The 72,089-nt window shown below is 36.2% G+C and overlaps 2 protein-coding genes and 2 pseudogenes across 2 annotated transcripts; all 4 read left to right on the forward strand.

The window, feature by feature from the left end:
• Nucleotides 1-9,603: 9,603 nt before the first annotated feature.
• LOC143566740 (uncharacterized) lies at nt 9,604-12,522 on the forward strand. Its single transcript, XM_077053357.1, has 5 exons — nt 9,604-9,857; nt 11,046-11,160; nt 11,724-11,813; nt 11,901-11,999; nt 12,418-12,522. The coding sequence occupies exons 1-5, from the start codon at nt 9,790-9,792 to the stop codon at nt 12,520-12,522; spliced, it is 477 nt and encodes a 158-aa protein (XP_076909472.1). The 5' UTR covers nt 9,604-9,789.
• A 2,402-nt stretch (nt 12,523-14,924) lies between these two features.
• Nucleotides 14,925-19,154, forward strand: LOC143566735 (putative disease resistance RPP13-like protein 1; annotated as a pseudogene).
• A 9,712-nt stretch (nt 19,155-28,866) lies between these two features.
• LOC143566741 (putative disease resistance RPP13-like protein 1) lies at nt 28,867-34,576 on the forward strand (annotated as a pseudogene).
• Nucleotides 34,577-37,782: 3,206 nt separating this feature from the next.
• Nucleotides 37,783-41,776, forward strand: LOC143566742 (putative disease resistance RPP13-like protein 1). The gene is made up of 2 exons (XM_077053358.1): nt 37,783-39,933; nt 41,672-41,776. The coding sequence occupies exons 1-2, from the start codon at nt 37,783-37,785 to the stop codon at nt 41,774-41,776; spliced, it is 2,256 nt and encodes a 751-aa protein (XP_076909473.1).
• Nucleotides 41,777-72,089: the final 30,313 nt, after the last annotated feature.

Consider the following 72,089-nt stretch of genomic DNA (forward strand, 5'->3'; position numbering starts at 1 on the left):
AAACTCACCTGAACACGGTTACGTTCTCCGTTGATCGTAATCCCTTTCTTCAGTTGTGCACGGCTGACTGTATAACAAGTATACATATCAATTTAACTATCACTACTTATAACATCTTTCTAGTCTTAATTACTACCCACAACGAACGGGGGTCCGGGGGCAGCGCCCCTGGCAGCGGGGTCTAGGGGCGGCAGCCCCTAACAGGGTCCAAGGGGTAGAGCCCCTGGCTGGGGTCGAGCTGCCAGGTTAGCTTGGAAAAATTTTATTTCCATTAACTGTCTTAACACATTTTTCATTAGATTTTAAATTTATTTTCTAAACGAACTTGGCTTTAGGCGAAGTTAAACCTCAGGCGAACTTAGCTTTAGGCGAAGTTAAAATCAGGCGAACTTAGCTTTAGGCGAAGTTAAACCTCAGGCGAACTTAGCTTTAGGCGAAGTTAAACCTCAGGCGAACTTAGCTTTAGGCGAAGTTAAACCTCAGGCGAACTTATCATCAGGCGAACTTAGCTTGCAGGCGAAGTTCATCAGGCGAACTTAGCTTGCAGGCGAAGTTCATCGCTTGAAGGCGAAGTTGCCCAGATGAAGGCGAAGTTGCCCAGATGTCCGCTGTTTCGGTTTCTGATCAACATTTCGGGCGATTTTAACACCCTTGTTAAGGTTCAATACTACCCACTACACTTCCCGACCATTTTCGGTCGTTTATACACTAAAAGCTCGGATCTTTAAACTTCCAAGATCAAGAATCATACCTTTTGAGCTTGTTTGGATCTCGTTTATCTTGGTATCACCACTAATCTTTCTCTCTTACCCGGACCTCGCTCGATCCTTCCTTCTTTCTCGGCCGGGCCGGCGGCGGTTTTGGGTGTGCTTGGTGTGTGTGTATGTGTGTGTTTAGGAGAGTGGGGGAAAATGAAGATATTTTGGGATTTTGGGGGTATTTATATCCCTGAAATCCCATTCTCATTTAACCCATCTCAATTAATCCAAGTCCAAGACCCGCTCCTTCCCCGACATTAATCAATTACGCGAAATCAATAAACATAACTTCCTTTATTCATCATTAAAATTTAGGATGTTACACATGGAAGATGCCAAGAAGCTCCAAGAGATCTTGGACCAGAGGGGGGTGCTTGACCACACTGAGCGTAAGCTAAAGGGCGTCGAAGAGGCTGCAGCCAAAGATGTGTTGCTTGCCAACCTTACAAAGAACGAAGCCGAACGCGCCCGTAATGAAGCTCAAGCTGCCCTCCAGGAGGCTCTGGTTACCAAGGAATGGCTTCTCCGAGAAGCGTTGTCTCAGGTATGCGCAGTTTCACAATTTCTTTACGCTTTTCCTTAAAGAGTTTTTGATATACTTCTGTTTTTTAGGTTGTGCATCGGGTGTTCATGAACACATCATATGACGATGCGATGAGCGCAGCCCTCAACGCTTCTCATGGGGAAAAGGCTGGCTTCCTGCTTGGTCTAGGGTTTGTTGAACAAGGCATTCCGCCTTCCAACTTCCCTCTTTACAATGTGGATACTGAAGCTGCGTATGACCAAGCAGTGAATCAGTATGCCGCCTTCCCGCATCCGGTGTTGGAGAAGGTAAACGAGATTGCTGCTGCTGATGATGGGCTAGCTATCCTCAAAGCTTTCCTTGAACCGCCACACTCTACTGATGGTGCGGGTCCAAGTGGGAGTGGTCCTGAAGCTTGATACTTTAGATCCCTTTCCACCATTAGAGTAGATTTTTATGTTTGTAGACTTCTAATCTTGTATGAGGGTATGTACCCAGCAATTCTTGTAATGTTTGAATGTTGATGGAATAAAGATTATTTGTTAATGCCTTGCCTTGTTTATTTCGCGCATATTTTGTTTTAACTTAGCAATTTCTTGAGTACTTAGATAAGTTAACTTTTCAACGTGGCAGATAATAAGTTAAAGTTTTGCTTCCTCTTTCGTGATTGTGCGGATAAGACCGTCACTTTCACTTAGTAGGATGGCTAAACTTTACCTATATCTGTCCTGCGTGGAAGTTTTCCTCATCTTTTCCTTTGAAATTTCTAAGTGTTTTGAATAAGTTAACCTTTCGACGCGCGGTTGCCAATAGATTAATGTTCAGTTTCCTCTATCATGATTGTGCGGGTAGGACCGTCACTTTCATTTATTGGGATGACCAAACTTCACCTATAGCTGACCTGCGTGAAGGTTTTCCTTATCTTTTCCTTAGAAATTTTTACCGTTTTATGTGTTTATGCGGGTTTTGCCGCCTTCCACACGCAATGACTTCCTTCTTCCTATATTTATACGGTGAATACCGGAATATCAGTGTGGGAAGTTCATAAGTATAAAGGTAAGGCTATCAACACAATGTGATAGAGAATCATTTCCATTAGAAGTGGCTCTAGGCCTTTTCTTTACAAGTTTGGAATTGATCTACATGTAACATTTGCGTAATTGAGCTCCGTTCCATGTTCTTGGGATAGGAGTGCCATCGAGCCTTTCGAGCCGGTATGCGCCTTTTCCCAAAACTTCTTTGATAATGTACGGTCCTTCCCAGACCGGTGCCAGTTTTCCTGGGCGCTCTTGGTTTGAAGCCTCGTTGTTACGCAATATGTAGTCTCCTACATTAAAGTTGCAGAGTTTTACCCGCTTTTTGTAGTACTTTTGCATTTGTCGCTTGTAGTTTTCTTCACGCGCTGCGGCTAAGTCTCTGCGTTCCTCGGTTAGCATAAGGTCTAACCGTCTTTCCGCATCATTGTCTTCTGGCTGAATCAAGACCCTTGGTGAGGGTAAACCAATTTCGACTGGGACCATGGCTTCAGTGCCATAAGTGAGGCTGAACGGGGTTTCTCTCGTACTGGCCTTTTTCAGCGTTCTGTTTGCCCAAAGAACGTGTGGAACTTCGTCTACCCAGCCGGATCTGTGTTCCAGGAGTCTTTTCTTTATGCCTTCGACGATGCTTTTATTTGCTCTTTCCACCTCACCGTTACCTTGCGGGTGTGCCACTGAGGTAAAGGTGTGGGTGATTTGAAGTTCTTCCAGCCACTTTTGTAGCTTCTTGTCAGCAAAGTTGGTGCCGTTATCACTCACCAAAGTCTGTGGAAGTCCAAAACGACAAATAATAAATTCCCAAATAAATTTTTTAATATGTTTTGCGGTTGTTTGGGCTAAGGGTTTTGCTTCTATCCACTTGGTGAAGTAGTCGATGGCTACCACTAGAAATTGAGCGTTTCCTGCTGCTGTGGGAAATGGGCCTGTCACATCGATAGCCCACTTCTGAAATGGCCATGAAGAGGTGACTGGAAAAAGTTCATTCTTCGGGCGATGCGTGTTGGGTGCGTAGAGCTGGCAAGCCCTACACTTTCGAATGTATGCCAGCGCATCCATATGCATCCCCGGCCAAAAGTATCCCGCGTTGTTTAGCTTAGCTACAACAGCGCGTGGACCTGCGTGTACTCCACAGATGCCTTCGTGTACTTCCCTTAGGAGGTAGTCAGCATCTTGGTTGTCCACGCATCTTAAGAGTGGGCCAAGAAAGTTACGTCTGTAAAGGATGTCATCGATGAGTTGATAGTTTAATGCTTTACAACGTATTTTTCTTGCCTGTGTTTTTGACTCTGGTAGTATACCCGCTGCAAGGTAATTTATTACCGGTGTCATCCACGTTTCTGTGCCGGTTTGGATGACACAAATTTCCTTGTGCGGGACTGATGGTGCTTCAAGGAGTTCAATGCGGATGTCCTTTCCCAAATGGGTGAAGGCTAATGATGCAAGCTTGCTTAGCGCATCCGCAGATTTGTTTTCGCTACGCTTTACGTGTATGACTTTACAATCATTAAAATCACGCATAAGGGTTTTTGCTTGTGCGAGGTACAGGGCCATTGTGTCATTCACGGCCGTGTACGTCCCGTTTATTTGGTTGGCTACTAACATGGAATCCACGTGGGCTTCCAAGTTTTTCACTCCCATCTTACGCGCAATTCTCAGCCCGGCCAAGAATGCTTCATACTCGGCTTCGTTATTCGTACTTGGAAAATCCAGTCGAATAGCGTAAGTGTATTCTTGGCCTGCTGGGTTGGTTAGTTTCAACCCTGCGCCTGAACCCTCGTTGCTGGCTGCTCCATCATTGTAGAGTCGCCAGACATCATTGATGTCCTGTGCTGGGGGGGGGGGTTGAGCCTTCTCCTGGCACTCTTTCTCCCGCGAAGCGGGGACTTCTGCAATAAAGTCGGCCAGGATCTGGCCTTTTATAGCTGGTCTTGGCTTGTACTTTATCGCATATTCCCCCAACTCAATTGCCCATTTGGCTAGACGTCCCGATAACTCGGGTTTGCCTAGAACGTTTGCGAGTTTGAAGTTGGTGAGAATGGTGATTGGGTGACCCTGGAAATATCGTCTTAGTCTGCGTGAAGCTTGTACAAGTGCTAAGACTAATTTTTCCAGGGTGGAGTACCGGGTTTCTACGTCTGTTAGGACACGGCTAACATAGTAAATAGGCATCTGGATACCTTTTCGCTCTACTAGCAGGACTGCCCCGGTTGCTCTATCTGTGACAGAAAGGTATATGATTAATTCCTCCCCCGCTTCTGGTGCTGTGAGCGTTGGGAGTTCGATCAAGCGTGACCGAATTTCCTGAAAAGCTGCTTCCGCTTCTGATGTCCAGCGGAAGTGCGTTTTCTTTAAACAGTTTCTCAATGTTGACACGAATGGGAACGACCTATCCGCATGGTTTGACAAAAAGCGGTTAAGTGCGACTAGGCGTCCATTCAGTGTTTGAGCTTGCTTGATGGTAGTAGGTGATTCCATTTTGATAATGGCTTCGACCTTTTCAGGGTTCGCTCTGAAGCCATCTTTAGTAAAAATGACTCCCAAGAACTTCCCTTCTTCCATCCCAAAGGAACACTTGCTCGGGTTGAGCTATGTTTATCTTTCTGAGCGTGTTGAAAGTTTCTTCGATGTCTTTCAACATCGCTTCTGGCTCACGGCTTTTGATGACCAAATCATCCATGTAGACTTCCAAGTTTCTCCCAATTTGGGCATGAAACTCTTTGTCCATCAGGCGTTGGTATGTGGACCCTGCATTCTTAAGTCCGAATGGCATCATTTGATAACAAAATGTGCCATCGGCGTCCGAAATGCGGTTTTGTACTGATCATCTACAGCCATGTGGATTTGATGGTACCCCTTATATGCGTCAAGGAAGCATTTAAGGCGAAACGGTGCTAATGAATCCACTTTGAGGTCAATTTCGGGTAACGGGTAACAATCTTTGGGGCATGGTTTGTTTAAATCTTTGAAATCTATGCACATGCGCCATTGTTTGTTAGCCTTCGGTACCATAACGGGATTTGCAACCCATGTTTGATATCTACTAACGCGTACGATGCCCGCGTCAAGGAGTTCCTTGACTTGGGTTCTACACGCGTTAGCTTGTTCAGCCCCCATTACTCTGCGCTTTTGTATGACTGGCGTAAAAGCCGGGTCACACTTGAGCTTATGCTCTGCCTTACTTCGAGGTACACCAGTCATGTCAGCTGGTGTCCACGCAAAGATGTCAGCGTTTTTCTGTAGTAAGCGTTTGAGCAAGGTGCGCGTAGGATCAGTGATTGTTGGGCCAATTGTAACAGCCTGGTCAGGGTATTTGCCATTGAGGGCCCATTTTTCTGGTTCGGTGATGGTTGGTTTAGCCATCTTTGGTTTGGGTTTAGATGAGACGGATGCGATGCATACCTGGGGGATACCGGTGATCATCGCTACACCCTCAGCAGTTGGCCATCCCATCATGCCGTGGACTGAAGATACCACGGCGTTGAATCTTGCCATCCCGTCTCTCCCGAAGAGAATGTCGTATGTGTGATGTGGCTTCCTCATTACGACGAAGTCCACGTCTTCTGTGCGGGAGTATTTCCCGTCCGTGAGAATGACGGGGAAAGATAGGATACCCAGGGGGGTGTTTGTGCTGCCGTCGAACCCTTCCATTGAGGCGTAAACCGTTTCCAGGCGTTCTTTGTCTTCGTCGTCTAGCTTGTCGAAGAACTGCCTGTACATAACCGTTGATGAGGCGCCGTTGTCAGCAAGAGTGCGGGAAGTTATGTAATGCCCCAGCTGGCTTTTGATGACGATAGGGCCTTCCTTGCTGGGTCCTCCTGGCACTCGCGGGAAGCGCACCTCAGCTTCCTTCCATTCGCATGGTTCTGTCGTTCGTCTTTTTCTTCCTCTGATGTTGCCATGAACCATGTGGATGCTGATGTCAACGGGCTTTCGTCCGTTGCCTTTATACCGGTTATCATTCCTTCCTCCATTCTTGATTGATGCCACAAGGTGTGCAAGTCTTCTATCCTTGACGAATGTTTCAACAATATCCTTCAAGGATGTACACTCCTCTGTATTGTGACTTTTTGTCCCGTGGAAGTCACAGGATTTGCTCTGATCCGCATTAGGTCGCTACCGGATCATTGGAGCTTTTGGCCATAGGAGTTTTTCGGTGGCAAATATCTCCGTGACGCTTTTGGTGAGTGGCGTCCACCGGTGTTTTCGGCTTGAAGGGTGCGTGTTATCCCTTCCGCCAACAAGAGGGCGAGAGCTGGATGAGGTGTCAAAGTTTACCCTTGACTGCCAAATACCTAGCTTCCTCTTTTTGTTCTGCCGGGTGATCCGAACATTGTTTTCTCTGGTCCTCTGCGTGTAGAGGTGTGTACTCTGGGGAAGATCCCTACCCAGTTGCTTCTCCGTCTCGGCAAAGCGCTTGGCCGCCGTCATGATGGCATCCCATGTGGATGGCATGCCGTCCTTACCCGTCAACGTGCGGATAAGCTCTGGGTATTCGGCGCCCTGGATGAAAGCGGCGCGAACAAGATCTTCACTTATGTTGCCCAGACTCAGCTTTTTGGAGTTGAAGCGAGTGATGAAGTCTAGTAAAGATTCATCTTCCTCTCTCACGCAGTTGAGGATCGTCCACTGCTCTTCAGTATATTTCCTCTGTTGACTGAACTTGTGTTGAAAGTCCGCCCAATCATAGATGTGGTGGACCGGTAAACGATCAAACCATGCCCTGGCCGCTCCAACCAGCGTCATCTGGAACATATAACACCAAGTGGGTTCCGTCCAGTTACTGACGGTTGCCCCCGCTATGAATCTGTTCAAGTGATCATCTGGGTCGGATAGACCATCATAAGTGCCGATGGTGGACATCTGTTTGGCACTTCTCGGAGCAATTGCTTCCGCAATGTCCCTTGCAAACTTGGATGTTCCCGCATTTGCAGCAGTTGGTCTAAAGGTTTTGGAGAAGTCGCGTGGGTTTCCCCCCGCGTTCCTTGGTTTGAAGGTTTCTCCGAAATTCCTTCTTGGTTGGAAGTCCGTTTCTTTACGCTTCCCTTTCGCCCTATGGCGAGGGTTCGCGTCAGTGTCGGATTCCTCCCGATCATCGTCCGAGTACTCGCACTCACTGTTCATGTTGAGCTGTTGTCGAGTGCTTCCGAATTCGTCAGCCTGTTGGAGTGAACGCAAGCGTTCATCCAACTCAGCTTGGAATTCCTTCTGACGTGCTTCGGCCCAGGCCTTAACTTGATCAAATGTTTGGCTAGGGAGCCTCGTCTGTTTCTCCAACTGGGCATCAGTGAACCCCAGTGAAATATTGTTTACTGCACTTGCCCCGGCTTGGGTAACCGGGGTAGTGTTCGTAAAATTTGTGTAACCGCCGGTGTTCCCCCAGTAGCTGGGGTTGTGGTTACCGGGGTTTCTTGGTCACTTACTGGCCTTGGGACCGAAGTAACGTTAACCATTTTTTCAGAAGTTTTGAAAAAACTGAGAATTAGTTCTAGCTTTTATGCACGGATGGCGCCAATGAAGAAACACTAATCGACCCCCGGCAGACTACGGATAATCTGGGGGTTAAATAGATGTTTCCCACGAGGGGTTATGTCCGGCAAAGATGGTTCTTCTGGTGACCTGCAAAACAGACACCGTGAGCTCGTCACTTAGAAGGGGGGGGGGGGGGTACCTCCTTGTGACCACCCTCCGGCGTGAGAATCAGACTAGATTGCTCTGAATATGTGTATATAAAGAGAGATTGCTAGAGAAGATAAGATACAAGATGATCCTACCGTTCCAAGGTGTTGGAGTATTTATAGCCGAAGGTAGGTTTCCAAGCAGGTACAGCCAGCTGTATAATATTCCTGTTCTACCAACTATGGGCTACGCATGTGTCATGCTGGTTGGTGGGTAGGCAGCGGCTGATAGTGACAAGGCCGGCTGTGTACTGTTCCCTTTCCACCAACTGCAGGCTATGGATGTGCCCGACAGGGGTTGGTGATTAGGCAGCGGCTGATAGTGACTTTAAGTACTAGAGCGTGCTGCCCGTCGTACTGTTGTCAGTGAGCTGTCGCAGCTCTGGTCAGATCTTTTGTCCATACCTTGGCAGGTACAGTACAAAAGATCCTCCAGTATCGTACGGACTGGCTCATTTGGGCGGGAGTATTCCCGGCTTTGGGCGGGAGTGTTCCCGGCTTTTAACCACGTGGTCGTGGGTTCGAGTCCCACGGATGGCGCCAATGAAGAAACACTAATCGACCCCGGCAGACTACGGATAATCTGGGGGTTAAATAGATGTTTCCCACGAGGGGTTATGTCCGGCAAAGATGGTTCTTCTGGTGACCTGCAAAACAGACACCGTGAGTTCGTCACTTAGAAGGGGGGGGGGTACCTCTTTGTGACCACCCTCCGGCGTGAGAATCAGACTAGATTGCTCTGAATATGTGTATATAAAGAGAGATTGCTAGAGAAGATAAGATACAAGATGATCCTACCGTTCCAAGGTGTTGGAGTATTTATAGCCGAAGGTAGGTTTCCAAGCAGGTACAGCCAGCTGTATAATATTTCTGTTCTACCAACTATGGGCTACGCACGTGCCATGCTGGTTGGTGGGTAGGCAGCGGCTGATAGTGACAAGGCCGGCTGTGTACTGTTCCCTTTCCACCAACTGCAGGCTATGTGCGTGCCACGACAAGAGTTGGTGAGTAGGCAGCGGCTAATAGTGACAAACAGTACTAGAGCATGCTCCTCCTCGTACTGTTGTCGGTGAGCTGTCACCCTGTGATTGGTTCATGGGCTGTTTTGGTCAGATCTTGTCTATTTTGTCCATACCTTGGCAGGTATAGTACAAAAGATCTTCCAGAAGCATACGGACTGGCTCATTTGGGCGGGAGTATTCCCGCCTTGCTCATTCCTTCAGGTGACACTGAATTATTGAGAGTTAGTGCCTTGTGCGTGTAGCCTTGCTATTAGTGCGGGTAGCCTTCCCTGATGGCTTGTATCCGCAGCTGCGGGGACAGGCGGGGTACTTCACAATTGGGAGGCTTTCCCTGCGGGAACAGCTGGCGTACTGCGCGTAAGGTCTTCATCTCTGAGCATGGTGGGTCCTGCGGAATCAGTTGGTCCTTGCGCAGACGTCCCTCTTCAAAGTGAGTCTTGCGGGTCCAACTGGGCTCTGCTGGGACCTACCTCTTCACTACTCGTTCCAACTTCCAAACACGTCCCATTACCATCATAATCAACAAATCCACACACTTTTAAAAATTTTAAATTCAGATACCCACCATGCTCACATGGGCGCAAACGGTCCACTTAAACAATTACAACCCTCAACTTGACAAAAACACATATCCTCAAGGCACCAAATTGTAAGTCCTCCATTAAAGCGTCAGCTTCCCCAACATTTAAATAGCACACATCTCCCCATCTCATTTCCACTCAGTTTCTCTCTCTGTCTTTACTTTGAACACTTCTAGAGAGAGAAACTGAAACAATGGCGTTCTTATCTTTCGTCGGTCGTCTTCTCTTCGTCTCCGTCTTCGTGTTCTCCGCCTATCAAGAGTAACTAATTAACTAATTCCGTTTCTCATCTTTTATTTAGATCTATCTCGTTTTATATTATTAATTTGGATCTGAGTGTTGAATTGTGTTGTTATGTGGATGTATGTGTAGTAAGTGGTACTGTTGATATGTAATTGTGTTTGATTAAGATAATATGAGCTGGTTTGGAGGTTTAGGGTTTGATTTAGTTAATTGAAGTGGTTGTGAGTGTACATTAGGCTTGCTAGCTTACTGTTTTAGCTGAATTATAAGATCCTGAAAAATTCTGACACAGACTTGTTAAGACGACAGGTTTGGGTTTGAGCTTAATAGGTTTCTTGTATTAGATAGGTTGACCTGTTTTAATTTGTGATAAACAGGTTAAGTGGAGCTTACCTGTTACTACTCTGTTTATATTATTATTAACTTTAAAAAAATATATGTTATTAAGGTATGTTATGTATTAATGAAGATTTTTATGGATTTTTTGACAAATATGTTAAGGATTATGTGTTTATGTATTAATTAAGACCATTTTTTTTGAACTTTTGGCATTTAAATTTATGTATCTTGTCAATGGTCCCCGGCCCAAGTGGTTGAAGTGAGACACCTAAAGATTTTAATTTAAAAATTTAATAATGGGGAGGTCTTGGGGTTCAAGTCCCACTCGTGACAAAAAAAGGGGGGGGGGTTAGGTTGGGTCAATGGGTTTTCTAACCTATGGTGGGTTTTCTCAAGAGGGTGTAATGTAGATGATTGGGGTGGTTCAGTGGCCCGCCAGTGGTTCAAATGGCATTTCAAAATAAATAAATTTATGTATCTTAGTAGCATAGTTCTTAAATTGTTCATTTTTATAGGTTTTAATGAACATAAACTTGAATTAATTGACTAATTGAGTAATTGTTTGTCAAATGTTATTCTTTGCAATATTTAAGATGGAAGTGGTATAAGATTTTTAGATCTTGAGAAAATTTGTTGAAATTACCAAAGGACAAGCTTCTGTATGGACTAATTAATGGTACTGTTTCATAGGATAGTTTGTACATCATAACTAGTTGGATAGTACTAATCTACACTAGTACAGTACCTCACCTTTGTGTGTTCTAAATTGTGAATTTATGGTACCATCTAATACTAAAAGTTTATCAAGTAAATACATGTATTTTATAAGAAGCATTCTTATAAAGTTTTTGCTTTTGTTGCATGTAGGTTTAATGATTTTGGAGTTGATGGTGGATCAGCTGTGACTGCCATTACACCAAAGTTCAATGTGCTTTCAAAGCATTTCACAACACACACAGGCTTCCAAGTACCTGAATTTGAGGTATGATAATAAATCTCATGTATATTGTTTTAACTAATAACTCGAGAGGTGCCCGCGTGATGTGGCGCAGCGGCGTGGAACACAAACACTAGTTATTACGTAACATGTTACTTTTTTTTTGTTTAAAAAAAGTTACAGCAATGCCATAGTAAAATTAAAATGAATAAAATGCTTGTTTATATGGTGTTTTTGTTTTAAAATATTAACGTATGAAAAAATCATGGCCGTTTAAAAATCGTGGGGGAAAGTTGGTCTAAGAATGAAATTAAAAGACATATATGGGTAATGATTATGGGGCAAGAGTGTTAGTATTATTTAATTAAGTAAAGATGAGGAAACAAAAATCTAAGTATTGTTAAATAACCAAAAGATACGTGGATGGTTGTGCATAAAAGACTATTTTGCCCCCCTTAAACTAGTAACTAATTGAATTAACTATTGCGCCCTAAGCATTAAAAGTTAAATCATTTAATTATAAAAATGCCGTTGTTTAGTGCATTATATTTAATATAAATTGACATATGTAACTTCAATTATTTGGATTTTAAATGGTTATGATACAGATCAAGTTCTTGGTTGCTGGAGCTATAGCCCTTAAAGCCCTTGGAAGCTTCCTTTTCATCTTTGGCAGCACCATTGGTGCTACACTCCTGGTTAGCAACTCTTAGTTACACAAAAAGTTTCTTTTTCTTTTTTTAAAATAAAATTGTTAATAACTTTTTCTTTAAATCTGTTTTCAGATTCTGCATCAGTTGATTGCTACTCCACTCTTATACGACTTCTACAACTATGACATTGAGAAGAAAGAATTTCTTCAGCTTTTTATCAAATTCACACAGGTATGAATAGGCTTAAACAAACTGCTTGGCAAGAAGTTCGTTTATGTTAGTTTACGTTTGTTTAAGTTCGTTTAGGTTTGACAATATATATATTTAAGTCTTTAAGGACCATTACAATACAGGCCAGTTATAATATCCTTTTAAGCCAAATGTGTTCACATTTACTTTTATGTTCTTTTGTGAACAATTCATTTTACACTTATAACTGTTCGATCGTTTGTTCCGTTAAAGTTAAAGAACAAACACAAACATGCTCTGTTCATGTTCTTTCGGTTCATTTACTAGCCTAGGTGTCAATTCATATTTTTTTGAAACCATTTTATTTGTTAATGGGTCGATTTGCTTTGTGTTTCATTTCCTTTATATTGGTTGTTTTTGTAATTCTTGAAAGTGTACTTATTAAAACCGTGTTTTGTAGAGCTTGGCGTTGTTGGGTGGACTTTTGTTCTTCGTTGGGATGAAGAATTCCATCCCAAGAAGATCTTCAACAACAAAGAAGGCTGCCAAAACGAAGACCGTTTGATGACATTTTGATGCAATCTCTTGTATGATTTTTGTTAAAGTTTTGTTGTTGTTTTGGAGTTATGCTACATTCTTTAAGTTGGATATCTATCTAGTTCAAGGATTATCATTAATTTAAGTAATGCTGTTATCTCTAGATTTAGTCTAGTTAGTATTATGTGATGGCATATTTGGTTACTTATGGTGCATTCAACCTCTGACACAACCTGTTCGTCCCTAAAAAATGTTGTTTCCGCTTAGCGCAAAGCAGTGGGATCAACCGGACATGTTTACTCAATTTGAAATCTTATTGAACCGCCCACGTTACTCTACAAACAAGATGAAATGGCTAGTTTTCTAACTATCTACATTAGGAAATTGTGAAATGTACAATAAATAAAGAAACAACGCTCAATCGTAAAAGCTTGTTCGATTACACACGGTGAAAGTGCAAGGCACTACGTCATAGTCGGGTGACCCATAGACCTGTCACCTGTCATTTTTTGTTTAACATCTAACTTAACATTTACTTTCAATGCACTTGCAAGTTGCAATGAAAACCCACAACCTCACATTTTTAACTATTATTGTCTCTTACCAATGAAACACAATTCACTTTTTTCATTTTTCACTGTAATTAGTACCACAGCCTACATATAAAATTTGTTTGAAATATGATTCATTTTTCATTTGAAATTCCACAGCCGAAGTCTAAAGTTTTGGTAGTTATTTATGGACCATTAGTTACTAATTTACTATATACGACACGATGAATATCATAGTATAGTTTACCACGCAGATTGCCAACTTTAACAGAACTTTATTACTACTTAAACTCATGAAATCTTCCTCTTATCTTTCATCAACTTGGTCAGTACGTAATCCAGTCAAATGGTGGTATTTATACAACATTACCTCAAGATGTTTATATGACAAAGGTGTGGGAATTAGTTCTTTTGTACCACGCTTAATTACGTGATCGTTAACTTTTGACTTATCAAGTTTTTAAATTATGTATTATTATATAATTAATTATATTTATACTATACTGAAAATGTAAATAGTTTATTAAGATAAATAATTCAGTTGTTAAGTATTAACGTAAACTGTTATTATTTATTTGGAGTATTGATTTTTAATACTTCAAACTTTCACTCGTTGGTAGATATCACTCCCAACTTTCACTTTGTCTATCACCACCCCCAACTTTCACCTTATTTTCTTCTATCACTCTTGAACTAACGGAGCACTAACTCCGTTAGTTTTTTTGATGACGTGGCTTTTTTTGTTGACTTGGCATTTGTTTAAATGATGTGGAATTTCTTATGTGTCAAATATAAACCATGTCATCACCATATTCCATCACAACTCTTCCCCACCATACCTACCAAATCCCAAACCCTACCTTCATCAATCACAACTTTTAGTCTCTCTGCCACCGTAGTCATCTCCATCACTGCCACTCCTACGGCAATAACTTCTTCCATTACAACGACACCGACTCGTCATATGGACTCATTGAAATCGCTGTCAGTCCTCTCTCCAATTTCTCGATTCCAATTCAATTTGTGAGAAGAGGATGATGGAGAACCGGAAGAATGCGTCTGTGTATGGATGATGAACATGATAAGTTCCGTCAGAATCACTATGGCGAACAAGAAACTCATATCCGCTCACGCCTATACCTTCACAGTTGGTTAGTTACTTGCTCCGATCTCGTTTATAATTTGCAATATGGTGCAGATCTGAAACCTATTGGAGAATTGTATCTGAGCATTTATAATTGTGTAAAACTGACTTTAATAGTATCAAACTTGTATGAAACAGGGTCGGTTTCTTTGGAGAGGAAGTAGTTGTTTCCATCGGAGTGGTGGCTGCGGTGGAGATGATGGCGGTGACGGAGGCGACAGAAAGAGAAGAAGGTTGTGAAGCAGTGGTGGGTGGGTGGGCAGTGGTGGAGTATGTGGTGGGAGGGTTGTGGTGGACTGGTGGAGTATAGTGATTCTGTGTTTTTTTTGTTTTTGTTTTTTTAACACAGAAATTCCACATTATTTATACAAATGCCAAGTCAACAAAAAAAGCCACGTCATAAAAAAAACTAACGGAGTTAGTGCTCCGTTAGTTCGGGAGTGATAGAAGAAAATAAGGTGAAAGTTGGGAGTGATGAGAGACAAAAGTTTGAATTATTAAAAACCAATATCCCTTATTTATTAACATGTGGTACTGATAATATGTTATCAATATTTGTGTGGATAAACGAGTGAAGGAAATTATAAGTATATGGATAATAATTGAATGGCTAAATGAATTATAAGTGTATCGAGAATTAGTGAAGGAAATTTGTACGTGTATTGGATAATTCTGTGGATGGTACCCAAACAATAGGCGAAGGAACTATAAACAGCAGCTGAAATCCTTTTTCTTTCCATACACTTACAGTTTCAATTCATTTGCAAATATTCTTGTTCTACAGAGTTCCATCTTCACCATTAACAATGGCTGAAATCATTGCCTCTGAACTCCTGAAATCTGTTATCGAGAAGCTGGCCTCTGAAGCCTTGAAGACATATGTTCGGTCCCAGGGAATTCATTCAGAGCTCAAGAAACTAGAGAGGACAATAACCCAGATCCTGTCTCTGCTTAATGATGCTTCTCAGAAGGAAATACGGAGTGAAGCTGTTAAACAGTGGCTCAACGGTCTCCAACATCTGGCTTACGACATTGATGACGTACTTGATGAATTGGCAACCGAAGCTATGCATCGTGAGTACGTCCAGCAATCTGGATCCATCACCAGCAAGGTAAGAAGGCTTGTACCAACCTCTTTCATAAATTTATCACTAAGTCAGAGGGTGCATCACAAGTTAGACGATATTACCACCAAATTAGAAGATCTGGAAAAGAAAAAGGTGGGTCTAGGTTTGGTTATAAGAGATGAAAAGACGAAAAGAATATATCAAACCTCTCTGGTTGATACATCTAGTATTGTTGGGCGGCAGAAGGAAAAGAAAGTATTGCTTGAGAAGCTACTTGAGGGCGGGTCATGTGATAAGAACTTTAGCATTGTGCCCATAGTTGGTATGGGCGGGTTGGGTAAAACAACTCTGGCTAGACTTTTGTATGATGATGAGGAAGTTAAGAAGCACTTCGAACTCAAGGCATGGGTTTGTGTATCTGACCCGTTTGACATATTTAATATAAGCAAAGTTATCATACAATCTGTGAATGGGGAAAACAAGGAATTTACAGATTTGAATCTCCTTCAAGTGGCTCTTAGAAATCGACTTAAAGAGAAAAGATTTTTAATAGTATTAGATGATGTCTAGAGTGAAAGTTATGAGGAGTGGGAGACCCTAGTGAGCCCATTTCATGAGAGTGCTCCCGGAAGTAAGATTCTAATGACAACTCGGAAGATGCAACTACTCCATTCGATCATCTAAGCAATCTCCAGACTCTCTCACATGATGATGCCGTGTCTTTATTTGCTCAACATGCTTTGGGTGCAAATAACTTTGATTCGCACCCAATCCTCAGATCACGTGGTGAAGGCATCGTGAAAAGATGTGATGGCTTGCCTTTGGCTTTAAGAGTACTTGGAAGGTTACTGAGAACAAAAACTGAAGACGAGTGGAAGGAGCTGTTGAATAGTGAGATTTGGAGGTTAGGTAAAAAAGATGAGATTGTCCCAGCTCTTAGACTAAGTTACCATGATCTTTCTGCATCTTTGAAGCAATTGTTTGCGTACTGTTCCTTGTTCCCTAAGGACTACGTGTTTAAAAAAGACAATTTAATTTTACTTTGGATGGCAGAAGGTTTTCTAAACCAATCATCTTCAAACAAGCCAACGGAACGCGTAGGTCTTGAATATTTTGAGGAGTTGCTGTCGAGGTCATTGTTTCAACATGCGCCTAATGACAAATCATCGTTCATGATGCATGACTTGCTAAATGACTTGGCCATATCCGTTTCTGGAGAATTCTTTATAAGGTTAGACGATGGAATGGTGAAGGATGTTCAGAAGGAAGAATTGGAAAAGAACCGCCATATGTCATTTGTTCGTGAGGAATATGTAGCTTATTCAAAGTTGAAGGCATTCAGAAGTACTAAAAGTTTGAGAACATTCTTAGCCATGTCTATGTCTGATGAACCGGAATATTACTGGCAAGAGTTCTACTTATCTAATAAGATTCTGGTCGACTTCCTTCCTGAGTTACCATTGTTAAGGGTTCTATGTTTGAACAATTTTTTCATAAGCGAGGTACCTGAGACCATTGGCAATTTGAAGCATTTAAGGTATCTTAATTTATCTCGAACCCATATCACCCATTTACCAGAAAATGTTGGAAATATCCACAATTTACAAACATTACTCATTTTTGGATGCAAATTCTTAAGTAAGTTGCCCAACAACTTTTCAACGCTAAAAAACTTGCGACATTTGGACATTAGGAATACCCCCCTTTTGAATAAGATGCCCTTAGGGATTGGCAGGTTGAAAAGCTTACAAACTCTCTCCAAGATTATTATCGGAGGAGATAGTGACCTTGCAATCACCGAGCTTAAAGACTTCACAAATCTTCACGGGAAGACTCACATTAAGGGGCTGGAAAAAGTGGAAAGGGCAATGCATGCACAGGAGGCAAACTTATCCCAAAAGAGGTTTAGCGAGTTAGAGCTAGAATGGAGTGATGTGTTTGATGATTCTAGAAAGGAATCTCTTGAAAAGGAGGTCCTCAGTGTGTTGAAGCCTCATAATGATAGTTTGATAAAGCTTGGAATAGTGTCATATGGGGGTATAGAATTTCCTAATTGGGTTGGGGATCCGTCATTTCTTCAGTTGATTAGCTTGTCAATACGTGGCTGTAAAAACTGCTCATCTTTACCACCACTTGGGCGGTTACCATCTCTAAAGGAGTTGTTTATTGAAGACATGTATGAAGTGAAAGCTATGGGTTCAGAGTTAACTGGGACTGGTCTTGCGTTCCCTTCACTTAAAACTCTTAAAATTCAAAACATGAAGAGGCTGGAAGCATGGTCAAACAATATTGGGGTTGGGTCGTTTCCATGCCTTCAACGGCTTGTTATTAGAAAATAGAAATTGTCCAGAGCTGGTTGAAGTGTTGATTGAAGAACTACCTTCATTGAATAATTTTGAAATACAAGAATGTGATAATGGTGTGTTGAGAAGGCTGGTTGAAGCAGCTCCATCAGTCAAGATGTTGGAAATAGAATCCATTTCTGGGCTTAATGATGAGGTGTGGAATGGTGTTATGGAGTATCTTGGGGAAGTTAAAACATTACTCATTCGCAAGTGTAATGAAATAAGAAACTTGGAAGTAAGGAACTGCCAGAAGTTGGTGAGATTAGGAGAGGAGGATAATTGTGATAGCAACCTCATATCAACTCTTAGGACGTTAGAAATACAAGAATGTGAGAGTATGGAGCATTGTCAGTGTCCAAATAGCATCGAGGACTTGAACATCTCACATTGTACTTCCATTACGTCTGTTTCATTCCCAAAAGGAGGGCAGAAGCTCAAGTATCTTTTCATTTATTTTTGTGAAAAACTGTTAGAAAAGGAGTTAGGAGGAGATGACACTAGGGTGCTTATCAACAACAAAAGCATGCCAATGCTTCAAGATGCAAGGTTAATTTATTGGCGAGATCTGACAACCATCAATGAATTGAGTCACTTCATTCACCTCACCTCCCTGGTGATAACAGATTGTTCAAATTTAGAGTCGTTTCCTGACCACGAATTGCCCAATCTCACCTCGTTAACAGAACTGCAAATACACAGTTACCAACGTATAGATGCTTCCTTTCCTTGTGGATTATGGCCTCACAAAATGCATACCCTTGAAATAGGTCGGTTGAAGAAGCCCATCTTAGAGTGGGGCCCACAGAATTTCCCAACCTCACTTGTCAACCTAATGTTACGGAGTGGACCGTTTGATGAAGATGGTGTGAGGAGGTGTAGTCAGTTGTCATATCTTATTCCTTCATCTCTTACTTCTTTTCAGATATCTGGATTTTATAAATTGAAATCGGTATCAGTGGGACTCCAACACCTCACTTCCCTCCAACATCTCGGTTTATGGAATTGCCCAAAGCTGAAGGATCTACCAGAAACTCTGTTGCCTTCACTTTTGAGTTTAAGAATCAATAATTGCCAAAATCTGGAAGGAAGGTGCAGTAGAAGAGGCTCATATTGGTCCAACATCTCTCATATCCCCAGCATCAAAATAAATAAATGACCCACCCAACAAACCACTGTAAGTATTATTTTAATCAAGTGCAAAAATTAGTACGAGTCGTTAAATTGTCACTCTTTATACTATTTTATATATCTGCGAAATTGTTGTGAGTCGAAATTTTATTGTCTTTTCATGTATACATTTGAAATTTATAGTTTTCTGTCGACTTGAACTAATGCCAACAGGATTTCGCTGTCTTTAACTTGATCTGATTTAATTTTTATTCGAATACTAGTTTGTTAATCCACATTTATATCATCATGGTCTGCAGTTTGATATATTCAAATATCTTAGTCACTAAACTTATTTTGAGATAAATGATGGTTAGAGAACCAAGCCCATTTGTCATAATATACGCCTGCAGAATTTCACAATTTCATACCTTGCGATTATCTTATTCATTGATGGCGGTTATAAGTCATTATCACCCAACCGCAAATTTGGGTTTCTGGACTAGAAATTCATCGAACTCGTTGTGATAGCTAATAACTAAAAGGAATTTCAAAGCAATTCGTATGAAGAATAACACTCAAAACATGACGACAAAGTATCCCGACAAATTCAAAGTCTTTGCAAATGCATTCAGCCATCTTACCATCCAAACCACCTTATGCCATCGAGCCGCTTTGTAATGCTTGACAACAAAACTGGTTTAATTTTCTCTGCAAGCCGAATATTGAATCGCTAGAGCAAGCTGATCTTGAGTTGGTTTAACACTTGGAGGCGTTATAGGAATTTCAAAAGTCACTTTCATATTTGAAAATTCATTATATAAATAAATATAAAAATGATGGGGGTTAAAATAATAATTTTAGAGGGAATTAAAAAATATTTAGTAGTAATTAATAGAGATAAAATTTTAGAGGGAAAAATATAATGTTAAATATATTAGCTATTAAGAGATTAATGTACTTGATATAAATTTATAGTTTCAACAAAGCTATTCCCATAATTAAAGTTTTCTTACATGTGCCCTTAGGTGTATGTTAGAAAATCCCTAAAAATAATACCCCGTCCCATTAAAAGTGTTCATATTTCCTTTTACGTTTGTCTCATTATAAATGTTCACTTTCAAAATTTATTAGCCAATTTTTAGGTTTACCCTTAAACACACACAACTAACATTAATAAACAATAAACAATATTGATGGACCTAAATTTTCAAGAACATTATTGTCATTTGATAATAAAAAAAATAATCATTCTATATACCTTGAACTTAGTGTTTTTCAAACAAGAACACTTTTAACGGGAGGGGAGTATTAAATTTTACAACCGTTTACCCACCGCATTTTATTTGCTACCGGGAGCAGTAGCAAAACTAAGTCTAAAAAATAAAAAATATTGGACGGGGCTGGTTTATAAATTTGGCTACTCTCTGATTTGTGCATAACATTCAATCTAACACCGGTCAGCGTCCTCATTGTCATCAAGGCTTGATTATTTGTTCTCCAAACCTCTAGGGGTTTTGGTTTCATCAATATGGTCTCCTGCACCAATGGCCAAACATGCTTCCCAATTGCCATGAATCTTCGCCTTTCGATAATTTCCAGTCAATGCCGAAAGCCTGTACAAACTTCGACACGATAACTCATCCGTCATCTCTCCTTCTGTACACCCTCGCCAAATCCATTACTCAAGTAATCATATCACACTATGCATGATTCATGTATTTTTAGATCAATTAGCTATCATTCGTATATGTAGATGATGTGAAATTGTAGTTGAAAATGAAATTAGTTCGAGACTTGTTTGGCATCACAATAATGCTGGCTCAACATTCTCTTACCAGGACGTTATAGTTATAACACCTTATGTGCTTTTTTCGAACCTCCGGCCTGCCTTAATCGATCCTTAATTGTTAATTGGGTTGCTCCTTAATTTGACTAGAGAAGAAAATCTTACTGATCAAATCACATATAATCCTCTACAGAGTACACAAGTTTCACTCCAAATTAAGATCAAAACACGTAACTTATAACAATGCAACTGAAAATGTTGAAGTTTGAAACGGATCCTTTTCTTTAATAAAAAGGGGGGTTTGCCATTCAAAAGAGGGTGGCGGCCCAGCTTGTTGCCCGCTTATCCACTTCTCTATTGTAATTGGATCATTTTCTTTAATAAAAAAAATTGAAACCTTCAATACTTCAAACTGATTTTAATATTGAAATTTGAATTCTTATTTCCGATTTCTTCCAGTGATGATTGTTAATTGATACCCTTGTTCTTTAATTATGAGTCGGTTCTTGATTGATCAATTTGGTCGCTCCTTTTAATGTGCATTTTGTTTGTGTCGCTAAATTCGCGGCTAATACACTCATATTAAACATGCCCCTTATTTTTTATTTATAGTATGCCAATGCTCACCATGGCCTTAGGTTTATCCCAATGTATATAGTAAAGACTAAAATCGTTCCCATCTTTACAGGCCCAATACACGTTTTATATCTATCACCATAATATAAAACGACCCAAGTAAGCAGCTGGAGTCCGGTCTATGTTTAAGTTTGTTTTGAAGTATTGTCTTTGACCTATTACTTTAGATTTTGTAAGGGTGGTTAACTAGTGTTGGCAATGAGTCACCAAAAATTATCTCTTGACAACTTATTTACTTTCAGTTTAAAATATACTCCCTCCGTCCTCGTCAAAGTGTCTTAGTTTGAAAAACACAAAGTTTAAGGTAGATTAAATTATTGTTTTCTTTGTTTACCAAATGATAATAATGCCCTTGGAATTTGGGTCCATCAATATTGTCTATCAGTGTTAATTGTGTTTGTTTAAGGGTAAATTTGAAAATTGGTTAATAAATTTTGAAAGTGAACATTTATAATGAGACAAATAAAAAGGAAATGTGGACGCTTTTCATGTGACGGAAGGAGTAAATAATAAACCCTCTTCTTATTTGTCGTCCATTTGATCATTAAAATTTCAGTTAAATGTTAGTATTCATATCACATCACCTCTAAAGATGTTTATATGACAAAATGAGTGGAAATTAGTCGTTTTTCCACTGCATTTGAATTTGTTTATGTGATTTTTATTTTTTAATTTTATCAGATTTAAGTGATGTAATATGTGATATAGAAAACAGTAAATATTAAATTTTAAACAAATAATTTGACCATTAAATATTAACGTAAAATGTTATACCTAGTAAAATAAAACGCACATCTGAAATAAATTTTTATATCAATAATTATGTGGATAAGAAATGTGTGGATGACAACTGTGTGGAATTGCTCCTAAACAATGGCTGAATGAACTATAAACATGAGCAGCTGGAACTATACATTTGAGCATTCCAACAATATATCTATCTGCATCTTTATAATTATATTAAAGAATTCACTCTTGTTCTTTCTATTTTCCTTTTGGGTGCTTAAGGGGGTATTTTGAGTTGGAGTTCTACCCATTTTGCTTTGTTTTGGAGTTATCCTTCCTCCTCTTATGTCTTAGCGGTTGTTGTGGGGTGCTAGATGGGGGTGAGCAACCCGTAGTTGCTCGCCTCATTCGAGTGTGAGGGGTTTGGTCTTTGATTCTTGCTCTAACTCATCTCGAGTCGGGGTCTTTAGGGGTCCGATGTCTTTTGTGATTTGTTTGTTTTCTGTTCTCGTGTGTACATGGCTACCATAAAAAGAATTCGAAACGTAAATACAGGAGGGCTTGGTCCTAGCTCCACTTACGGTTTAAGGCCATGCCCCTTTAAGCATTTCCACGAGTGTAAGGATGGTAGACCTGGGTCCTCGGGGTTTTTCCGCCTACTTGAGCACATGCAAAGTACCCATTTCAAAACGGATACTCGGAAGAACCTTTTAAAAGATGCTATCTCTAAGGATTTGGACCTTTTTATAGATGTTGGGGAAGCCCTTCGGGAGGGGGATAAATGGTTATGTGGGAGGTGCATGACGTTGCATTCCCTTAGCAGGGGGTGCAAGCATGCTGATGGTGTCTATTCTTTTTCTGTGGATTCTGGAGATGCTGGAGAATTCATCGTTGGGATCCAGAAACCTAATCGTGTGTCTGTGGATAGGGACCCAGGTCCATCTGTAGGAGTGGTTGGGGATGTATCCCTTTTGGAACGGGTTTTCTCCCTTCCCATTCAAACGGTTAAGAGCATCCCCCCAAGTTGTCGTTTGGCGTTTGCTCAGACTTTGGCATGCGCTTTACGCAAGGTAGTGGATTCACCAGGCTCGATTGAGAATTGGGTCAAATTACTATTGTTGCCGCGTTGTACTTTAAGGGTGGTGAAACCTTCCACTAGGCAGGAATGCAGGTCAGGGAATCGAAAGTCTTTGCAATGTAGTAGCATTCAGCAAGCACTTGCGGTGTGGAAAGATGGATCTGGTTTTGCTGACTTGGTTCTTTCTCTCTTTGATAACGTGGGGGGGAGCACTTTTTCTAAAAGAGAGGTGGGAGGGGAGGAGGGTTCTGAAAACAGCCTCAATATTAAACAATGTCTCAGGAAAGTCAGGGATGGTCATTTCACAGCTGCAGTCAAGGTATTATGCTCAAGTGGGGTTGCCCCTCTCGGAGATTCAACCATGAAAGCCCTCATTGATAAACACCCAGTGGTGCCGCCTCCGTCCTTGCCTTCTAGCTCTGTCGTCCTGCCTACTCTCTCTGTGGATGGGGACTGTGTGCTTAGATGTATCCGATCATTTCCTAAAGGGACCTCATGCGGGAGAGACGGGATGCGGGCGCAACACTTGTTGGACGCTCTTAGTGGTGAGGGATCAGTGACTTCCATGGGTCTGCTCTCAGCCATCACTGAAGTCGTCAACTTATGGCTAGGGGGTCTGTGCCCCAAGGTGCTCGCTGAGTTTATTGCTTCGGCCCCCCTTACCCCTTTATTAAAGCCGGATAATGGAATTCAGCCCATTGTGTGGGGGCTATCTGGCGTAGGTTGGTTTCTAAAGTGGCAATGAAGATGGTTGGGAAGGAAATAACTCAGTATTTAGGGGACTTTCAGTTTGGGGTGGGGACCCCTAATGGGGCAGAGGTGGTGCTTCACAACGCGAATCGGTTTCTTAACTCCTTTCAGGCGGACGACTCTTTAGCTATGCTTACCGTGGACATCTCCAACGCCTTCAATATGGTCGACCGCACAGCCCTTCTCCGAGAGGTTTATCATCATTGCCCGTCTATCTATCTATGGTCCAGTTCCTTTATGCCCAGCCGGCTAGGTTGTACGTTGGTGATGACTGTATAGGGGCTACTACCGGGGTTCAGCAGGGAGACCCCCTTGGGCCTCTCCTCTTTGCCTTAGCATTACACCCTCTTGTTCTCCGGGTACAAAATGACTGTAACCTCCCATTTCCTGCTTGGTACTTGGATGATGGGACTATTATTGGTGGTGCCAACGAAGTCGCTAAAGCCCTAGACATTATCAACTCGGAAGGGCCATCATTGGGGCTACAACTTAATATTAAGAAAACCGAGGTTTTTTGGCCAGCGTGTAATGGGGTGAAAGTCAAAGATGGGCTCTTCCCTAGTGGGATTGGTAGACCAGAGAGAGGGGTAAAGTTTCTTGGAGGGGCTGTTAGTCGAGATCCCTACTTTATTAAGGAGTTGGCGAGGCGGAGAGCATCTCGTGCGGTTGATCTTATGAAACTCTTACCTTGCCTTAGGGATCCCCAGAGCGAACTCCTCCTGCTTAGGTCTTGCATGGGGGTTGCTAAGTTGCTTTTTGGGTTACGAACATGCCACCCCCATATGATGGATGATGCGGTATCCTGTTTTGATAAGGGGCTACGAGAAGCCATCGAAGACATAGTTGTATGTGGAGGCCCGTTCTTTGGTGATCTTCAGTGGCGACTTGCACCTTTACCGATGCGTTTAGGGGGTTTAGGCCTTCTTTCGGCTCATGATGTTGGGGTTTACGCTTTTGTAGCGTCGAGGGCTCAGTCTTGGAAGCTACGGAATCACATCTTAAGGAATAGCGGAGTTTTCGATCTGGACCCAGACTACGTGTAGGCCCTGGAACGCCTAAATGGCGCTCTCCCAGACTTGACATTGGCGGTTTCTCTAATATGGACACCGCCCCACCAAAGCATCAAAAAACATTGGCGAATGCCCTTTTTGGAAAAATCGCTCAGAGCCTGGGAGAAGTTTTTGGATTGTTCCCCCGACAGAAGGCGGTTATTGAATGCTTACAAGGTCCTAATGCCCAAGATTTTCTGACCGTTATCCCGATTGATGGCTTGGGCCAAAGCATAGGGGCTAGGTTGTACGTTGGTGATGGCTGTATAGGGGCTACTACTGGGGTTCAGCAGGGAGACCCCCTTGGGCCCCTCCTCTTTGCCATAGCATTACACCCTCTTGTTCTCCGGGTACAAAATGACTGTAACCTCCCATTTCCTGCTTGGTACTTGGATGATGGGACTATTATTGGTGGTGCCAACGAATTCGCTAAAGCCCTAGACATTATCAACTCGGAAGGGCCATCATTGGGGCTGCAACTTAATATTAAGAAAACCGAGATTTTTTGGCCAGCGTGTAATGGGGTGAAAGTCAAAGATGGGCTCTTCCCTAGTGGGATTGGTAGACCAGAGAGAGGGGTAAAGCTTCTTGGAGGGGCTGTTAGTCGAGATCCCTACTTTATTAAGGAGTTGGCGAGGCGGAGAGCATCTCGTGCGGTTGATCTTATGAAACTCTTACCTTGCCTTAGGGATCCCCAGAGCGAACTCCTCCTGCTTAGGTCTTGCATGGGGGTTGCTAAGTTGCCTTTTGGGTTACGAACATGCCACCCCCATATGATGGATGATGCGGTATCCTGTTTTGATAAGGGGCTACGAGAAGCCATCGAAGACATAGTTGTATGTGGAGGCCCGTTCTTTGGTGATCTTCAGTGGCGACTTGCACCTTTACCGATGCGCTTAGGGGGTTTAGGCCTTCTTTCGGCTCATGATGTTGGGGTTTACGCTTTTGTAGCGTCGAGGGCTCAGTCTTGGAAGCTACAGAATCACATCTTAAGGAATAGCGGAGTTGTCGACCTGGACCCAGACTACGTGCAGGCTTTGGAACGCCTAAATGGCGCTCTCCCAGACTTTGACATTGGCGGTTTCTCTAATATGGACTCCGCCCCACCAAAGCCATAAAAAACTTTGGCGAATGCCCATTTTGGAAAAATCGCTCAGAGCCTGGGAGAAGTTTTTGGATTGTCCCCCCCGACAGAAGGCGGTTATTGAATGCTTACAAGGTCCTCATGCCCAAGATTTTCTGACCGTTATCCCGATTGATGGCTTGGGCCAAAGCATGTCTGCGGTCGAGTATGAGGCCATTCTTAAGTACTGTTTGATGGTCCCAATGTACCCAGAAGACGAAACATGTTCGATCTGCCGTAAGGCTTGCCTGGATAAATTCGGAGAGCATGCGGTTCATTGCAAGGAGATGCCTGGGTTCAAATACCGACATGATTGGGTGCGGGACGTTCTTTGGGATATCTTAAGGCGAGCTGGGATATCAGCTAAAAAGGAAGTCCCTGTAAACTTCCTTACAGACTCCACAGAAGGGAGATCCACTCTACGATCGACAGATTTGCTCGTCTTTGGTTGGGCCGGGGGAAAACACGCTTGTGTTGACCTCACAGGGGTATCTCCCTTAGCTAGTTTGAGGGATAATGGGTTTGTAGTTGGGCAGGCAATGAAAAGGGCTGAAACGAAGAAGGTGGAGAAACATGCTAAAGTCCGCGAAGAGAACCAACATATTTTTGTCCCTCTGGCTTTTGATACATTTGGCTCCTTGGCACCGGAAGCTATCCGTTTTCTAACCAGGGTCCAACAGGTTGTGCATAGCAATGTGTCGACTCCAAAGGGGCAGGGGTATGTCTTTAGCAGGTTAGGGTTTGCAATTCAGAAAGGGGTGGCGGCGCTGCTTGTTGCCCGCCTACCTGCTATATTGATGTAATATCTATGTTTCTACATATTGGAATGGAAATTATGTTGATCTAAAAAAATTAAAGAAATATCATATTTTATTTAATCTTTTTCAGTTAAATAATATATTCTTTATACTTTTATCAAAGGGTGGCAAATGGGTTGGCCGGAATGAAAAGGGTTATAGTCAAAATGAGTTAGGGTCAGAACATGTCAATTAAGAAAATGGTTGTTTTGGTTTAGGTCAGAATATGCTAGTGTCTAAACGGACTTTGGATTTGTTGTTTTTTTTAACAAGGATAACAATGGAAACATTTTACTTCTTTTAGGTTTTTCGTTTTTGATTTATATATTAATTTACGATTTATTATTATTATTATTATTATTATTTTTTAAGGATTTCTATTAAGATAAATAACCTCTTAAATATTTCAATTTTTTTTTTAAATCATAACTCAAATATAAATTAAAAACAAAAAAAAAAGGTAACAAAACTAAATTGTTTCATACGTTGTCCTTGTTAAAAAAAACTCATGAAATGATCCAAAACCGAATAATTGACGGAAACGAAACCAAAAATGAGCCGAACCCATCCCGTGCAAAAACTTTTGTCGGCTCGAAATTTATTCCGAGCCAAAATCTGAACCGAATTCGTTCAAATCCGAAACACGTTTTGTGCTGAAACCTGTCCGACCCGAACCTGCCACATTTTCTTAGAACAGCAATTCATATCGATCCATTTCTTTAAATTTGTGGACTCATTTTGACCCAAAAATAATAAGGTGGGATTTCAAGTGACCCATTTTGATCATTTTAATTAAAAAATAGTTGACCCAAACCAAGCCATATAATTTTCAAAGCAACCCCTACTTTTGTCATTACATTTTATCTCTCATTTATTCACAACCACTTTAAAATAACATTAAAAAGTTAGAGAGTAAACAATGTTTCTTCAAATTTACTCATAAACAAAAATTTATTTATATCCTCTACTCAAAACCACTTAAACCTATTCTATCTAGGGGTGTTCTTCGGGTTAGTTTTTCGGGTTGGGTTATTCGGGTTTCAAAGTTCAATTTTAGACCCTTAGACCTGAAACCCAACCCAAATCTCACAGTTCTTAAGGTTTGGGTAGTTCAGTTTCAGGTTTTTCCGGGTTGGTTTAATCGGGTTTTCGAGTATCTAAAAAACAAAAACAAAGATTAAAAGACTACAACACTAAAACAAAAGCTAGAATGTTCTTTTTCACTCGTAACATAAATAACAAATAACAAAACAAAAATAATATAATCGTATTTGATATGTCATGATAAAGGTGTTCGATTATAGTTGCTTTTAGTCATAAATTGAAAACATTAATAAACAATAAACAGTATATCCATAATAGGTGGAATGGCAACAGACCCATTATTATTTGGTTTTAAAACTAAAAGTTTATTTTGGGTTTTTTGGGTTGACCCAAAACTTAGAATTCGGACCCAAGAACCAACCCGAATTACTTCGATTCGGGTTCGATTTTGACTTTTATTGGGTTCGGATTTGTCGGGTTCGGTTAGTTCGGGTTCGAGTACGGGTTTTCTCGGATTGGATTTCGGGTAAAAACAGCAATCATAACTCCATATAATATAAAGAACTCACTCACCGGGGCCGGCTCCGAGAAAGCAAAAAAAAAAAAAAAAATTTGGGCCGAAGACGAAAATTTTTTGAGCTTAAGTAAAAGGAGTATTTTGTTGGGTTTAAACAATTTAATTTTTATATATGCGTTTACTTGGTTATAATTAGGTTGTGTAAAAAACTTTTGTATAAATATATTATTAAACACGCCTCAAATGATAGTAGAACCCACAACCTTCGGGCCTGTGACCGTCGACCATCCGGCCACACCTTATGGCCGGCGCTGTCACTCACATTAATATGGAGGTCTACTGGGAATACTCTTATACCGATAAACATATCCCTACGAGATTTATAAATATATTTTTGTGTCTTCTTCTATGTTATATATATGTGTCCATTTTTATTTCCTATTTTTCTTGTAAATTATTAACGGTGGCAAGTCACACCCCTTTGGTCAACGGCTACAGATCATATCTGTTTTGTCAACGGCTACGGATCAGATCTGTTTTGTCAACGGTTGCAAACTAGATCTATAAGTAATATGGTTATAGCATCATTTACACATATCCTTGTTTTACAGAGTTACCTTTATCACTAATTAATCATCATAAACTAACAATGGCAGAAATCATTGCCTCTGGACTCCTGAAAGCTGTTTCTGAGAAGCTGGCCTCTGTAGCGTTAAACACATTTTTTTGGTCCCAAGGAATTGTTTCAGAGCTCAAGAAACTAGAGAGGATACTAAGCCGGATCCAGTCTCTGCTTAATGATGCTTCTCAGAAGGAAATAACTGATGAAGCTGTTCAGCAGTGGCTCAATGGTCTCCAAAATCTGGCTTACGATATTGATGACATACTTGATTATTTAGCAACCGAAGCTATGCGTCGTGAGTTTGCACAGCAATCTGGAGCAATCACCAGCAAGGTAAGAAGGCTCATCCCAACTTGTTTCACAAATTTATCACTAAGTCAGAAGATGCGTCACAAGTTAGTTAATATTACCACTAAATTTGAAGATCTAGAAAAGGAAAAGGTCAATCTAGGTTTGATTGTAAAACATGAAAATCCAAAAAGAATTTATCAGACCTCTTTGGTAGATACATCAAGTATTATTGGGCGGCAAAAGGAAAAGAAGGATTTGCTCGTGAAGCTATTAGACGATGACCCATGCAATCAGAACTTTAGCATCGTGCCCATAGTTGATATGGGCGGGATAGGCAAAACCACTCTAGCTAGACTTTTGTATGATGATGAGGAAGTTAAGAAGCACTTCGAACTCAAGGCATGGGTTTGTGTATCTGATCAATTTGACATCTTTAATATAAGCAAAGTTATCTTACAATCTGTTAAGGGGGAAAACAAGAAATTCACAGATTTGAATTTGCTTCAAGAAGAACTTAGAAATCAACTTAGCAAGAAACGGTTTTTAATAGTATTAGATGATGTTTGGAGTGAAAGTTATGAGGATTGGGAGGCCCTAGTGAGCCATTTTGTACATGTGCTCCCGGAAGTAAAGTTATTATGACAACCCGAAAGGTGCAACTGCTCAAAAAGTTGGGTTATGATAATCTAAACCACCTGCAGAATATGTCACATGACAATGCTGTGTCTTTATTCGCTCAACAATCGTTGGGCACAAATAACTTCGATTTACACCCAATCCTTATACCGCATGGTGAAGCCATTGTGAAAAAATGTGATGGCTTGCCTTTGGCTTTAAGAGTACTTGGAAGGTTACTGAGGACAAAGACAGAAGCAGAATGGATGGAGCTGTTGAATAGTAAGATTTGGAGGTTAGGTAAAAAAGATGAAATTGTCCCAGCTCTCAAACTAAGCTATAACGATCTTTCTGCACGTTTGAAGCATCTGTTTGCATATTCCTGTTTGTTCCCCAAGGACTATCTGTTTGACAAAGATGATTTGATTTTACGTTGGATGGCTGAAGGTTTTCTCAACGAGTCATCTACAAACAAGTCAATGGAACGTTTGGGTCTCGAATATTTTGAAGAGTTGTTGTCAAGGTCATTCTTTCAACATGCACATAATGACAAATCTTTATTCGTGATGCATGACTTGCTGAACGACTTAGCCACATCTGTTGCTGGAGAATTCTTTTTAAGGTTAGACGATGAGATGGTGAAAGATGGTAGGAAGGAAGCTTTGGAAAAGTGTCGTCATATGTCATTTGTTCCTGAGGAATTTGTAGCTTACTCAATGCTGAAGCCATTCCATACTGCTAAATGTTTGAGAACATTCTTAGCCATTGAACCGGAAGATAGTTGGAGAAAGTTCTACTTATCTAGTAAGATTATGGTTGAGTTACTTCCGGAATTACCATTGTTAAGGGTTCTTTGCCTGAATGGTTATTTTATAACCGATGTACCAGAGACCATTGGCAGATTGAAGCACTTGCGGTATCTTAATTTATCTCGAACCAAAATCACCCATTTACCAGAAAGTGTCAGCAATCTCTACAACTTACAATCATTAATCGTTTCTCTATGTGAATGTTTAAAAAAATTACCCAACGACTTCTCAAAGCTTAAAAACTTGCGGCATTTATGTGACATCTGCCCGATCCGACCCGACCCAGGTACCCGTTTCTCTGACCCGATCTCTTTCTTTTATTATTTAATATTTATACTTATATTTTAATAATAATAATATATATTTCCTTCCCGCCTCTTTCTCTCTCTTTCTTTCCGCCGTCCCGTCCCTCTTCCTTCTCTCTTTCCGCCTTCTTTTCCCTCTTGTCGCCGTCCCGCCCTTACGCCTTGTTTCCCTCTTTTTCTTCTAACTCTTTGCTTATCCTTTGGTTCTTCCCGCCTAAGGATGTCTGCAGCTCCACGCGCCAGACTCCTTACATAGAAGCCTGCGTGAAGACATCTTGTTCCTGCGATGCGTGAAGAGAACTCTTCTCGCAGCGCGCTAAGAATGCATGTTCTTCCCGCAATGCGCTAAGAATGTATGTTCTTCCCGCGATGCGCTTAGAATTCTAGTTCTTCACGCAGCACGCTAAGGATGTGATTCTTCCCGCAGTGCGCTAAGGATTGTTGTGCCAGCCTTCGCGCTCGCGCACTCAGCCTTCTCGCGCTTGACCCTTTAGTTTAGTCCTGTTTTATCCAGCCTGTATGCTTTTGTGTTGTCTTATCTTCTGAGCTGTTGACCTAACCTATCTAATGTCTGAATAGTTACTTTCGGCGCAGCATGCGCACCAACCCCATTGGTTGGTAGATAAAGTGACTGACATAATCTTTTGAGATCTGCTTTTTCCATGCTTGACCAGTACTTTTTCTGGACCGCCCATGCCTTTTTCTGAATCCTGTCAGCCTTTTTCTCTTTTTCCCTGCTACCATATCTTTTGATATCTTTACTTTTCAGAACTTTTTACTGTTGATATCTTTTCTTTTACTTTTGGAGATCTTTTCTAGGGTTTGTGTCCCCTAGGGTTTACCTATATATAGTACTATTTTCATAACACTACACACACAAAACACTTACACTCTCCTGTTCTCTCTTGCTCCTTGCCGTTGTTTTTCCTCTGCCGCCTCCTCTCTTGCCTCCGTCTTCCTCCCTGTTCTGCTCTGTTTTCTGGTAATATATATATATAAAATAATTTACTTATTAATTATGCTAACTTATAATCAAGACTTAAAACCGATCGTTAAAACAATAATCTTTACTTATAGGTTAACTTGTGCTTGTTTAAAGTTGGTTCTTGCTTTATCTTACACCGCATCGTTTATCAAGTGAGTAATCTCGTACCTAATCCCTTTTTGCTTTTAATGTTTTGGGATGTTCATGTGTTCATACAAACTTAGAGTCTTAAACTTGTTTATGAACTTTAGTCGCGCAGTATCCCATGTGTTGAGGATGTAGACTTGGCTGTTTATTTGTATGTGTGGATCATTAACCGTCTTGTCGGTCTATTCCGCAGTTCGCATGGTACCATTAGATGAACACGGGAGAACTATCGTTTATGATTTTCCCTTTTGTTACACTTGCACAGTTAGTCTTGTTTGTGAGCTCAATTGTGAGCACTGGCAGTCTTGTCTCTTAGAGTTGGTCCCGATCTGATTACACCCTTGTTGAAACCCAGACATACACATGTTGCGCGCAGATTTATTGTTATCTATGTATTGTATTAAACTTGATTTCTCACCAACACGCAAGTGTTTGACGTTTATTTTAACACATGTTCAGGTTTGCAGTAGCTGTTTTGGAGCTTGTGGACACGTAGGACGTTTTCACTTTTGGACCTAGAATTAAAATGTATCAAGACAAGTTAATGTTGTTTGAATGTTATAATTTATAATATATTGATTTATGTTTGATTTATGTTCTTTATTTTCCCCGCTGCGCGTGCGCGATAAAATGTGTATTAATAAATATTGACACCAATAGTGTCGCGAGTAATGAAGCAATATGTGGCGCCCCGATGTATAATCCGCCTTTGGTCGGGGTGTTACAATTTAGACGTTAGGGGTACTCTACTCTTAGATATGATTCCCTTGAGGATTGACAATTTGAAAAGCTTGCAGACTCTCTCCAAGATCATTATTGGAGGAGATAACGGCCTTGCAATAACCGAGCTTAAAAACCTCACAAATCTTCATGGTAAGACTCAAATCAAGGGGCTGGAAAAAGTGGAAATGGCTATGCATGCATGTGAGGCAAACTTATTGCAAAAGAGGTTTAGAGAGTTAGAACTAGAATGGAGTAACGCATTTGATGGTTTTAGAAAGGAATCTCTTGAAAAGGAGGTCCTCAATGTGCTGGAGTCTCATAATGACAGTTTGATAAAACTTGGAATATTGTCATATGGGGGTATACAGTTTCCTAGTTGGGTTGGGGATCCGTCCTTTCTTAATTTGATTAGCGTGTCTATACGTGGCTGTAAAAACCTTACATCTTTACCACCACTTGGGCAATTACCGTCACTTAAGAAGTTGTTTATTGAAGACATGGATGGGGTAAATTCTATGGGTTTGGAGTTCAATGGGACTGGTCTTGCATTCCCTTCACTTGAAATTCTTGAATTACGAAGTATGAAGAGGCTGGAAATATGGTCAACTGATGTTGGGGCTGTATCGTTTCCATGCCTTCAAAAGCTTGTTATTAGAAATTGTCCAATTCTGGCTAAAGTGTCACTTGAAGCACTACCTTCATTGAATGATCTAGAAATAGATGAATGTAATAGTGGTGTGTTGGAAAGGCTGGTACAAGTTGCTTCATCAGTCACCAGGTTGAAAATAGAATCTGTTTCAAGGCTTAATGATGTGGTGTGGAGTGGTGTTATGAAGTTCCTTGGGGCTGTTGAAGAATTGATCATGCGTGAGTGTAATGAAATAAGATACTTCGAAGTACGGGAATGTCAGAAGTTGGTGAGATTAGGAGAGACAGAGGAGGATGAGCATGATTGTGGGAGCAACCTCTTAAAAACTCTTAGGATGTTAAAAATAGAAAAATGTCAGAATATGGAGCATTGTAGGTTTCCAAATAACATTGAGAACTTGTACATCATTTGTTGTACTTCCATTACGTCTGTGTCATTCCCGACAACAGGAAGACAGAAGCTCAAGGATCTTCTCATTGAAGGTTGTGACAAACTGCTAGAAAAGGAGTTGGGAGGAGATGACACTAGGGTGCTTATCAACAATAAAAGCATGCCAATGCTTCAAATTGTACTGTCAATGAGCTGGCCAAATCTGACAACCATCATTGAATTGAGTCACTTCATTCACCTCACCTACCTGATAATACACAGTTGTCCAAATTTAGTGTCATTTCCTGACCACGAATTGCCTAGTCTTACCTCGTTAACATATCTGGTAATAAGTCACTGCCCACGTATAGATGCTTCCTTTCTTTGCGGGTTTTGGCCTCCCAAAATGCAAACCCTTACCTTAGGGGTTTTGAAGAAGCCCATCTTAGAGTGGGGCCCACAGAATTTCCCACCCTCACTTGTCAGCCTAACGTTACGAGGTGGATTGTTAGAAGAAGATGGTGTGAGTAGATGTAGTCAGTTGTCTCATCTTCTTCCTTTATCTCTTACTTGTCTTGAGACAGATGGATTTAAGAAACTGAAATCAGCTTCAGTGGGACTCCAACACCTCACCTCCCTCCAACATCTCTTTTTAATTAGCTGTACAAAGATGAAGAATCTTCCCGACATTCTGCTGCCTTCACTTTTGAGTTTAAACATCGAAGAATGCCCAAATCTAGAAAAAAGGTGCCGTAGAAGAGGCTCCTATTGGTCCCGCATCTCTCATATCCCCTGCATCCAAATAAACCCAGAACATCCTTATGTTTTTAAAGTAACTGGTTGATGAAGATTAAATGCCCACAAAAGAATTAGTCTCATAAATTTGGTGTAGTGATTCCCTTTGATGAATATTTGTTCTTGAATTTTTCTATATTTCTTTTTGGGGGTAAAGGGAAAAAAGTGTAGACAATTGCAGGACATGTCCCCAACTATACTCTTTTAACTCTCATTAACAACTACCAAGATATGCACAAAACACTTATAGTCTGATCTAAAATCAAAGAGAACTTCACACCTCTTATTCATATAACCGGCTGAATAGATTAAAGCTTAGAACACCTCTTATTACAAATCCAAGATGAAGACCGAATACCACAAATACAAATCCAAACATACTCAATATGTTGAAACTGGATATGGGGCTTTAACTTTCCACCGATTCCTAGCATTTGCATCCTCTCTGTAATAATCACCGGTCCATCTTTGATCCATAGCATACCCAATTCTCAGCATATGTTTAGGTATATCCCAATAATAAAGACTAAAATGATTCCCATCTTTACGTACAGGCTCAATGCACATTGTTATATTCAACACCACATTATAAGATGGCTGATGGCCCAAGCAAGCATAAGTAGAAACCAATTTTCCATCTTAGGTGTAAACATATCCCAACAGTTGGTGCTAATATTTACTCAATTAATCCACGCCCAATAGATTCTGCTACTCATATTACCATAACAAAATGACGGCTCTAAGATGTACCACCCATGATGCAAGAACCCATAAAACTTTTGTATCTCATTATCCCGAGAACGTAATGCAAGAATCTTTGAATTTTGGCCAACAATGTACTGTTTATAGCTTTGACTATTAGTGAGCCACTTCCAATCTTGATAGTATAGAGTATATATTTCCAAACGTGGGGACTTCTTCTCCACCTAAGTTAGTCTGATGCTCTACTTTTAAGTGACTTGTGAAATAACCATGATCAATAATAAGACAAACCTGTATATATTAATAAAAGGGCTACTCATTTGAACTCGTATACTAGTAAGGGTATTCATGGTGGAGCTCAGCTTCACCCTGGGCTCATCGGGTACACTGCCACCAACACATTTGGGTTAATTCTCCATGGAGAAATTGGTTTCAAGAAGTTAGAAATAGAATCCATTTCAGGGCTTAGTGATGTGGTGGGGAATTGTCTTATGAAATATCTTAGGGAAGTTGAAAGATTAATCATATGTGATTTTAATGGAATAAGAAACTTGGAACTAAGGAACTGTGAGAAGTTGGTGAGATTAGGAGAGACAAAGGAGGAGGATTGTGGGAGCAACCTCATAACAAGTCTTTGGATAAGAAATTGTCAGAATATGGAGCATTGTAGGTGTCCAAATCACCTTGAAAGTTTAAGCATCTCAGACTGTAATTCCATTACATCTGTTTCATTCACGACAACAACAGGATGACTGAAGCTCGGGTATCTTTGCATTAGAAATTGTGACAAACTGTTAGAAAATGAGTTAGAAGGAGATAAAGTTAGGGTGCTTATCAACAGCCAAAGCATGCCAGGTCTGACAACCTTCATTGAATTGAATCTCTTTATTCACCTCACCCACTTGGCAATTGTTAATTTCCCAAATCCAGAGTCATTTCCTGACCACGAATTGCCCAATCTCACCTCGTTAAGAGTTCTAACAATAGCCAATTGCCCACGTATAGATGCTTCCTTTCCTCGTAATTTTGGCCTCTCAGAATGCAAGCCCATAGGGGGGTTGAAGAAGCCCATCTTAGAGTGGGATCCACAGAATTTCCCAACCTCACTAGTCTACCTAGAGTTATGTGGTGGAATGTAGAAGAAGAAGATGATGGTGTGAGTACGTGCAGTCAATTGTCACATCTTATTCCTTCACCTCTTACTTCTTTTTGGATAAATGGATTTAAGAAACTGAAATCAGTATTGATGGGACTCCAACACCTCTCCTCCCTCCAACATCTCTATTTTATTAACTGCCCAAAGTTGAGGGATCTACCAGACATCTGCTGCCTTCACTTTTGAGTTTATACATCAATGAATGCCCACATGTAGAGGGAAAGTGCAGTAGAGGCTCCTGCTGGCACCGCTGTTGGTAATTAGCGAGCAAATCACACAATTCACAATTGACTAAGAACAAGATGATATACACAAACTGATTCTTGAATTAAAATACTGAAAATATGCGATTGAATATACTGAATACGTTGTAGTTAACTTGTCTGACATCATCCCTATTTATAGACTAAACAATTACATATTAACCCTACTAAATACAATAACTACAATAAGGCCCCTATACTTTATATAAATATTAATAAGTTTAGTTTTTATACTAATAACCGCATCTCTCATATCCATCAAAATAAACAAATGACCTCCTTATATTCTTCAAGTATTGCTTGATTTTGCATACATCCAGCACCCAACAAATTACTGTAAGTATTATTTCAATCAAGTGCAAAAAATTGTATGAGTCGTTAAATTGGTCACTCTTTATACGCTTTTGAATAGTTGTGATATTGTTGTGAGTAAAAAATTTATGTTAAATTGGTCACTCTTATTTTGGACATGGAAGCTAAATTATAAATGAATGGCTAAATTATAAGAGTATGGATAATAAATCATCATCATCATCATCATCATCATCGTACTCAGTATATCCCACCAATAGCAATGCTATGGTAGGGTCTGAGGAGGGTAAGATGTAGACAGTCTTACCTCTATCCCATAGGGATAGAGAGGCTGCTTCCGGTGAGACCCCCGGCTCGATAGTAGTTTTGCATCAAGCCTTGGACATAAGGCACATAGCACTCAATCATCAGGGACACCGGCTGATTGGTGCATGTGCCCTTGTCTTTCGGCTATCAACGCCACCACATGATGCCTGATTAACCTTCCGCCACTTTTAACGTTATTTTCACGAGATTAGTAAAATAACGTCAAAATTAGTGCACTTTTACTTTTGCCCACCCGAGGGTTCACACATATATACATTATATGCGCGCACCGCAAGTATGGATAATAAATGAATGGCTGAATTGCAAGTGTACTGAGAATTAGTGAAGGAAATTATAAGTGTGTATTGGATAACAATTCTATGGATGGTACCCAAACAATAGCTAAAGGAACTATATATAAACAGTAGCTGAATCCTTTTTATTTCCATACACTTACAATTTCAATTCATTGGCAAATATCCTTGTTATACAGAGTTTTCATCTTAACCATTAACGATGGCTGAAATCATTGCCTCTGGACTCCTGAAAGCCGTTTCTGAGAAGCTGGCCTCTGTAGCCTTAAACACATTTGTTCGGTCCCAGGGAATTCATTCAGAGCTCAAATTACTAGAGAGGACACTAACCCATATCCAGTCTCTGCTTAATGATGCTTCTCAGAAGGAAACAAGTGATGAAGCTGTTAAGCAGTGGCTCAACGGTCTCCAACATCTGGCTTATGACATTGATGACTTACTTGATGAATTGGCAACCGAAGCTATGCATCGTGAGTATGTCCAGCGATCTGGAGCCATCACCAGCAAGGTAAGAAGGCTTGTCCCAACCTCTTTCATAAATTTATCATTAAGTCAGAGGGTGCATCACAAGTTAGATGATATTACCAGCAAACTAAGGGATCTAGAAAATGAAAAGGTTAATCTAGGTTTGGTTGTAAAAGATGAAATGCCAAAAAGAATTTACCAGACCTCTTTGGTTGATACATCTGGCATTGTTGGCCGGAAAAAAGAAAAGAAGGAATTGCTCGTGAAGCTATTAGGGGATGAGCCATGCAATCAGAACTTTAGCATCGTGCCCATAGTTGGTATGGGCGGGTTAGGCAAAACCACTTTGGCTAGACTTTTGTATGAAGATGATGAAGTTAAGAAGCACTTCGAACCCAGGGCATGGATTTGTGTATCTAATCAGTTTGATATCTTTAATATAAGCAAAGTTATCTTACAATCTGTGAAGGGGAAAAATAAGGAATTCGTTGATTTGAATCTCCTTCAAGTAGCTCTTAGAAATCAACTTAAGGAGAAAAGATTTTTGATAGTATTAGATGATGTCTGGAGTGAAAGTTATGAGGATTGGGAGATCCTAGTGAGACCATTTTGTGCATGTGCTCCCGGAAGTAAAGTTGTTATGACAACCCGGAAGGTGCAATTGCTCCAAAAGCTGGGTTACAGTAATCTAAACAATCTGCAGACTCTGTCACATGACGATGCTTTGTCTTTACTTGCTCAACATTCGTTAGGTGCAAATAACTTTGATTCACATCCAATTCTCTTGCCATATGGTGAAGGCATCGTGAAAAAATGTGATGGCTTGCCTTTGGCTTTAAGAGTACTTGGAAGGTTATTGAGGACAAAGACCGAAGAAGAAGAGTGGAAGGAGTTGTTGAATAGTGAGATTTGGAGGTTAGGTAAAGGAGATGAGGTTGTCCCAGCTCTTGAACTAAGTTATCATGATCTTCCCGCAAGTTTGAAGCAGTTGTTTGCATATTCCTCCTTGTTCCCAAAGGACTATATGTTTGACAAAGACGATTTGATTTTACTTTGGATGGCGGAAGGTTTTTTGAACCAATCATCTTCAAACAAGTCAATGGAACGCTTAGGTCTTGAGTATTTTGAAGAGTTGTTGTCAAGGTCATTTTTTCAACATGCACCTGATGACAAATCATTGTTTGTGATGCATGACTTGCTAAATGACCTGGCTAAATTTGTTGCTGGTGAATTCTTTCTAAGGTTAGAAGGAGAAATGGTGAAGGATGTTACAAAGGAAGCAGCTTCAGAAAAGTACCATCATATGTCATTTGTTCGAGAGAAATATGTAGCCTACTCGAAGTTCAAGGCATTCGAAAGTGCTAAAAGTTTGAGAACATTCTCAGCGGTGCCTACTGATGGTCTGAAAGACAGTAGACGAGAGTTCTTCTTATCTTATAAGCTTCAGGTTAACTTACTTCCCAAACTACCATTATTAAGGGTTCTATCTTTGAGTGATTATAAAATAAGTGTGGTTCCAGAGACCATTGGCCATTTGAAGCACTTGAGGTATCTTAACTTATCTCGATCCTTAATCACACATTTACCCGAAAATGTTAGCAATCTCTACAATTTGCAGACATTAATCCTTTTTGGGTGTAAGGCATTACGTAATTTGCCTAACAACTTCTTAAAGCTTAAAAACTTGCATCATCTGGACATTAGAAACACTCCACATTTAGATAAGATGCCCTTAGGGATCGGTGAGTTGAAAAGCTTACAGACTCTTTCCAAGATCATTATCGGAGGAGATAATGGCCTTATAATAAGCGAGCTTAAAGAGCTCACAAATCTTCATGGGAAGATTCACATAAAGGGGTTGGACAAAGTGGAAGTGGCAAATGAACAGGTACGGTACAGTTACACGAAACAAAGGGACCAGACCCTATTAATATCTGTGATGTTAGGGACCAGACCCTTATAATATCTGTGATGTTAGGGACCAGACCCTAATAATTTCTGTGATGTTAGGGACCAGACCCTGATAATATCTGTGATGTCAGGACCAGACCCTTATAATATCTGTGAGGTTATAGGGCGAAAGGCTCTTTAAAACGTATGATTATGTATGTAAAGAAAGTATGAAGGTAAGAATGAAAGTATATGCACTTATGTGTGTGTGAAAGGAAGTTAAGAGGTTAAGTATGAAATGTAAGAAGGTATTGTATGAGTATGTGATTAACTAGAACTCACTCAGCGTAGCTGACTTTTAGTATGCACGCAGGTGAGTAGAATGAGACAGGTAGCTTGAGGAGGACACATGGCAGAGTTGGATGAAGCTGGCATCTGAAGATCTTACTATGATGTTTTATTTTAAAAGACTATGTTTTGTTTTTAAATGACTATGAATGCTCGATAAGACAAGAATTATGGTTATGGAATGTAATGGTTTGAATGTTTTTAATGTTCCGCGAATGTTTTAATTAACTCTGATATTTAGAACTGCGTTTATGAGTAAATCCAACACGAAAGTAGGGCTACCGGTAACGGGGCCTTACAATAAATAAGTAAAATCATGCGAACATTAGAAAAAACGCCCATGAGTATATCTGTAGTACTCAGAATTTAGAATATACAAAAATCATATAAAAGGGCAACTGTAAATAAAAAGAGTTTTAAAAGAACATGTAATATAGTAAGATTTATTTGAGCCTTTTGATGATTAGTTATGTTACAACATGAAATAATCAATAGAACGCAATAATAAAACCATTTATCTTGCAGCATGATATAATCTGGATTGTATTCCCAAACTGCCCTTATGAGACGAGGCTTCAATGTGAACATAAATCACAACATTTGATAAGATTTTAGTTGGCTTTCAATATAAAACACATAAGAAAAAGCAGTTTCGTCAATAAATTCTTGAAACCCTGAGGGTATAAGATAAAAGCCGATTACTTTTACATGACATTATAATCAACTCAATACTAAAGATGGGTGACCCAACATAACATAGCCACACAAATATAACTTGGCCAATCTATGTCCTGAATGAACAAAGTTAGTATCAACTTCAAACCTTACAGTCAATAACAACAAAATCAATTAAACATATTATAACTACAAAAATCCACTTTCTCATGTAGATAAGTAGATAACTATCAATCAACACACTACATTGTTAACAAAAATGAAGAGCAAATGCGCCATCATCAGAATGAAACGAATGAAATCATGGAGAAAGAAATTAAATATGAAAACTCTTTTAGTAAATCTCAAAAAACAATATATAAAATAATAATATATTCACCTAGAAATCCAAGCATAACACTTTAAGGGTTTTTAGAGCTTCGTGAAATTACCATTAAACACATTATGTCCACCACAGCTCCACAACCTAGAAAACGAAGACAAATCTGAACGGAACTCAAATCACAATAACAAAAAAAAATCAAAATTGATAACTTCCAAGTCCGAAAACCGAACATGGTGAGCTTCATGAAAGACTAAGAAGAAGAAGAAGAAGAAGAAGAAGAAGCGCGATGAAGCCAGATAAATCAACGTTAATGGTGGTTTCAGTCGAATGTCTCAATAGATATAAGGTTATATGGAAGATGAATAATGTGTATTTGAATTTGAAATAGAGAGAGGAGAAAGTTGTATCATGGTTAAAGCTTCTAGTGAAAGACTCACATGAAGCTTCTGAAGAAAGATACATGAGGGATAAAACAGAAGGAGTGTACAGCTAGTTTATTTAAATGTTAATAAATATTAATCTATATCTAAAATTATAGGTTAAAACATGGAGTTTTTTTACCAAAATAAGTTGGGTGAAAAAACTATTTATAAAAATGGGTGATTTGAAAACTAATTACCAAAATGGATGTTTTCTTGAAAATTTCATTCCATTCGCTCACTCCTAATTTTATTAGACTAGCAAAAATGCTCGCGCGTTGCTGCGGGTTCGCACAAAGTATCCCTTCGTATTAGTTTGTAGTGCTTGGTGTGTGTGTGGTTGTGTGTAATGACTTATGAGTGCGAGTTCGTTGCCGAATGTGCAACTGGTTTGTTGGATGTTATTTTTTGTGCGAGGGTGCACACTAAAATATAATTGTATGCGCGCGCGCACACACACATATGTAGATTGTAGGGTAAAGATCCGATACAATAATGCATTTACGTACAATAGGTACGCGAATCCATTTTTTCACAAAATCGATCCATGAAATCACATCCAAACATCTCGGAATCGTCAATACATATCCAATTAATCATTGGTTCACCGAAAAAACAGTTTTTGATGGTTAATCGATCAATTTTTCTCTTTTTTCATGAAAACCGCTTTTTGAGCATTTTCTGAGCGTTTTAGTTTTTTGTGAGCGCTTTATGAGAGTTTTAGGTTTTTGCCTTTGTTTTTACCTTTGAGCGTCTCGCGTATCTATCGTACGTTAAGGCATTAGCGTACAGTAACTGCACCCCACATATGTATACACACACACACACACATATATACATACATACATACATACATATATATTGTATGTATATATATATATATATATATATATATTGGATACATTGTTTTTGTGAAATATTTGTTAATAAAGTAGGTTTGTGGGTTTTGTGATTTTTAATCAACACAAAGGATTGGATGTGTGTTAACTTGAGGATTTAGAGTTAAAATTTAGAGAAAAATGCGGTTTTCGTCCCTGTGGTTTGTCCAAATTTGCGGTTTTAATCTAATAGTTTCAAATTTGCGATTTTCGTCTTTGTGGTGTCATTTCACTTGCAATTAAACCCGATCCCACTAACCCCGTTAAGTCTGGTCCTTAAACCCATCAACACGCCCCTCATGTGAGGGGCGGTCTTGCCCTTTTTCTCCCAAATAAAACCCAACCCTAATTCGCAAGCCCCTTTTACGGGAGGGTTTGGGTGTATTTAGGAAAAAAGGACAAAAATACCCTTCAAGTGAGGGCACACTTATGGGGTTTAACGATCAGACTTAACGGCGTTATTTTGGCTGTGTTAATTTCAAGTGAAATGAAACCATAAGGACAGAAATCACAAATTTGAAACTATTGAACTAAAACTGCAGATTTGGACAAACCACAGAGACGAAAATGACAGTTTACTCTAAAATTTAATAAGGCGATGAAAGAAATGCTCAAATTAGAGCCACAAAGTTGTCCGTTATGGAATTGTAAAAAATGTAAAGTTGTGACCATACGTGATTTGCTTGTGTACATGCATATTGGCGAATGCATGTATATATATATATGTATGTATGTATGTATCGGATAGATGGTGTTATCAAGTGTTTGTTACTTAAGTTGCCAAAACAAAAAAAGCATTAAATCCACACTTACACGTGCACGCCTCGATTGCTTCAAATGACATTTTAAGATCTACACCTACGTTTAGAAACTGATATATATTATTAATTATAGTATAAGTGCCGGCGCACTGCAGCGGGGGTCGTGACGTGCATTTTGATCGGGCTTGATTAGACTCTTGTGCCGTGTAAAGAAAACAAATGATCAATATAATAGAATAAGAAACGAAAGGATTTTGATCAAAGTCTGATCTAACGATTTAATTTTGAACAACGCATAACTGTATGGCGTTTTAAATGGATGAGTTGGATAGGTGTCACAACTAATGTTGGATTTAATTAGGTTGTGTATTATTAGCCAACCCATTTTTAGTTTTAAACATTTTATTCCTTCCATAAAAAATAGCCATTGTAATTGTATTGCGCGTACGAGTGTATGTCTAGTACGTTGATTCCATCCATTGTTGGCTCGTAAGTCAACTGTGTGTGATTACTCGGTTTGAAGTTGACGGTTTCATTATATATGCACACGATTTGTGTATATGAAAAGAGACAAAAAAATCTACAAATAGCGAAAGATGTAATATTAATACGACGTTAATCATGCATAACTGCCAAACAAATGTATGGTACGAGTAATAATAACATCTTATCATAAAGAGTTGCTTTTGCATTGTGAAATACACCCAAGTAGAGGTGTAATGGTTGGCTCATCTAACAACATGAAAAGCAATGAAGCTTAATCTAGTGACAACAACAAGCATCTCATTAGCGCATGTAACATGTAAGATGTAGATATGTATATGAATATAGGCTTACTTTATTTAAGCTGAACCAACTTCAAGTGAGATGTGTAAATGACTCGTTTTTGTGTAGCATTGCCAAAAATGTGCCGGCCTAGTTAATATGTTTGTTGACATAGAAAACCATATGTATACGTCACCACTGTACACATGCATTGTTTTATTTTTTTTTTGTCAAAAACAACGAAGGTTTAGTAATGACACTATATGATGTTATTTTATGGTGTATAAGTAAGAACTTACGTGGCATCTTGTAGGAACAATTCAAACATGCATTGTTGTTTTATAAATTCCTCGACTATTATTTTACCTGCAACATCTATATAAGAAGCACGACATTTTATTTGTTAGATGTATGTGTGTTTATGTAGTGTGCATCTATGATAGCATGTGTTTTAAATTCTATTTATGTCTGTGTACTGACAATTAGTTTGAGGTTCCTTCTTTCGTGGCTGAGTTCCCTAATTGAATGAACCAACGAATATAGCTTAAACTCCTTTAGCATGTCGCATATGAAAGGAACAAGTTTCATTTATTGACCATAACAATTTTTAAACCACTGTCAATCATTAGGTTCTGTTCTATTTCTTGGTGTATAAGTAAGAACTTACATGGCATCTTGAAGGAACAATTCAATCTTTCATTGTTGTTTTATAAATTCCTCGGCTATTACTTTTCCTAAAACATCTATATACGAAGCATGACATATTATTTGTTAGATGTATGTGTGTTTATGTAGCGTGCATCTATGATAGCATGTGTTTTATATTTCATTTATGTCTGCGTTCCAACAATTAGTTTGACGTTCCTTCTTTCATGGGTGAGTTCCCTAATAGAATAAATCGACAAATATAGCTTTAACCTCTTTAGCATTTCACATATGAATGGAACAAGTTTAATTTGTTAACCGATAACAATTTTTAAACTACTGTAAATCATTAGGTATTGTTAATTCTTCGAAAAGTCCTCGCATTTGAAACTTTGACATGAACCTGTATAACATAAACAATTTATGGAGGATTGCTTTTTAATGTATATGTGTAGTAATTGTTAGGGGATCATGGCAACGATATTCTGTCTCTGTGACTTAGATCAATTGTTAATGTGAACTTAGATCAAACAAAAAAATGATTAGAGGAAAATACACTTACCTATAAATCAATAACGATAATATAAAAAAAATTCGCTGTTGATATTGGCCATAAAGTGTACCCAAACAATTGTCACAATATATCTTATTTCACACTGTGTTAGAGACGAAAAATTGTCAACTGTGTAGTATGGCTCCATTTTCAGTTTGGCGATGTTGAAATTAAAATAAGATGTTATGGTTCAAATAAATATTGTATACGTCATTTCAGCATTGTAAGGGATCAAAATCCATGTAGCCAACTATATTATTCAGATAAGAAGAAAGTACTATGTTGAGGCTTGACAATCACAAGTTGTTTAACCCAAACTGAAAATAAATTGGATTATAAAGTTACAAATTACAAGTTTGGATGGTTAAAATAACACGCATAATAAAGTTACTAATTCCAATCTCATACGATAAAATTCATAAAATAGACAATAAACGTACAAATTCCCACTATATTATTTAGATAAAAAGAAGTAGTATGATAGACTGTTTGACCACTCACAAGGTGTTTAATGCAAATTGTTGATGAATTGGATGATAAAGTCATAATTCGAATTTCAGATGATTAAAATAAAGTGGATGATAAAGCTATAAATTCCAGCTTATAAGTATGATAAAATTCATATAAAGGACAATAGAGTTACAAAGTTTATGTTTTCATGAACTAAATAAAGAGGATGATAATACTACAATTAAAAAGTTTGTACGAAAATAAAATCTTTATGGGGTTACTATAGTCTCGATGTAAACAATGGCTTGTTGTCCTTGATAGTATAACAAAGGATAGTATGATTTGTCACCATTCTTAGTTGTGTCTATCTTATTAGTAAATTCATCATATGAGACATCCATAAATTTATCGGTTGTGGTGATGTCGGCCTTCTAATATGTCGGCCTACAACCCCAAAAACAATTTCGTTTTTTTTAATGGATGGAAATTAGGGAAACATTAGTGTTTTATATGTGAAACAAGTTATTGAATACTCATTTTTACGTATAAAAAACTGTTTTTACATAATCATTTTTTTGTTTTTTTACATAAACACATTTGAAACCGTTTCAATAATAAAAAAATTAAGTGTAGAAAAAAATAATTAAAAATTAATTTGTTTTTACAAAAATAAATGTTTTTTTAACTAAACGCCTTCCGCATGAATTTTTTTTATTAGTTTTTACATGTAAAAGCAATGCTTAGGTTCCTGTGGTTTTTTTAAGCCCCCTTACACCTACAAATCTACAATAAGATTTGAACCCTTATAACTTGATTGTTGACAATCCACCAATGCCATTGAACCAAATGCCTATTTGACACAACCCAATTTTTATGGTAGATCTTTTCTTAGGTAGGTCAAGGTCTAAACTGCAAATCAAAATGCCTGATAACCGCAAACCCAAAAAAAATTCTTAAGATTGTGTAAAGTCCATCTAAATGAATGCTTTTGTTTCAGCGCAAAGTTGAATCAAACTACTTGATGGATTAATGTGAATAGAATGGGGTTTTTCTTAGGTTATCGGCTATCAATTTAAAATGAAATAAAGCTAGTGGGTCCTTTTTATACTTATTTCTTTCAAGTTGTATTCTTTTTTGATTGTTAGTAACTAAGATTAAAGTTGTGTCTGGTATTGAGTTTATGTATGCTTGTGTTTGTTTGGCGTATTAGGAACACCTACTCTAAAAAATGAACATATATTTTTGCATACATTAGTGTTTGTTTGCGTATTCGGTTTAAGTTAAACAAAGAAGACAAGGTATTAACCCTTGGGAGCTAGTTTTAAGTTGATTGTTTATTAGAAAAGAATTATATATTTTTATCCTAAATAGATCATATTTTATTATCTTGCATGTAAGTTAAAACTACATCATTGGCAGTGTTGGTTCTTGAAAGGTGAAGGAAGAGACCTAACAAAGAGTTTGTATTGTTTTTAATGATCATGTAAAGAGACAAATTGAGCAAGCTAACCAACCTTCAACCATCATTAGTGAAAGCTTCATCGGTTCATTGACTCATTTCAGGGTGAACCACACAACAAAAGTATACCAAAGCCTAGAAAATAATAATAACCAAATCTCTTGTTCTGATGTATATAAGTATGTTTAGTATACTACAAGAAAAGGGAAAGTTGCAAGCTTCATATATTGAACAACCTCTAGTAGTGATGAGAGCAAATAAATCTTTATAGATTAAAACAAAGTTGCAACTGTCATAGAATAAAATTTTCAAGACACCCTCAGACCATAATAACACTACAATATCTATACATACTATTAAAGCAAGGAGAATTTCCACATGTCACCATTCTAGGTGTCCACATAGGATGCCACATCATTGCCATGTCATCCATCACCTTTCTTAATCATGCCAACTCATCCACTAACCTATATTTAAACCATAACATTTCTTAATTTTTTAACCTATTCAAAATTTTTTCTCTTTCATTTCTTAATATATTCCGGCGAATATTATTCAACATTTGTATCAATTTTCCGGTAAGTTTGTATTTTATAATAAACTTTCTATTGTTTATCTATTTATTTCCGGCAACCTTATTATTTTTTCTGGTTATTGTTTCTTCTAACATTTTTATGTTTATTCTCATTGTTAACTGATTTTATGAAAATCAGTTTAGGTTGTAAATCATAAGCGGGCATGAAGGTGATATGTGGACGTTTTACGTTTTTCCGGTAAGATTTTCCGTTAAGGTTTTTCTGGCTATGTTTTATGCCTATAACAATGGTTGCTTTACATTATTTCAGGTTGTTTACCCGTTTAATTTGCTGAAGATTTCATTTTAGTTTGTTAATCAAGATCTTATATTCCATTTTTATGTTTTTCCGGAAAGTATTTCTGGTAAGTTTTTTCGGTAACATTTTCCATGTATCAATATCAATATTATTGTTTATTATTTCAGGTAACATTTTCTGGTGAGTTTCACGGCTTATACAATCTTTTTTCCGGTAACATCTTTAAATTTCGTTTTTCGGTTAACACCTTTAAAATTTTCCGGTTATTAGTTATAATTAAAATAATCCATAATATCAATATTAATATTTTTTTTATTATTTCAGGTAATTACCGACTTATATAATTTAATTTCACGGAATGATTATGAGTTTATAGTATGCATAGATTTTAATTTTAATGTTTATGTATATTTTATTTTGTTAATTTGTTAATATTCATGTATATTCATCTTCTTCTGTTTATAAAAAATAAAATACGATTGTATATCGGAGATCCGAGATAAGTTTATCTATAATTTTTTCCGGCGTGTTTTAATCTATTCGATATGAATTATCTCATTAATACCATTTATTTTGTTTGACTTTCCTTATTGTTTTAAATAACTTCATTAACATAAATATTGTAATTTAATTATCTTATTAAAACATTTTATATTCTTTGACTTTCCTTAATTTATAAACAAACCGATTTTAAAGTTAATTTGAATTAATTATTTTATAGTCAATGTGAATATTAATTAATTATTTTTATAATAAAAATAAATTAATTAAAATGTTATATTATTAGTTCATATTTTAAAGTTTAAACATTAATATTAAAGTAAATAAGTAAATAAGGAAATATGTAAATCATTATACGAATTAAGGTAATTCGTTTGAATATTAAAGTTAATTAGAAAAATAACTATCCATATATTTTTTGTATATAACAATATTTCGTGGTAAAAATTACAAATTTGTAATCAGTATCCTTATATTTTTTGCATATAACAATGATTTGCAATTACACATTTATTTATCATTTCTATTTCTTTATCATTTATATTAATAAGTATCCATTTTATTTCTGCAGTTTCATAATTTACATAAATAGATAATCCTTATAGACAACCATAAAATTTTATAAATAGGTAATAATTATAGATTTACATCTTCATCCATATTTCATATTATAATTTACATTAATTTCAAATCATATCCATATTATATTATACTAGGTTATAAACCCGTGTATTACACGGGTTTGAAAAATTAAATCTCATTCATTATCTTATAATATGATTCTGGCTCTTAAGTTGCAACAATCATGTAAAAATATACATCAAAACTTTTGAAAAATCATAATAGTTGAAAATGTAAAAAAAGATGCTTATAAATATGTTGTTGTGTTAGTTTCAACATATATTGCTACTGAACTAATAGTTGCAAGAGTTTTATCGGTAAAAAAATACCAAATTATTCAAATTGAGGATTTAATGATATTAAATTATTAATCATCCATAACCAACAAAAAATAAACTTGTGTGGCTTACTTCATGTTTTTTTTTTCAAATCATGCCTTAGATTATAAAATAGCAAGAGCAACTGTATATTTGGTAATATCGGCAAAGAAAGTGTAACACTAATAAAGGTATAGGCTTTTTATCACAATTTTTTTCGGTTTCAAACATGCCATCTTAGTAACACATTTTACTCAATTCCAACAACATACATGAAACTAAACATTTATAGTGATTTTATATTTGTGTGTAAATTAAAAAAAAGTGTAAAGAAAACATTTTCGGAACCAAAAGTAGCATTTTTATTAAAATAACCAGTTCTAACCCTAACTTGTAATGACATGTTCTTATGTGTTGCACCGACTAATACGACCTGTCCTATTTGCCAGTTATAAGAGAACACAAGCATCAAACTTAACCCATTTACTTAAAGGGTTGAATACAAATTGAACTTGCCCGAAATGTTTCAAGTCATGCTAAAAGTGGGTCTGCTTCAAATGAAACTTGTTGTGACCATTACGTAAATCAGAGTAAAAAAACTGTTGCAGAGATTTTATTCACAATAAATAAGTATCTCACTAAAAACCAAACCATCATTTCTCCCATAATATCAAACAATTTTGAGATTCTTATATAGAATATAGAACACAAACAAATCATAATAATAACCAACCAACTTAAAAGAAGCAAATTAGTATTTCAAACACTCTACTCATGATCTTACTCCTTATAATGACTTTGCATAAAATCGGTTTGCAACATCCATAATTATAACCATTTTCCTATCATTTATATTAGTTAAGTATACTTCATGGCCTTAACTTGTAAGGTTTTTTTTAAATGAGTGTTGTGCCTATAACAAACAACACAATGTCATCACCACCAGGATACTCTTCCGAAAATATATGAATTTTGCTTCATGAATATAAATGGATATCATCAACGAAACAAACCTCACAATGACATCAATGTATTTTATGGATCAAAACAACTCATTTTCTATATCAGTTTGGCCAGAAACTCTAGTTGATGCAAGTTTATGACAATGAATAAGCACAATGACTTTCACTATCATTTAACATATGACACAAAAAATGCAAATAATTATTAAATTTGAAAGAAAGAGTACTGATATGCACCATCATCAATCTACTATTCTCCTTAAGTGCTGAATTATGTCAATTTAACAAAAGTTATCAATACATATAAAAAATTTATATATAGAATTAATTGTAAAAAAATAGACGAATCGTGACACCTTCTGAATCGGTCACTAATAAACTAAAAACATACAACACAAATTTACACACACTAAAATAAAGTTCAAAAGTTTTACATACATTCTTTTATTTTTAATTTTTTTACTTTATTTACTATTATAAAATTATAGATAAATCATTAATATGGAATATTTAAAATATTTATTAATTGTTTTAGTTATGACTTCTTTACTTATTTACTGTTATAAAATTATAGATAAATTATTAATATGGAATGTTTAAAATATTTATTAATTGTTTCAATTAGATAGTTATGACTTTAAATATTAAACAATAAAGATGCCACTTGGCAAAATAATGGAACAATTAGGTGCCATGTGGCACAACAATGTTTTTGTTTATTATAATAGTATATTAGACATGAATTATCTCATTAATACAATTTATTTAGTTTGACTTTTCTTATTTATTTAAATATCTTAATTAACATTAATATTGTAATATATATAGTTTAATTATCCAATTAACACATTTGATATACTTCGACTTTCCTTAATTTATAAACAAACAGATTTTAAAGATAATTTGAATTATTTCAAAATAATTACTTGATAGTCAAAGTCAATAATTTTGTTTGGTATTCCAAAATATTAAAGTTAATATTAAACTTAGTTTGAATGTTTTTTGACCATCAAGTAAATAAGTTAATTTGTTATATTTTTTATACAAGTTAATCTAAAATAATTATCCATATTTTACATAATAATAAGTTGACTAAAATAAAAAAAAATTATTACCGTGTTTTGATAAATTATAAAATGATATGATTTCAATAAATATTACAATATATTAAAGTAAATAATTAAATACGAAAATCAGTAAATAATTAAACGAATTAAGGTAAGTCGTTTGAATATTAAAGCATCCATATATTTTTTGTATATGTTGACTGAATTGATTTAAGAAACTATTGAAGTTAATATTAAAGTAAATAAGGTAATTGTTTTTATATTAACAATAAATTAATTGTCAAAGTTTAAAATGGTATATTTTTAGTTTCATATTAAGATAAATAATTAGACGAATTAAAGACAAATAATTAGATGTTTTATTTTTTGTTAGACGACAATTTATGCATGTTTATTAGATAACATAATTATCGTCTAATATAAACAAAATTTGTGAAGCATAGTTTATGCATGTTTATACGTATAATTGTGTATTTATCAATAATAATAATTTGGAATTTAATTATGTTTTAACCAAAATCAAATAATTAATTTGTATTAATTTTATTAACTTTGCTTCAAGCAAAAGAAAAGACAGTGGACACATTCTGGATTTTTAAAAAAATACTTACATATTATGTTGACATTTTGAATTCAAAATATGACATTTTAAAATTAAAAGTCAGGCCTTTTAATTCAAACATGGTTTGTTAAATTTTTTTTCAAGATGGTAGGTTACTAACTATAAATTTTTCAAGATGGTAATATTTAATTCAAACATAGTTTGTAATAAATGTTTTAAATTGATGTGCAAATAAACACGGGTACTATCTTAGAGTAATAAATATTACAGTTATTGATGTGTAATAAATGTTTTAAATATAGTTCATCTTTTGAATAAACATTGAGATAAAAGTTTTGTTGAATCGACATTGTAGAATTGTTTTATTGATTTGGAGACCAATTTCCTTTGTTTGCTTATTATTGTACTAATTATATAAGTTATAAAATATTTTAACATTTCATTTATCTTTGTTAGTCTCTGTATTTGATTCAAATAAGTTATAATGTCTTATAATTCATGTAAAAGTATCATTTATTTATAAGTACAACATTTGCATTTCATTAAATTTATATGATGTTACATATATATTATGTTTTTAAATATGTTCCACGTGTGTAACACGGGTACTATCCTAAATCAATATTGAAATCCAATTATCTATTTCTTTTAAGAGATTTGGATCACTTGAAGCTTGCTAATGTTATAAAAGAAATGACACATTTGGATTTGAAAAATGAAGTTAGTGATAAATGTTTTCAAGATGGTAATATTTAATTCAAATATGTCTTGTAATAAATGTTTTAAATTGATGTGCAAATAAACACGGGTACTATCTTAGAGTAATAAATATTACAGTTATTGATTATAATAAATGTCTTATATAGAATTCATCTTTTGAATCAACATTGAGATAAAAGTTTTGCTGAATCGACATTGTTGAATTGTTTTATTGATTTGTAGACCAATTTCCTTTGTTTGCTTATTATTGTATTAATGATATAATTTATATAATATTTTAACTTTTCATTTATCTTTGTTAGTCTTTGTATTTGATTCAAATAAGTTATAATGTCTAATAATTCATGTAAAAGTATCATTTATTTATAAATACAACATTTGCATTTCATTAAATTTATATGATGTTACATATATATTATGTTTTTAAATATGTTCCACCGTGTGTAACACGGGTACTATCCTAAATAAATATTGGAATCCAATTATCTATTTCTTTTAAGAGATTTGGATCATTTGAAGCTTGCTAATGTTATAAAAGAAAGAGCACATTTGGATTTGAAAAATGAAGTTAGTGATAAATATTTTTGAAGATGGTAATATTTAATTTAAACATGGTTTGTAATAAATGTTTAAAATTGATGTGCAAATAACACAGGTACTATCTTAGAGTAATAAACATTATAGTTATTGATGTGCAATAAATGTCTTAGATAGAGTTCATTTTTTGAATCAGTGAGGGGATGGTTGGTAAATTTACTTCCACATTATAAAAAAGTTTGGTTTTTTGGTGGATTTATGGATGAAGGTGATGGTTGGTAAATTTACTTTCACATGTTTAGATCTTCTTTTGAAATCTCAATTTTATGTTTATATTTAGATTTTGTTAGTATTAAGCTTCTATTAAGATCTTTATCTTTTAAAAGACTGTTAAACCTAAATCAATTTTGCAATCCAATGATCTTTATCTTTTAAGAGATTTGGATTTTTTGAAGCTTTTTAACGTGTTTAAGGAAATGGCACATTTTAATTTGGAGAATGAGGTGGCTGAGAAGGTTGAATGGCTTTTAGAGTGTCAACACTATGAATCCGATTTTGATGATCTACAAAGCTCTTTTGGTTCTGATTTTGAAGTTTAAGGTAACTCAAATGAAATATGTTACTTAAATTTTTTGATAACTATAAATTTTGACTTTATTGTTGATTTTTTTTTGTTGTTGTATGTTATTAGTTTAATTCATATACACAGGCTTCTAAAAAAGTACAATCGTTTATTTTTCTTTTTTCAGGTTGTTATGACAGTTTGCTTTTTTGGTGGATTGTGCTTGAAGGTGATTGTTGGCAAACTTAACTTCCACATGTTTATATCTTCTTTTAGAATATACATTTTATGTTTATATTTAGTTTTTGTTAGTATTAAGATTGTATTAACATGATTAGAATTTTTATTTTTTGGTATTAGTTGTTTGATAGTTTCAATATACTTTGATTTGTGATTACCAATTTGATTAATTTGTTTTGTCTCTAGTTATAAAGTTATGTTGTATTTTATTATTTTTGATAGGTTTGTTTGTAAAAGGTTATGATTGCCACTCTAACAATTGCTAATTGTTACATTTTGTCTTCTTTTTTACTTCAACGTAAGTAGCTACATATTTAACTATCACACTTCATTATGATATACGTTAACTTTTTGGTTTAATACTTAACAACGTTCCATGGTTTGTTTATATTTTTCAGGTGGTTAAGGCGGATGATTTTCTTTTAGGACGGAAATTTTCAAGCATCCTGGTAAAGTCATGTTAATATCTAATGGTTTAATGTTTTTGATAAGACAATGAAGTATTTGTATCTATTAAGTCATTATGTAGACAATGTTATTTCCTTTTTTTTTTGATGTTTTGATAAGACAACGAATGTTTATATATGGTTATATCTTATGATATTGTATGGTAGTTTATATAAATTTTGTTACATATCTAATGTAACACGGGTACTATCCTATTTAACATAATAGAGAGAGCCAACCAATTTTGGTTACATACGTCATCACCCTACCTAAAAATATTAAAAACTAAAATATAAAAACACCACTACTACAAACTACCAACAACATGATTAGAAAAAAAAACAAACTTTTGATGATCCCATCGTGTAAAATCTTGAATCTAAATCTAACAAACTCAAAAACCGACTCGTACTAATCCGAGTCAAGTATCGAATTCTATTTAATGGTTTCAGGTCAATCCGAAAAACACATATAATTGGTGTAAAATATTGGCTAAATAATTAATGCCTCAAGACCACAAACATTTGTCCAACACATATACAAACGATTGTGTTTTATTTCTCGGTCCAGTTTTTCAAATAAGCCGATTTCTAAGAGGTTAAAGGTAAACGTAAGAAAACAAAATTGCTTCACTTAGTATATAAATATTTGTGTGTATTTATTGTCGGTGTAACAAGGTTTAAAGGCATAAAATCGATAAGAAAACCATGTTAATTGCATCATTTTTTCAAACTTATCGTAAAGTAGAGTAGGCCTATATGACCATATAGTGTACTTTCAAAATAGTTGGTTGCTAGTCTGTTTAGGATTGCAGATCATTTATATTCTTTTAGATGTTAACTATCATTTAAGTCCTTCCAAGATCAGGCAAGTTGCGATACAAATTCTAAAGTCAAAATAAAATAGTTAAGTGAAAAAAAAATCAGAATATTTGCAAATATTATAATAATGAAGATTAAAATAATAAAGACAACCTAAACAAGGAATTACTCTTTGTTTTTCGTCTCGGTTCTCAAATCTATTCATCAATATCTCAGATCTATGATTTTTTTCTTTCAGATATGTTCATCAATATCTCAGATTTATGATTTTTTCTTTCAGATCTGTTCATCAATATCTCATCAATATCATTCATTGCTGGAGGGATGTATGCCAGATCTAGTTCTGATTTCTTCATATCCGAGTTTGTTCGAGAAATTGTCACACTCCATCTTGAAATTACTAGATCTGAGATATTTGGTATATTCAAGCATCTACAATCAAGAGATTCACACATCACAATCACGTGATTTGGTGACAGAAAGGAGACCTGTTTCTTTTTCAGATAGATATTTCTTCAAAATAAAAGAATATCTTGAAATAAGAAAGTGCAACTTGAATTGCACATTGTACAACCTAATTGTTCTCTTAGGAGACATTTTCTGAAAATAAGAAAGTTTGTCAGGCTGAGCAAAACAGTATTTATCATTTCAAATAATAATAAAAAAATGTGTCCAGGGGAGGCCACTGGAACAATACCATCATCCGGAAAGGATACCGAAATGTACGCCAATGGCAATATCCACCTTCGCGTTGTTATTAACCACCGATCAGAACCTCGATCCTCAGGTTAACACTCCGGCGTACGAACCACGTCCCGCGAGTCAGAACATCGATTCTTAGGATAACACTCCGGCGTCGGCAAAGCGACCCGCGAGCCATAACTGCGATCCGCATGTCAATACTCCGGCGTCCGCAATGCGACCCGCGAGTCAGATGCGCGATCCGCATGTTAACACTCCGGCGTCCGCAACGTGACCCGCGAGTACCGAGATCCGCATGTTAATACTCCAGCGTCCGCAACGCGACCCGCGAGTCAGAACTGTGATCCGCATGTCAATACTCCGACGCCCGCAACGCGACCCGCGAGTCAAAACTGCGATCCGTCTCTCAACACTCCGGCGTCCGCATCACAAACCGCGTGACTCATCCGCGGTATACATAAGCATCTTCCGCGGGTATATACATGAACAACTTCCGCAAGCCGGAACAAAACTTCCGCATGATGCTTCAATGATGTGGGCCCAAGTATTGAAGACCGGGCTATTATAGGCCCAAGATCACGCAACAAAGGGTGGCCCACGAAAACGGCCATAACTTGGCCCACGAAGCTCCGTTTCAGGCCCATTACCAGTCAAATCGAAGCTTGAGACGAGGAGCACATTGTGGCAAACAGCCTACCCCTTGTCTGAAGCCCAAAAACGACTCCTAAATAAAGTTATGGGTCTTTTATTGTTTTTTCAGCACTTTTTATGTTTTTATTTTTGGGTTTGTGTTTGGTCCATGGCCCGTTTTAGGCCCATTTCGTATTAGAACTCTTATTTATATGTTGGTGATGTAAGATGAACAATCAGACTTGAATATTAATAAATTTCGTTTTTCTCTTCATTTTCCCTATACCTTTGGGTGGGATTTGGGAGTTTTGAAGTTCATCACGGGTATTCACTGAATCAACGTGATTCGATCTTTGTTTTGTTTATACCGCTGCATCAATATATATTGGATACACCATGTTTTGTGAAACATTTGTTAATATTCTTGCTTGTCAGTTTGTAAGGCACCAAGTAGAAACTTTTTGTTTATGCAAGTTAGTACCAGTTACTTTATAACATAATCGATTCAATGTATATGCATACACCCGTATGCATGTGCATAACCAACTCACGTATGCCCACCTCGTTACCCATTCTATCATTCGTGAACAGACAACTTAATTGAAATTAGTTTGAGTATCTCTTTCATCTCTAACTATTCACCAATTAATACACATTGAATCCTTTATGTTAATTAAAATTTCAAAACCTACCATTAACAATGATTTTACCTGCTTAAATTAAGGACATTTATTTACAAATAAAAAGAATAATGATATCAAACATTACAAGCCCTCAAAGTGGTAAGGTATAGCCGTCCTAGAAGATATGGCAATTCTTTTCATCTCTTTAACTTTACAACTTTCCTAGGGTTTGTGAGTAAAGTAGAAAAAGCACCATAAACAATACCATATGCAATCTCCATGAAGATATTAGTGGACTCAAAGGGTAGTTCACATAAATTGAAAATAAGGTTTTGGTTCATAAGATAAATATTAAAAATACCAGTAACAAACATGAGATAAAAGTGAAACAATTCAAGTAGTTAGTAAGATAGCAAGACATTAATAGAACCTCAACGAACGGTATTATTTTAAAATAATGTTACGCCTGACATGTCATCTTCAGATACAGTGAATGTTGTCGTTGGTAGAAACATGTTTTTCCTTGGTGTTCCCCAATAGCTATCTCAGCGTCAATCACGTTACACTTGAACGCTTTGCATATTAGCCTTGTTCCCTTAATTTTGATACTGGTCACTTGATAAAGTGTCAGTTTAATTTCTTATTTATATAATATGAATATAAACTAATGAGTTATTATTATAATTTGTATGTGTGTAAGAGTGGTTAATAGTCCACGAAGAGAACTTGGCATGCAACCGTGTTATAACATATTTACTTGGAATTAATGTTCATAACTCCATGCATATTAGAAAGAATATATATTTGACCATTCCTAACCCAATCCACCCAAATGGCCCATCCATGTTCACCCATGGACAATCACAATTCGAGTTTTATTCACACACATGCTACATCACCAAAAATTAAAATTTACTGTGTCACCATATTCATGATACTCTTATCATATTTAGTTAGAAAAATAGTCAAATTTTATTATTGATATTTCTAAGACAATTTAGTTAGTGTAAAATAGTTAGTGTAAAGTGATGTAATGATGTGATTTAGAAAATATACTGCTTTTTTTTATATTCGATTAAATCTACACAACATTAACAATAAGGTTTTGATTCATAAAGTAAATATTAAAAATATCAATAACATAAGATATAAGTGAAACAATCTAGGTAGTTAGTAAAATATCAATACCGGAATAATTTTATAATAACCTCAGCAAACGGTATTATTTCAAAAGCAACGTTACGCCTGACATGTCGTCTGCAAATACGGTGAGTGTGATACTTTAGTATAATCACTATTTTTCCTTGGTGTTCCTGATAGCTATCTTAGTGTCAATCGCGTTACGCTTGAATGCCTTGCATATAGCCTTGTTCCCTTGTCTATGACGTTTTATGGGGTAATGTTTTTTAGCAACATGATAGGACATCCGATTTTTAACCGTAGTTTAGTTGTGTTTGAAGTGAGTGTGGGTGTTGCTAACAACCAATAATGTTATTTTTGTTAATAAAAACAAACTGTATAAATTGTAGTTTAATCCTATGAGTAATGAAATATGTTATGAGTGTACCGGGGTCTGGTCCTTTTGGACATTTTGATAATGAATCCTTTCTTGAAGCAGAACTCGTGTTAGTGTTGCTTAGTGGTGTATGAGTTTTACTTTTGTCATGGGGCATTCTTGGTGCGGGTTTTCTCATTTCATTAGTATCTTATCAAATATATGTATCAAAATGGTGTATATACATATTTAAGATGTAAGGGGAGAATGGTTACTCATGGGTATTACTCATGCATCAGTCAATCATGTATTGTCACCTCATTTCTACTCTTAATTACCCATAAACCACAAAATTACCGGCAACACCTACCCACAAGTACCATAATTTTTCAATGGCCAACAATGAATCAATTTTGTGTGACAAACATTTTCCATGAAATGAAGTCACGCACCTCACCCTCATTGGGTGAGGTGGTGTTGCCATGTGATTTGAAACCCATTCACTCTATCTATATAGGTGCCCCGTCCTCTCTAATAGCACATTTACTTGCAGTTAATGTTCATGACTCCATGAAGATTAGAAATAATATATATTTGATCATTCCTACCCCAATCCTTCCAAACGACCCATCCATGTTCACCCATGGACCATCAAAATTCGAGTTCTATTCACACACATACTGGACAAATCAGTTAGTGTTAGAGAATGATTATATCAAGGTACAATTTCATATATACCCTTACAAATATTAAAAATATCATATATACCCATGCAAAACTAAAAATATCGTATACACCCTTACATAGTTATTAATATATCAGTTCATTAAAAAATTTAAAAAATGACCATAGTACTCTTGTTTGATTAGAAGTGATAACATGTTTTATAGTGTAGACCATTTGATGCGATAAATCTTCGAATGGTTTGCAATTTTGAAGTAGTGACGAGAGACGATTTGGTTGTCGTTAAAGGTGATAAATGTCAATTAAAATTAAAATAATAACATACGGTATAAACACATTATCTAATAGAAAGGGGTATAATGCTATATTCGTTAAAATGGGCATAAATAAAAGTTAAATTTTTTTTAAAATAACGGTAAAAGTGGTCATTTATTAAATTATTATTAACTAACAGAGGTATATATAATACTTTAATTATGTTTATAAGCGCATATATGATATTTTAGTTACTTTGTAAGTATGATATATTAAGTTTTGCTTGGGCATATATGATATTTCTAATGTTTGTAAGGGTATATATGAAATTAATCCTTATATTAACTACCGTTTAAATTTGTTGCGTAAAATTAAGATTTTACCCACCATACCCGGTATTCACATATAATGCTAAAAATATTGAATAGGGTGGCCCGAATAGTGGTACTTGTGCCTGTTGTATTTGTGAAGTGCGCGAGAGGCAATGTTTCTTTCTAACATTCTGAAAGTGTTGATGGAATTAACAATGTGCATACTTGTTGTGAGCAGAGTGGTAGATGGAATGTTGACTGCAAAGAGTGGCTAGGAATAATATGGGAGTTAACTTGAAATAAGGCTAGTGATGGTGTTTGTGAAATCGAAAGTGTCATTGAATGGATGCATCAATGGGTATTAATTGGTGAGTTGATGGAATGTGGGTTTCATTTCGTGAATATACTAATATAAGTTGATGAGTTATTAATTAATAGTGGTTTAAACTGATGAGTTATTAGCTTGCATCTATAAATATCAAGTACTTGAAGTAAAATTTTACATAACGTAGTAGTTTTTTTGAGGAACATTACAAGTCTATATGATCATGTCTTAATTTATTATAATGCTTGTTTGGTGGTTCTTGATTAATTTTTGTGATTATATGTTTCATATCTGGAAAAATTAAAACAATGACACATATACGGTTTAAGACAATTTAGCCATATGGTTTTATTGGACTCTGTTTTATAGCACCTCCTAAAAATGATGTGACAACTAATAAAAAGTTAATAACACACTAAATCTCATCATCAAGACAAGAATAGATTCCAATTTTACAAATTTATCCAACCTCGTCTAGAAAACATAAACAGACAATGACATTCTTCAAGCTATACACTCTCGGTATAATTTAATACAATAAATGTTCTATATTAAATTTAACTTTGTAGAATGCTGTAATACACAAAACATGCATCTAAGTAACCTTTCCCGCTCCATCATTTCACAGTCATACCAAACCATCACCTGCACATTATATTAATGCTATTATCAGCATCTACATGTATTTCAGATAACACAACTTTTTTATTTTATCATACCCCGATAAACTCTTGCTCCTGCTACGACTCTTGCTTTTGTTAATTGAGAGGTATATATGAAGTTGCCTCATTCTTGAATAAACACTTTTTAGGTGGCGGTTTTAGGTAAGTAAATCATTCTTGTTATCCAAAACTAATGACTTAACACCTAAATAATCATATAATTAACCAAAAACATAAAAAACTAATCATACAAAAGTGCATTAATCAGAAAAATTTGCTTAATTATGATAAAAAATGTAAAGAAAGAACAATACATGCTTGAGTTAACACATGAATAATCATATAATTAACCAAAAACATAAAAAAAAAACTAATCATACTCATTTTAAGTCTCATTAATCAAAATAATTTGTTTAAACTATGATAAAAAAATGTATAGAAAATAACAATACATGTAGTTTGTTTTTCTTCTTAAATAAAAGGAACATCAAACAACCTTCCGGATTCTAAATAACAACAAGAAAAGCACCTCTACCGTGCAATGATATAACATTGATAGGAATTCTTCAAAAGTACCCACATATATAAAAAATGATGCTACATAAGTTACTAATCCTAACATCATGAGACTTTTATATGATAGTATTGTAGATAATAACTTATAATAATTATAATTACTTGAATGGAAATTGAAATGTTCAAGTTCAATGCATACATAAACAGGTATTAATTGGTAACTTCATGGAGTGAGAGCTTCATTGCATGAATATAAAATGATAGGTTATTTATTTTTTGACCTAGCGGACCATGATAACATACGTAGTTTCTTTATCCAAAAGCAGATATCTTCTTTTCAAGGTATTTTCACTGACCAACTTTGTTATTTATAAATTATTTGATAACTTTGTTATTTATAAATTATTTTATTTTTCATTTTCATAGATTTTATTTTATCAAGCTCCATATGTTACTTTTCCAGCAGGAAGTAGCCAAAGAATTGGGTATACCAGTACAACATCAACGCTTCTGGCTTTGGGCAAAACGCCAAAATCATACTTACCGTCCAAATCGTCCATTGACTCTTTTAGAAGAAGCTCAATCTGTATGTACCTTTAGTATTTTTAATTGCTTGGTGATCCTTAATATTGCTGAGTCTTTTTTTTTATTTTAATTTATGTTTAAGTTGGACATTTGAGAGAGGTATCAAATATGGATAACAATGCTGATGTTAAGTTGTTTTTGGAGGTAGAAGTACATGTATCATTTATTGATATGGATTCATATGTAAATTATATACCTTCACCTCTTTATTATATGGTAATATTAAAAACAATATTTTATTAATTTCACTTATTATTTTATTGATGTACGATTCACTGCCAGTTTCCCCACCTGCGAAAACTAAGGACGAGATCCTAGTTTTCTTTAAGCTTTATGACCCTTTAAAAAAGGAGCTTCGGTATCTCTCTCTCTCTCTCTCTAGTAGACACACACATGTATATATGACACTTATAAGTAAAACTATTTGATTTCTAATTTTTGTTACATTACTCTTTAACATAAAACATTATTATCACTTTCATCAACCATATACATCAAGTACAAGTTTGATTTAAAGTAGCATAAACATTAAACATTCTAATTTCTACACAGCATTCCCCGAAATGAGAACCAACAACGATTAGTCCACCCTTCTAAATCCAAAGCGAACCTTGCTTTACGTTAGTTGTCGTTGTCGTTTTTAATTGTGTGTAGAGAGCAATGTTGTAAAACTCCCGAGTAGGCGGCCGAGTACTCCCCGATTACTCCCCACCTAGATCGAGTACTCCCCGCCTCGGCCGAGTACTCCTTAGGTATTTTCCGAGTAATCCCCGACTACTCCCGAGTACTCACAACTCCCCAATCGACTGCCTAGGACCGCCTAACGACTTTACAACATTGATAGAGAGCATAATAAGTAGAGAAAATAGAGTTTGTTCTTCATTGGTATGTATGCATGTATACACTAGAACCCACTATATATAGACTAACAAAGTTAATAGACACATAATGACACATGGAGTTAAGAATGTGAATAGTCACCATAATAATAATAACATATTTAAATCATAACCTTTTGTTTTCTAAAGGATTGAAAAGTAATGTCACAAAATGTGTAGCTTCATGATGTTGTACCAAAAGCTTTAAGAATTGATGTATACGTTGACAAATTACTTTTCTTGCCCTATTATGAAATGTCGAGTTTACCCTTGCCATGCAATTATGAAATTACTTTTGTGCCCATAACTCCTTTATATATAATATAGATATAGATATAGATAAAAGAAATTTTCTATTTTAAAAGAATGTTCTTTGAAAAGAAAAACTAATAAAATAATTTCTAACAAAATAAAATAAAAACATCCCGTTGTATCAAGATATTTTATAAAAAGTAAATTTAACGTTTTTTGTTTTTAACTTTTATATTCATTTTATATTTAACTTTCTTAAACGTTTTCAAATGTTTAAAAAAAAAATCATTTAGAATAGAAAATACAAACGCATTCAAATGTAACGTTCTGTATAAACAATCACAATAAATCAAAATACATTTTGTAATTTTATTAAAAAACGTTTATGTATGAAAATGATTCTTATAATATACCCGATAGTTTTACCTTTTTTTTTTCGTAGTTGGTAACACAATCCTTGGGTCAAGTTATTCCACAAAATGGAATAAAAATGAGAAGGATGAGAAGCCATAATTAATTGATATGTGTCAAGTAGGGACCAAATGAAAAAAGGTATAGAGGTAATTGTACACATTTTCTCTATTCACATGCAAGGCACATGTTAATACCCCCATCATTTTATAACTTTTATAACTTTTTCATATGATATTTTTTTTAAAATAAAATTCACCATAATAACAAGCGTTTTTTAACCTTTAAAATGAGTATAATTTTATTATATAAGACTAAAAAGTAATTTACGTCGTTGTGTCTTTTTGTTTACCATTGTGTCTTTTTTCGTCATTGTGTCTTTCTGTTTATTATTGTGTTTTATCGCCATTGTGTCTCTCAACCGATCATTGTGTTTTTTTAATACTAATAACACCGTTGTGTAATACTAATATGTAAATGTAATGAAAAATACCAACAAATTATCTAATACTAAACACAATTATGAATACATATTACATATTAACATGAAACGTAAAACACAATAATGGATACATATAACACAATGACCTGAAACTTAAGACACAATGGTAAAATACATATAACACAATGACTTGAAACGTAAGACACAATGGTAAAATACATATAATACAATGACTTTAAACGTAAGACACAATGGTAAATACATATAACACAATGACCTTAAACGTAAGACACAATGGTAAATACATATAACACAATGACCTTAAACGTAAGACACAATGGTAAATACATATAACACAATGACCTTAAACGTAAGACATAATGGTAAATACATATACCACAATGACCATAAACGTAAAAAACAATGGAATCTACATATTACACAATGGCTTGAACATAATACACAATCAACATAAAGCAAATGTTGAGCACAAAGACACAGTGACAAACGAAAGACACAGTGACGTAATCTTTATTTTAATTTTTATCTTTAATATGAGTATCAGTTGAAAAACACACTGACCAAAATATATAACACAATGCATAGATAAAATAGATAAACCCAATTAAAAAACACAATGGACAACCAAATAATACAATACAAAAAAAACTTACCAACTTTTTTTTATTTTTATATAACAATATGATATTCATATTAAAGATAAAAAAACGCTAGTTATTTTGGTGAAAAAAATTTCTAAAAAAACTTCGTATGAAAAAGTTATAGATGTTTTAAAATGATGTGGGAATTGACATGTGTCTTGCATGTGGAGAGAGAAAGTCTTCATAAATGCGTTATTACCTTCATGCCCTTCTCATCTATTTTTATTTAATTTTTATTCTTGAATTAATCTCCACCATCCAAATATAAAATTAATGGATTAGATTCCTTCTCACCCTTCTCATTTTTGTTGTCCTTTGTATTTTAACTTTACCCCACAAACTATATAAAAATAACATCTAACAAAATTAAAAAAGCGAAACACAACTAAAAATATAATTATACTGAAAAAAAATCGACACTTTATTTAGAGCAATTAGAGAGAACTATACGTAGTGAAAAAAAATGATCATAGGTGCCACATTGTAGTAATAAACTATGACTATAAAAAATATTTATAAAGACTAAAGCATTTTTATTTAAAATTATTATTTTTATATAATAAAAGAGTTACAGATATGTTAAAAGAATTAAAAACATTTAAAATTTCTTTTGATAAAATTATGATCCAACCAATTAATCAAATGTTTTTATTTTTTATTATTAGAAACTCTTTGATTACTTTTTCTTTTCAAAGAACATTCTTTTAAAATAAAAAATTTCTTTTATCTAATAAAATTAGGAGTGAAAGAATGGAGTTTTCAAAAATACATATATTTTGGTAATTAGTTTTCAAATCACCTGTTTTGATAAATAGTTTTTTCTCCTATCCTATTTTGGTAAAAAAAAAACTCTTAAAACATGAGAGTGCCACTTGGCACAATATTAAGCCAACAAGATAAGGGTCGGACCCTTGAAACCCAGTTACCCGACTCTTAAAACCCTTAATTAGACCCGAATAAATAATATGGGTCGGGTAAAGGGTATTTAAATTTCACCTTAAAGGGTAAAAGGGTTTCAAGGGTCCGACCCTTTTTCAAACCCTTGATCCATTTGCTAGATAGATATACATCAGATATACGATTAATATGAAATTTATGAGAGGTTTGCATTTCATATATGATTATCAGAAATTTCCAACTACTAAGAAAAATATAAATAAAGGGTTATACTATTGAATAGAAACATATATATAAAAATCACTGAATTGTTCTCTACAAGTAATTCGTGAATGTGGATATTGTTTGCATAAGTTCAAATGATTGATAAAATTTTGAAGTTTGACTTTACTATGTTATTTAATTGTTCTAGGATTCATATATTAAAGTCATTTATGTGATATGCAACTAGTAAATGCAGAACAAAGAGATGTGATTACTGTCTCAAAGGGTAAATGGTATGACCCTTGAAACCCTTATTTATACCCGACCCTTTTATTGGTTAGAGGATAGGGTCTCGGGTCCACGTTTCTTCCTAAAAGGGTAAAGGGTCTGTGTAAAATATTAGGTAAAAGGATAGGGTCTTACCCTTTGAATATTCCTAATTGAACTAACTAAGAGGTTTGTGGTTCAACTAATATTTTTATTTATTATAATAGTATATTTTTAAGTTTGACCACAAGTTGAATGTTAGCTACCTTGTGATCAATTTAGTGGTATTAGCTAGCAAGTTGAAATTCATGTTGCCCAATTGGGATGACAAAATAATATGGTTTTTACCCTTTGACTAACATATTTTAGTGGCAAAGGGATTTGGAGCGAGTGGGAGAATTGAATCATAAAAAAGGTTATGATTTAATTTCGATTTTGTATGATACTTACAAACCAAATACCAAGTCGATTAGAATAATATATATAGGATGTATCTCGTTTTAATAATTATAGAATATTGATGATTAGTTTTTATATAACAACTGATAAGACGGATCAAAGCTTAAACGACTTTGTGAATTAGAAATTCATATGTGAACCCAACTTTAGGATCAATGGATCATCAAGCATGGGTATCAACTATTGGGGCCACCCAAGCGTTGAGCATATATGCTAATCACTATGCAATTGTTTGTTCTTCAATCTTAGATTTAACTGCTTGGTTGGTCCTTGTGGTTTACAGCTTTTGCATGTTTGCTCCTCAAGGTTTAATAACTACATAGTTGATCTCGATAGATGGAAAAATATTCGTAAATGGGCCCGATAGTTGCATTTTCATAACATGGATGCTCCTTAGTCTTTGACGTCGTTAATTATTCTAGTTAAATCCGAATGAAAGTACCAAACTGCCATCAATATAAAAAAAATAAATGCTAAATCGTTAACAAAATTAGGTGGGTCCAACTTAAAACAAAAATAAAAATAAAAATGAATTGATAAAACAATTGTGGACCACACACCACATCATTATCTTCAACCTCCAACCTACCCCCCACCCACTCTGACCATCATCTTCTAGTTTTATCAAAACCCATCACCTTACCAACTTAACCCTAAGTCCCCAATCTCTTCATATTCGCTTACTTCGACTTTCTGGACGCAACAGAGAAAGTCTGATGAGGAGCTGAAACACAGATATGACCATGAATATTTTTTTAGCGAAGTAGCGTAGAATCCAATGGCTTAGGTTCATTTCCATTTTCTTTTAGCGAAGTAGCGTAGAATCCAGCCATTGTCAATGTCATATCAATTTTTCCGGTGATGAGCTCAGGCGATTGTATGTCCAGGTGCTCCGGCATGTCTTCCTAACGGCTTCGTCACCGACAGTGACGGACTTATGAATCTGGAGGCGCTCGTATTGTTGCTCCATGCCATCTTCTATACATTCAACAGACTTGATTAAATGTTGTTTCTAGGTTAATTTTGTTTTTGTAATTGTTACTGTTTGGATGATTGAATCTTGATCGACAAAGATCTAAGCATTACTCTAGTTAAAAAGTTATAGAGTAATAAATAAATACTCTATATTAATATAATTGCACTAACTGTTTATATATTTCTCACGATAAAAGTTATTTATATTTTGTCCAAACACTAAGTTGGTGATCGTATACGTATATCAAATTAGATTTTGATTTGAATTTGCATAACCACAAACTTTGTAGAATTAGTAAACATTTTTTTATATAATTAAGAAACAAACAGAAACATATTATCTCCATCCATATGATACATAGTTTAATATAGATATTTTATGACTAATTAGATTAGAGATAACAAAACGTTAAGTCGACCACAGGGATGATAGGAGTCATTGAGTCAAATTATCAAAACGACTACTCTTAAATGTCTCAAGTCATCTAAGCTTTGTCATCATAGGCCTTTGGTCCAGTGATGCCAATGTGTTAAAAAAATGTCTCTTTAAGTGGTGAATGTTTAAGTCTCGTAGTGGACAAATATGTGTGCAAATAACTTTGATTATCACAACCAACATATAAACAAACTCTGTCATATGACGATGCTTTGTGTTTACTTGCTCAACATTCTTTGGGTGCAAATAGCTTTGATTCGCACCCAATACTCTTTTCATATGGTGAAGGTATCATGAACAAATGTGATGGCTTGCCTTTGGCTTTAAGAGTACTTGGAAGGTTATTTAGGACAAAGACCGAATAAAAAGAGTGAAAGGAGTTGTTGAATAGTGAGACTTTTGGAGGTTATGAAAAAGAAATGATAACAGTTATTTGCATATTCCTCGTTGTTGAATACTAACCCGTTTATAGTAGTTTTAGGCGTAAACATACGCTCGTTAAGACTTAAATACATGGTCTAATTAAAACTTTTGCAGATGACGTGATAACATGACACTACATACATAAACAGTAATAAAAACTTTACAAATTATATATTGATATGATAAGAAGACTATATTAGACTTCGTCTTCGAAAATGGATTATTATAGCGGAAGCTTTTTTTGTTCGGTTGTGTTCAGTTATTCGACAGTTTGACCATCAATCAATGTCCTTCAATTAAATTATAACATGTCATGGAAATTCACCATAATTTAGTCATACTTGTAATAACACAAGTATAATTAACCCATTCATTAATACTTTCACTATCATTTTCTTTATACAATTTTGTTTTTAAACATTCAGATGGTCTAAGTGTTCTCACTTAGAACTATCCCCCTTATTGTCCTTCTTTTATATTTGTCATTTTAGTATATACAACCAAAATAAGGATTTGCACATTCATGCTCAAAACCTTAGCCTCTACAACCCCATGGGTCTTTTATACATCATTTTACTTATCCGGATTAATCGTACGAGTTAAACAGTTTTAAAATTAAAAATTTAACCCAATGAGCACGAAATCAGTAACTGCACCAACGTATCATATGTTGGTTTCATGTACCATACGCTGATCACAGCGTATATGGCAGCGTACCACATTTTTTAGCTTGTCGGTCTGCGAGGCTAGTGTACCATACGCTGGCCTCAGCGTATGGTACGCTGGTGTCTACACCAGCAGCCCATTTGCACCCATTTCTCGTTTCTCTGTTATCCCGTTACCCTTTTTCCACTACAACAATATTGTAGCCGGTAACTTCATGGTTCGTGAATCTAATCTTCACGACCCCCTTATTCATTTTTTAGTCAGTGTTTACACTATTTGACTCTTTAAGCCTCGGACGACCCATTAATATCAAATGCACCCATCCCATTGCCCGTAGGGCGTTTTGGTCATTTTAAACAGTTACCGACATCATGATTTAATTCACGTACCTGGCAGGGCCACAGTTGTGGCCCCTTACCAATACCTTGTAACTCCTTTTAGAGAACTCGACAACACGTTCTATTACCATCATGCTTACCTGTATGACAATTCTCAACAGGACAAACATTATAGATCAACTTCAAATGATGATAGTTTCACCATTTGACATGTATGACTCGTTCACGTATATACCCATTCCGGGCCACTCCTTTTTATATCCTAATCTTACAACGGGTTATTACCAAATTAGTGATTTAACACCAATTTACCCATAGTACCCCTTTATGACTTGGTCTATAAACCACACCCGATAACCATTAAAATCCCTGTCCCCTATACTAGGCCTTATGGATCATTTATTCATATAAACCGGATTATTAATTTCAATTCTCATTTGACCCGTTTGGGCCAATTTGAACCAAGTCTCTAACATTAAAGATTACAACCCAATTTCGAGTTTTACCTTAATACCCAAACTACCCTTCTTGAGTTTTCTTAACGTTTCATTCTTTTACTAGTCATTTAAGCAATATTACAATTTGACAAGAAACATTAACTTATAATTCGAAGTGACCAATGTCACTTACTTTTCTTTGCTAATTAGAACTCCCGTGCACTCCATTAGCTTGTTTGACCCGTTTCATCCAAGCCTCCACATAGCTTGACAAGATCAAACTTTGTCCAATTTCCACAAGATTGTCAGGTTAGTCATTCTATAACATGACCACACAAAATCCTATGGACTCATACATACCAATTTATCAAACACTAATTTTTGGTCAGTTTAACTTTAAAAGGGAAAACTCCTCATAGGTATGTATATTCTCCAACCATTACATACAATGGTGTAAATACTCATACAAACCATTTGCAAGTACTTCAGACACTTGAAGTATGTCACATGAAGTGTTATTAGTTCTCTACAATCAATGCATCATGCCTAATTCAAGTATATGCAATCTTATGTGTTTTCTCGATAACTAATATATATATTAATGTGCAGCGATTTCCTATATCGCTGTTGCAATAAGTCATTTTGACCCATGTGACATCCGAACAGGTTCAACATTTATAAAAATGGATCGTAGGGGACTCAAATAACTTTTCAATCATATAAAGCACACCTTCTAACCATGGTTTAAAAAGGCTTTCAGAGGGCGCCCTGAGGCTTACGCCTCGGCAGCCTCGGTGGAAAAACGCATAAGAGGCTTAGCCTCATTATGGTTTACTGAAACCTAAGCCTCGACCTTTGCGAGGCAGTCTGAGGTGGTGAGGCTTCGAGGCGGGGCGTTGAGGCTTAAGCCTCACTAGAAGTTGTGAAATACTGAAATATGCCAAAATAATTTTATATCTGGACCTTTTTCACCCATTTAGTGCTTAGTGGACTTAATTAGTGGGTCAACCCAACATTTACATTTAGTGGAGTAAAATAACATCATCGTTTAACTATATAATTGTTAGGGTTTATTGGTGTGTCTCCATTCACAACAACAGGCAACAGCAACACAGACACAACAACAAAAAACTACTTTATGATGTTTGTTTTGTATTAAATTAGTGGTTGAACTATTTTATGATGTTTGTTTTATTACTTAATAAGGTTTTACAATATTCTCATAGTGTTTATTTTTTGTTAAAGTGTGATTTTTATATATTATGCATACATTTAATATTTTTTAATAATGTTTCGAGGCTTACGCCTCGGCCCGCATCGAGGCTTACGCCTCGAGAGTCTGACGGAGAACATCTCGAGGCTTGTTTCCGCCTTTTTAAACCTTGCATCTAACTATTTTTCTATGTTTTTATATGATTTTACAAAATCAGGACAGAAGCATAAATGTTCCCAATCAGCATGGTTTATATCCTGACTAGTCACTTTGGTCTACTGTTTTGGACAACTTCCAATCCTATTTAGACTTCCATGATCAAATATGAATTGAAATATACACATAGAACTTTCCAACGGTAAAAGACCCGTCCTCTAACTCTTAACTATGAGTGAGATACGCATTCAGCAAATTGACTGTATAAATCAGTCAAAAGTGATGGATTTCACACCATATTGCACAATTCAAGTTTCGTGTGAGCATTTCATAAAACACTTGGTCATCGGTCAATAACCTAGACTTAAACATAAGTGTTCTAAACATAAATCACGTTGTTGCTCATCCCAATTCTATTATTCAACATCAACAAGTTTAAATATAATTTCATCTAGTCTAGCAATAATTTTAACATTTAAAACTAGACGAATCAGAACTCATACAAGGATTGAACATGAGTTCTTCGCCATATCATCACCTACACCCCCACATGTCGGTTTCATCTCCAAACACCAATTTTACTTGAAACCATTGCTAATTCAAGTCCTATGTGGTGATTATAACACATATACATGCTCAATTTCATGTCATTCAACATAACTAGTTTTCTCCTAACCTTGATGTTCTTCAAATTTGAAAATATTTTAACATACCTTATGTTTAGATGATGTTGGATACTAGGAAACGTTAATCTGCAGCCCGGTCACTTAGATTTCCTTGAT

Source organism: Bidens hawaiensis, unplaced genomic scaffold, assembly GCF_021521415.1.
Source record: "Bidens hawaiensis isolate Kalapana, Puna unplaced genomic scaffold, B.hawaiensis_p1.1 tig00023043_1, whole genome shotgun sequence".
In the NCBI taxonomy this organism is placed as follows: Eukaryota; Viridiplantae; Streptophyta; class Magnoliopsida; order Asterales; family Asteraceae; genus Bidens; species Bidens hawaiensis.

Excerpts from the sequence above, each read along its gene's own strand:
- LOC143566740 (XM_077053357.1), top strand. The coding sequence starts at position 9,790 with ATGGCGTTCTTATCTTTCGTCGGTCGTCTTCTCTTCGTCTCCGTCTTC. Across the intron at positions 11,814-11,900 it reads CCATTGGTGCTACACTCCTG|ATTCTGCATCAGTTGATTGC; the intron begins GTTAGCAACTCT and ends ATCTGTTTTCAG. Across the intron at positions 12,000-12,417 it reads TTTTTATCAAATTCACACAG|AGCTTGGCGTTGTTGGGTGG; the intron begins GTATGAATAGGC and ends CGTGTTTTGTAG.
- LOC143566742 (XM_077053358.1), top strand. The coding sequence starts at position 37,783 with ATGGCTGAAATCATTGCCTCTGGACTCCTGAAAGCCGTTTCTGAGAAG. Across the intron at positions 39,934-41,671 it reads TGGAAGTGGCAAATGAACAG|AGAGAGGAGAAAGTTGTATC; the intron begins GTACGGTACAGT and ends AATTTGAAATAG.